Source organism: Vigna unguiculata, chromosome 5 (assembly GCF_004118075.2).
Source record: "Vigna unguiculata cultivar IT97K-499-35 chromosome 5, ASM411807v1, whole genome shotgun sequence".
Taxonomy (NCBI): domain Eukaryota; kingdom Viridiplantae; phylum Streptophyta; class Magnoliopsida; order Fabales; family Fabaceae; genus Vigna; species Vigna unguiculata.
In genome coordinates this window covers 15,934,331-16,006,419 of record NC_040283.1, presented here as the reverse complement: position 1 = coordinate 16,006,419, position 72,089 = coordinate 15,934,331, and the positions used below count along the sequence as shown (strand labels likewise).

General features: G+C 31.6%; 2 protein-coding genes across 3 annotated transcripts; one reads left to right on the top strand and one right to left on the bottom strand.

The window, feature by feature from the left end:
- Window positions 1-19,254: 19,254 nt before the first annotated feature.
- Window positions 19,255-26,683, top strand: LOC114186300 (ethylene-responsive transcription factor-like protein At4g13040). 2 transcript variants are annotated; one of them, XM_028074356.1, is made up of 7 exons: window positions 19,255-19,610; window positions 20,605-20,784; window positions 20,890-21,020; window positions 23,214-23,298; window positions 24,951-25,134; window positions 25,933-26,054; window positions 26,142-26,683. In XM_028074356.1, the coding sequence occupies exons 2-7, from the start codon at window positions 20,742-20,744 to the stop codon at window positions 26,246-26,248; spliced, it is 672 nt and encodes a 223-aa protein (XP_027930157.1). In that variant the 5' UTR covers window positions 19,255-19,610; window positions 20,605-20,741; the 3' UTR covers window positions 26,249-26,683. The 2 variants fall into 2 exon arrangements, with proteins under 2 accessions (XP_027930157.1, XP_027930158.1); XM_028074357.1 differs by having other exon boundaries at window positions 19,257-19,610; window positions 24,954-25,134; window positions 26,142-26,479.
- Window positions 26,684-47,240: 20,557 nt separating this feature from the next.
- On the bottom strand, window positions 47,241-70,887 carry LOC114185214 (FHA domain-containing protein FHA2). Its single transcript, XM_028072825.1, has 3 exons — window positions 70,187-70,887; window positions 56,840-56,997; window positions 47,241-47,764 (listed from the first exon to the last, which is right to left on the bottom strand). The coding sequence occupies exons 1-3, from the start codon at window positions 70,788-70,790 to the stop codon at window positions 47,555-47,557; spliced, it is 972 nt and encodes a 323-aa protein (XP_027928626.1). The 5' UTR covers window positions 70,791-70,887; the 3' UTR covers window positions 47,241-47,554.
- Between the last annotated feature and the right edge of the window lie 1,202 nt (window positions 70,888-72,089).

Genomic DNA, 72,089 nt, shown 5'->3' with positions numbered 1-72,089 from the left:
GTCTCTTATATGGACTTGTTCATGTCTCATTGGTGTTGTATCTCCCAAGTTGTTTCCCCTTAAAAAACCGAACATTACATGTCCTCTCTTGCCATAATGATAACATTTGAAATGCTTCTCACTTTGAGACTTTGATTTATCATGAGTTCGACTGTCACTAGATTTGTGTTCTATTGATTTACCTTTCATCAAAGTCTCTACTTACTTTGAACTTCACCCTCTCCACCTTACTTTCCTGCCTAGATTATTTTTTTAGAATATCTTCGATAACATCCTCAAAGTGTAGGTACCCTTCAATATTGTTATTTGTTATATTGATTATGAATTTATCATACAAATATGGTAAACTTGAAGTAGAAGCTTTGCACATTCATTTTCAACTATCTTAAAATTTGTCGTCAAAAGTTAGGCAAACATTAGTGTTGGAAAGGGATTTGACATTGGTTATTTTAGAGAATATGCTACAATTCAACAATCAAAGTATATCATGGCAAGGTAAAAAATAATGGCTTTTTGGCTTCGGTTCATAGCCGAAGCATAAACTTAACTATTAGGCTTTGGTTCCAAAAGAAACCGAAGCATGAAACCATAATTAAAAAACAAAAAAATGGCAACAATCTTGGACACCAATGGTAGCAAATGGAAAGTTAGTCAATCTTGGAGGAAGATGCAATCCTGGATGCTTTTTGGAAAGCTAATCAATCCTACCACAATACAACAGTACCTGAACACTAATGGAAGCAAAAAAGCCCAGACCTTTTCAACTCCTTCAACTATGAGTGGCAGCGCGACGAAAACCTCTCCAACTCCTTCAACAACGTGATGAGACCTCATGGACGGGACCTTTTGCAATAAAGAAGATGAAGAAGCCAAGAGTAATAACCAAAATTGCATTTTAGAAGAGGAACAAGAGGAAACTGTGTTTTGGCGAAGAGGAAATACTTTTGCAACTTTCACAATATTTAATCCTAAGCAGAGTTTTAGGCCTCGATTGTTAAAAATATTAAAGCGTGATAGGCCTTGTTTTTACTAATAATAGAGGTCTAAACCTATGCGCTAAAATAAAATATCTAAAAAAGTCGCAATTTTGAAGTTTTAGCAAACTTTAGGTTTCAGTTTTGAAACAATTGAAGCATATAACATGTATAGGCCTTAGTTTTGGAGCAATTGAAGTTTATACATTTACGCTAAAATAAAATAGTTGAAAAAATGGCACCAATTTTTAAACTTTCCTGAACTATAGGCTTCAGTTGCTTTGGAACCTAAGCATATGGTTGAATACGCTTTGGTTATGGTAAAAACTAAGGCCTATAAGTTCGTGAAAATTTTGAAAATTGCCACTACATTTTTTATATGCTTCGTTTTCTTTAAAACTGAAGCATAATACTCAAGTTAAAAAGCCAAAATTGCATTAGTGACAAGAATAATTTATTTTTGATACACACTTTCACATTATCACACTATGTATAGTAACAAGAATAATTTATTTTTGATGTGAAATATCAGACTAACTACAAACATGGACAGTGACAAATCTTCAAAAATATTTTGGAGGTGCCAAAATTTTATCTATAAATGTATAAAAATTTAAAGGGCCAAATATACTATAATTAAAAAAAATTATTTACATATAAATCTACTTAATTACTATTTTGGTCCTCTAATTTGTTGGTTTGGTTTATTTTGGTCCCTTTATTATTTTTTGGTTCAATTTAGTCCTCCAATTCTTTAAAAATGTTCAATTTGGTATTTGTCGTTAAGTTCACGTTAATATCGTGTTCGTACATGCCATGTGTCATTTTGTGGAATTTTCATTTTTTTTAAATTAAACTGTCACGTATCACATTATAGTTGTGACACGTGTCAATTTGATAATTCTTTTATTTAAAAAAAAATTGTCACGTGGTAGATCACGATTGTGTCACGTGTCAAGTTGACAATGGTTGTTTTCAATTTAGTCCTTGTATTTGGAATTTTGATTCAATTTAGTTTCCCAATTTTTTAAAATAATTCAATTTGGTCTTCTCCAATTTGAGACCAAATCAATAATTAAACTTAGTTACAACTTATATATTCATATTAAACTAATTTTCATCGTTTATACATCAAATCACTCCCTAAATACTCATGTTATTTTATTTCTTACATTTTTTCATTTGTAAGTTTTTACACTTGAAACTTTTTACTCATGTAAAAAAAAATTGAATAGTTTGGTGAAGTAATTTGATTTATAAATATATTAAAAATTATTTTAACATGTATATATAAATTGTAATTAAGCTTAATTACTAATTTGGTCTCAAAGTGGAAATGACAAAATTGAATCATTTAAAAAAATAAGAAGACTAAATTAAATCAAAATTGTAAACAAATGGACCAAATTGAAAACAACTATTATTAGTCTAACACGTGGCACAAACATGAACTGCTACGTGGCAGTTTTTTTTAATTAAAAAAATTAAAAAATTTAATAAAATAAACAAAATTTCTCAAGTTGACATGTGACTCAACTATAATGTGACACATGATTGTTTATTTTAAAAAATAAATAAATAAAATAACAATTGTAAATTCCACAAAATGACGCGTGTACGGAGACAATATTAACGTCAACTTAACGGCACATACCAAGTTAAACCTTTCTAAAAAATTAAAAGATCAAATTGAACCAAAAAATAATAAGACGATCAAAATGAACCAAAACAATAAATTAGAGAACCAAAAGAATAATTAAACTTATATAAATCTATAATGTATATAAAAAAATGAAAATTTTTGAAAAGGGTCAAAACCCCTCAGCCACCATAAAGGTCCACCCCTGATCACAGAAAATACTTAGATATATTTACAAGACTATTTTAATGACAATACCAACAAAATATAATTAAAAATTAGTTAACCTTGCTCAAATACCACTCGGTACTAAAGTAACAACACAAGATTAACTAAAATAAAATGAATAAATAAAACAAATAATAAGCAATAATGTAATTTTATTATAAGAAAAAAATTACAATACTAAAATAAAATGAAAAAATAAAACAAATAATAAGCAATAATGTAATTTTATTATAAGGAAAAAATTACAATACCCTTTTTCCAGCTCCAAAGAGAAAATAATGATAGCCTCTTTTGCAAATAGGAAAAACAACTACAAAGATAATCTTACACGAAAAACTAATTTCCTCTCTTAAGTTTTCTCACAAACACTAAAGCAATAAGAAAGAAAAGAAAAATATTTGAAGTTACTTTTCTAGGAAAAACTATGTCATTTTATAGGTAAACATTGAATGAATAAGTTCCTGGCAACGTGAGACTTCTCTTCCTACATATATAAAATAAAATAATTATTTTACAAATTACTTTAACAACATAATCTTGCTTATTGATATTTTAAGATACAAATTGTAAAAATATATAACTAAAATTTTAATTTATTAGTTTCCAAGTGAATAATTTTCATTTGGAAGAGTTAAAATATCACTTGCTTTTAACAAAAACTCAATCAATTCAATAAAAAAAATCAGAATGTAAGTTTTCCTAGGTTAAAAAAAAAAAAACCAATTAAGGATGTCTTTATAATTAATAATTAACATTCACCAACAATTTAATCATAACTCCCTTTCAGTAGTATTTTTCCTATCCCCTCGACAATATTATAATATTATACCATTTTACACGTTTGTTTATTTTTAAGAAATCAAATACATAGGCAGTGATTAAGAGAAATATGGACATTTCCAACAAACACGTAATAATCAACAACAACAATAGATTATTCTTTTGAATTCGTGCTGTGTGAAATTTGTCACGTTGTCTTGATTAATTAAAAAAAATGTTAATAACTCACTTAGAGTTGTAGTCCTAGTGGTCCCAGCCTATGGCGAGTTATCTACTTTGGTTTAATTAATAATAGATTAATTATAAAGTAGTTATGGTTATTTTCTTTATAAAATATCAACTTTGCTTTAAACTTCACATGTTAATTTTCTAAACATCTAGTGAATTAAACTCTTAGCAAATGTTTGATACTAGAGCATTTACTTATGTTTGAAAATCACCATGAATCTTGGAAATTATTACAATTGAAGTAGATTAGGTTGTAAAAAATATTATTAAGAACATTTTATATATGATTCTTGGAAATTAAAGTTTAACATAATTTTTTTTATCAAAAATCTTGGTTATTTGTCAAATTTAATGATGTAATGAGAATAAGATGGCATTTTTATTTTGGTTAAATATTCTATTAACTCAGAAAAGTTAAATTCTAACATGAAAACGATTTGTGAGAAATATAGCAAACAGAAATTCTGAAAAAAATAATTTTCTTGTAATGTTGTCTTCTTGTAAAAACAAGCTCCAAGTTATTAGGAAATAAATTTCGTTTGTACCAAACGTTAGTATTTCACTACAAGAAATTATTTAATTATTAATAAAAAATTTATCTACAATATTTGTCAATAAATTAGAATTCAAATTATCAATAATAATATTCGTAAATAAATATTAGTCAGTAGATTTCATCCATAAAATTTGTAGGTAATTTAGAATTGTTATTATCAACAAATTTTTATATTGGTAAATTCTATAAATAAAATGACACTACATTTCTCATTTTGAGTTTTAACCACTTAATGGTAAAGTCTTTTGTTAACCAAATTTCTTAAGATTTGTTTGCAAAATTTATCGATAAAATAGAATTCTGATTAGCGATAAAAAATTATTTAGAAATTGGAAATTGGATGCTAAATTTCGTGTCCAATATGACGAAATATGTTTATAAAGTAATTAAAGATGTGTGAGAAAAAAGAAAGAGAAGAAGTATAAGGAGGAGGAGGAGGAGAGGATAGAGGAGAATGAGAGGAAGTTAGAGGCAAACAACGACAACAGAAAGACAACAATGGTGGAGGTGGTGGTAGTAGTGGAAGAGAATAAGGAAGAGTGAGAGAAGAAGGACAAGAAGAAGAAGGAGGAAGAAGAAGAGGAGGAGGAGAAGCCAATGGTGGCGATGGTGACAGAGTGGGAGGAGCCAATGATTATGGTGACAACTTTGTTGGAGGAAAAGGAGTAGGAGATGAGAAAGAAGAAGAAAAAAAAAATAAAAGGAAAAAGAAGAACCAAATCGCGATATTTACCAACGAATTTTATTGATAAAAAAATTCATCTCTAATTATTGATGAATATTTATCAACAAAAAATTACTAACAGGTTTTTAGTTATGGGTAATTACTGACAAATATTTGTCATCGGTAATTATTGACGAGCATTTTATCAACAAATTTTTTGTCATCAGTAGATCGTCGATAATTTTAATATATTATTAAATTTTAGGCATTATCAATGAATTTTGACGTTCAATAATATTAATTTTTCATGTAGTATTTATATAAGAACTTTAAAAAACTAAAATGATTAAAATTGAATTATTTTAATTTGTTTTCTAAACAATTTTTTCAATAACCAACTCAAAATTATAAATTTTAAAATTCTTTAGTTTGCAAGAATAAATATAATTTAATCATATACGACAATTCAAATCTATAACAATACATAAAGATGATTCACTCTTTTGTGTCTACAATTACTTATTCTTAATTTACCTTTCACAATATAATTATTTATTTATTTTTTAAAGATTAACCGTTATTTTTTCATGTTTTCTATAATACTATTCTAACTCTTTTTTTTCATTCATTAACAATTTTTTCTCCCTTTATTCTATTTTATTCTTAATAAATATAAATTTATTTTGTATATAATTTAATTACATTACAAAATCATTATTTACTAATTAATATATATATATATATATATATATATATATATATATATATATATATATATAAGAAATGTATGCACACAACTATGATAATAGCACCTGTATTTACGCTAGTATCTAATAATGTAAACACGGATAAAGAGAGAATGAGACAAAGTGAAGAAACAAGTGACAAGAAGTAGAGAAAAACTAAATAGATATTTACTTTCGTTTTATATTTTTTTTATATTTTGTTTTAACTTTTAATTGTACAATTGTCATTTGTTTTTAAAAATATTTCTTATTCTCAAATATTAGGAAACAATAAACTTCTTTTTAATCTTTTTAAAACACACAAAAGATAAAATAGTAACAATTTTATATAAAAAAAGTTAAAATTAATGAATAAAGACTAGAAAATAAGAATACAAGTAATGTCTCTCAAGTGTCTATAAAAAAATCAAAATTTTTTATTTTTGTTAGAATTTTGAAATTCTATAACTCAAAATACTGATTTTTGTCCTTTTAATTTTATTATTTCAAAATACTTTCACCCCACAACATTTCAATAAAAAACATGTAAAATTTCTTAAAAATCATAATTATTTTTTTAAAATTTTTCTCCAAACATTTTTTCTAAAGAATTACCTGAGATAAAAGCTTTTGTTATCCAAAATTTGATTTCATCCTTTAAAAAACATTTGACTTGAAAATGTTTCTTCAAAGTGTATTTTGTATTAGAGCTAATAAATAGGCAAAGAGAACTTTCTTTTTTAAACAAGTAAATAAATATAATATTTCAAAATAAACTACCATAATTAGGAATTCAAAATAAGATAACTCGATTTGGCTTTATTAAAAAAAAATAAAAACTTGAATGAAGAAATGAGATTATATAAAGTAGTAAGAAAGGGGGGCATTACATCACACTTACCACATACATAATCCCTTTGTTTCTTTGATTTTTTTTTACTACACCAATAAAATGATTTGAACAAAAGACAAATTATGAAACATAACACAATTTTTTTAAAGAATTATGGTTCTTATAGGGACAAAAGACATTATGATGTCAAAGTTAGTATGAGATATAGAAGTAAGATGTTAGAGTAAAAACGTAAACATGTATTTCGTAAAATGTGTCTTTTATACTAGAGTTCATGGGCCTTACTCGATTAGGTTTTGCCTTAGTTGACTTAATTACCTGCTAATCATAATAGGCTACATAATCCTGAGTTAACTTTGTCTAGAGTAAGTAGGCTTATGTGACTTAGTCGGCCAGTCCGAGTATGTGTGTCCTACTAGGCCAATCCAAGTACGTGTGTCCTACTAGGTCATGTACGAGGTGGTTCCCTCAGGTTTGTCATCTTCAGTAGCCCCTTAAGGTCATACACCCTAAAGGGGCGAGAACAAGCAATCCATCAGCCCCTAGTCGTGACATGTTTATATGTTGAACACTACGAGGAAGCGATTGTAGGCTCTCAGATGCTAACTTCACGGCTTATGGTGGTTGGCATATGCTTTTTTACAAAGAAAATTTGTATTTCTTTAGTCGTACATCCTTGTAGGTATAATAACGCCCCAACCTCGAGGAGCGAAAGCAAGAAGAGATTTGATGTTGTTTGGAAGTTGTAGAGATTGATTGATGTAACGTGATTTTGTGGTTGTCAGAGTTTTTATGGAATCACGAGGTGACATTTGGGATTTCAAGAATCACAATTGTTTGGGTTTTTGCTGAAGGCTTGTGATTATTGGTGTGAGCTAGGGTGGAGAACTAAAGTGATATATGCTCCTTCTATAAATGATGTTGCCTTTGGCATAACTTGCATTTAGCTTATGAGTCTTCATGTTGCAATCTCTTTTTCCTCTCCAAAATTTTTGTGAAGAACTTGAAGGGGTCGAGTACTATATATGTCTATTAGTGGATCTAATGTGAGTGCTAGTGAGGGGCCGAATAATGGTTGTTCCTTAGAGCAGTCCAATGACTCTGTGTCGAGGATACTAAGGTGACTGTTAAGGTCATAAGTGAGGATAAGAAGGACCCATCAGAGGATCATGTCGAGAGCTGCCTCCCTTTAAGGGCCAGGTACAGTTGGGAGGAGGTCTGATTAGCTTCTCCAAGTTTTGCTGGTGGAGGTTGTTGACATCATGGTTAAATAGTATATATATATATATATATATATATATATATATATATATATATATATATATATATATATATATATATATATATATATATACTATTTAACCATGATGTCAACAACCTCCACCTGCAAAACTTGGAGAAGCTAATCAGACACACACACACACACACACATATATATATATATATATATATATATATATATATGTATGTATGTATATGTATGTATATATATATATATATATACATATATATGTATATGTATATGTATGTATATGTATATATATATATATATATATGTATATATATATATATATTATTTTATTTTTTACTAGGACTAAGTCGTGACATAGTTTCTCTTAAGAGAGTTAGTGTTGTGGACAGAGTCTATCATGGTCGTGAGGGGAATGAGGAGGAGTTCTTCTATGTGTATTTAGCCCTTTGTTCTACGTTTACCCGTCCATTTACCTTTTGACGAGTTCATAATGGGTGTGTTTCGTCTTCTAAATGTTGCTCCTACAAAACTTCATCCTAACAAATGGGGTGGTTTACAAGCATTCCGACTTATTTGTCAAGCCTTATACTTGTCTCCCACCCCAGAAAGTTTCCTTTACTTCTATATTACTTGTTCCAAGGGTTTAATTAAGTGGTTGTCCTTGATAGGGAGGTCCAACTCGTGCCCTTTTGACGAGTACTCCCAATCTTTCAAGAAATTCAAGAACTAGTTCTTTAAAGGTGTGATAACCCTGATTGGGAAGTCGTACTTCTACAATGATGATGGTCGGCCTAAATTCCCCTTTTACTGGATGATTGACCTATATAGGCGTAAAGATAAAATGTCCAAAAGCTCAATGTCCACGGAGAGTAGGCAAGTAGTGGAGGTGTTGGAACAACTATCAAGAAAGATCTCAATTAGAAGTATAGTGCATTGTTACCTTTCACCCAGGCTGTCGAAGGACATACGTGGTGAGTTTACCTTTTTATGTTCTTTGTGTGATTTGGATAATATGAAGCAAATTTGTATTTCTTTGGCCTTATGTCCCTATAGGTATAATTATAATAGTTTTTAAAAGGCTCTAATTTATTTATCATACTATATAAAAGTTTCAATGAATTTAAATCTTTTAGTCAATTTGATTCATCATGAATTTGAGATGGGTTAGATTGAAGAAAAATAATTTTAAATGGATCAAATAGAAACAAACTTACTTAATTTATTAGTTAAACAACTTCAAACCGAATTGGAGGTGAATTGAGCCCTAATACAACACTAATCCTTTATCACTTTTTGTTTTCATCACTTTTTTATTATAATGGTTCATCATCAATTTGAGCCGGATTGGCTTGAAAAAAATAAATTCTTTTAAATAGATCAAATAGAACTCAACTCACTTAATCTGTAAGTTAAATGAGTTCAAACTGAATTAGAGATATATTGACCCATAATACAGTACCAATCATTTATCACTTTTTTTTCATCACTTTCTTATTATAACAGTTTTCAAGTTTTAATTGTATAAATTGACAATTTGATCTTTCAAAATATTAAAGTATTGTTTAATAATATTTGAATGATTTTTAAATGTTTAATTTATTTGTTTGTCCAATTATATATATTTTTGATTTTAACTTATCATCTTTATAACAATGTTTGATAAAACAAATAAATACTTTGATGGATACTAATCCAGTCAAATTAATATACATTTATTATACTACAATAAATATATAAAATAAATTGAAAGAAATAAAATATATTTAAATTATTCAACGCACTTATCTTATTAACACTAGGCATATCAAATCAGATTACAAAAATTTTAAAATAAACTTAATTGAATTAACTAGTTTTATTTTTATTTAGCATGTCTAAAGTGACTTACTTTTAACACCTACACATAAATCGACCTACTGTAATATAATCAACTGAGAGAATTATTCTAGGTCCTTTTTTAAAGCTTGAATTATTTAATTTAAGCCAAACATTTTAATGATAATTAATAATATGTTATAAAATAAAATAAATGTTAATTAGTTCTAACGAAGATGTTATTATTTTTAAAGAAAGAAACTATGTTCTATTTTCGTTTCAGAATTAAGACAAACTAAATTCCTCATTCCATTTTCATTGTTTCAATTTTTATTCTTCTTCAAACATTATATTACGAGGTAAGAAAAATATCAAAAGCAAATTTCGATGACAGACTAACATATAATATTTTGTAGGGTTTGGTTGTAAAAAAAACATCAAAAGCATATTGAAAACCAATTTCATAAAAAAATGTAAAACTTAAAATTTTAAAATATAAAAATTAAATTAAAATATTAGTTATTTTATATGAGCATTTGTTATTATTAATAAATATTAATCTTTGAAATTTTAATTTAAATATGGTATGCATGTTTTATTTAAATTCTATATATTTTAAACCTAAATTTTTTATGAATTTATACTTTATTTTAATTTTTAGTTGCATAAAGATTATGATAATATATATATATATATATATATATATATATATATATATATATATAAAAGGTATTTTGTTTTGTAGATTTTTAATTATTAAAATAGTTAAAATAGTTTTATCGATACATATTATTATATAAACCTTAATTAGAGTCTCTTTGATATTATCACTAACGAAAATACGAAAATATATGCGTGCATTATCTTATGTGTTATTTTGTTTTCTAGAAAGCAATAAAATTAGTGTTATTATAATTATAAAAATAAATTTAATATTTTTATTGTAAGTAATTTTTTTTAGAATTTTTTTATATTATAGATAGTTATTTTAGTTTAAAAAGTTAGTTGAATTAAAAATACTGTCAAATTAAAAAAAATGAACAATTAAATTTTAAAAAAGTGTAAGTTATAGGTAAAATAATAAAAAAGTTAATTTAATTTAAAAAATTATTATATAAAGAATAAACAGGAAACAAAATGTAAACATAAGAAAATGTATCTTTTTATATAATAGTCTCGGTGAAAAAATATGCACGGATGTACGATTTTTTTATCATAATAAAAAATAATAAAATAATTATGATTTTATTATTATAATTATAAAATTAATTATAAATAATTTTTATAGTGTTTTTTTTAAATTAGTTTTTATTTATTTCGTCGGTTATTTTTTAATTAAAATAATTAAGTTTGAAATACAGCTAAATTTAAATAAACAATCATTTAAAAGGTAATATTGATAAAATAATTATTTTAATTTAAAAAAAATATTTAAAAGGTCAAATTTGAAGATAAATGTGGACAAGAAAAATAATGTCCTTTATATAATTAAAAAATAGTTAAATTTAAAGAAACGGTGAAATAAAAAATTGGTTAAATTTAAACCTACAATTAATTTTGTAATATTGATTTAAATAATTATGTTAATCTAAAAATCATTTAAAGGATAAAATTAAAAACCAAATGTGAAGACCAAGATGATGAATGCCCTAGACAAATAAATAAGATTTAAAAATTATTAATTAATATATAAATTGAAACTTAATCCGAATTAGGTGATAAAGTTAAATGTGCACCGCAAATTCATTAGCATTAACGCCATTCCTTTTTTTTTTTTTTAATTCTACAATTACACGTGAAAAAGGTAAATAATTATAAGAAAAAATATGTTTCTTTTCCTTCAAGTTTGATCTAAATTTGGAAATAGTTCTTGGTTGAAACTTGGTCATTGTTTAGTTCCTGTACATTCAAAATCATTATTTTTAGTCTTTATTTTTGGACGATGTTAAAAATAACAACACATGTTATTTATTTATTTTTTTATAGAAAAAAAACTAGGTCGACGCTTTTCACGAAAACTGGAAAAAATATGTTTTTAGTCCCAAGTTTCAACTAGGGACAATTTCCAAATTAAATTTAAACTTCAGGGACCAAAAGCATATTTTTACTAGTTTTCGTGAAAAGCGTCCGCTAGATCGACAATAGTTTTTTGTTATAAAAAAAATTAAATGTGGTACGCCATTTGTTATTTTTAATGCCGTCCAAAAATAGGAACTAAAAATAATAATTTTGAAAGTACGAGGACCAAACAGTGACCAAGTTTCGACCAGTGACCATTTCCAAATTTAAGTCCAACTTGAGAGACCAAAAACATATTTTTCCCATAATTATATTAGACTAAATGACCTCATCATACTTATGAGATCCTCTAAAAATTAAGGTTTAAAATGAATAGGCAAAAGTATATAGGCTTGTCTAAAACATCTCTCTTCCAAAGGATTTTATCTGTCCTCTCTCTTTCATTCTTTTTTTCACTCAAATCTCATATTCTCCTTTATCAGAGGCTACTTTTGGAATAATTGCGGAGAGTTCTCCAAATCTATCCGATCAAAATCATGACTAGAGTAAGCTTCCTCTCTACCCTTTTTCTAGAATCATTATGTGACCTTGGTCTGTTTAGGGTTTTATAAGTTTTATGTTTACATCTGATTCATTCGGTGCATGTGGATGATTTTCAATGCAGTGTTTCAATCAATGATTTATCTCCTTATGTTGGGTGTAGATAGCTTTCTATGGGTGGGAGAGTGTTGAGAAGCTTAAGAGTTTCTATTCAAGGTGAGAGAAGCTAAACTTTAAGAGTTTCTATTCAAGGTGAGAGAAGCTAAACTTTAGTTCTTGTATGATGATTTTCATTTGGATGTTTGACTGTGGGTTGATACTATATCTTGGTAGCTAATAAAAAAAATCTCTAACTTCATGTTTGGTTATGTATGTATTATAAAATTTTGGGGCTTTCTGTGACATGTAATGTAAATGGGATTAGTTGGCTAATATAGGTTGTTTCAATATGAAATGGGTGATATTGTGATTTATGTGAAGTATGAAATATTGATTTGGATTTTGGTATGGCTGGGATTGTCTGGAAAATTTAGATTTTGAGTCTCTGAATTATGCAGACTCACTAGGCGAGAGGTATTCTTACTAAGTGAGTTCGTGTAATTCAAATTTCTTGAGAGCTTTGGTCGATAGGTGAGTGGGTGCTCGTTGGGCAAGAATTTAAATGATTTTCTCCCAGTACTCATTTCACTGGGCGAGCCAAATGCTCGGCTAGACGAATATTAATTTGATTTCTAAAGAGTTTTGGTGACTAAGTAAGACTGTTTCTGTTGGAGGAATTATTTTTTAATTCGCTCCAATGCTAGACTCGCTGAGCGAGCCATGTAGTTGCTGAGTGAGTAGATCCCCAAGGGCTACTCGCTGAACAAGTGCGTGATCTCATTGAGCGAACCTATTAGATTTTAGATAACTTTTCTATGAAGTAATTCTAGAAATTGAGAAGTAAAAAGGGGATATTGGTTACAATAAGAATATTATTAGGTTAATAAATTATATATGATAATGGAGTGTCGTAATTTGTTGTATGGCCATATCTTTTCTAAGCAAGAAGGATATGGTAATGTTAGTTTAGTGTTATGCATTGACTAGGAACACCTGTAAGATCCGCAGAATTTAATTAATTAATAAATGTGGGTAGATAGTGCATTTATGATATTAAATTCTGTTTTGTATGACGTGTAAAAGTACTAGCTTAAGTGGTTAAGAGTACTTTATTGTGTGAGAGGACTTGGGTTCGAGTCTTAAGTATGCCAATTGTGTGTTGTTTTAGTTAGGATTGTTTTCATAACATGTTGGGTCATACTCCTGATGGTTTAGAATTAATTTGGCTTTGGCATGGTGTGGGTTCGAACCTGGGCGGACTCAAATTTAACTTCTTTTTGCTAAAAAGTTGTGTGGCTGAATATGAATAGGTGAGGAAGATCTTGGCAGAAGGGAGTAGTCAAGAGGGGCTGAAAAAGAAAACAACTAATAATGGGCTTGAATATCAATTAACTCCATCATAAAACCCAATTTCGTTTTTTTGCATTGACCTAGCATTAGGGCCTTTAAAAGGCAAAATTTGAGAGTGGAAAGGGTTTTGAGAGGCTATTTTCAGAGAGCTCTGTGAGGTGCACGAATTCAAGGTAAAATAGAAAATTTTGAGAGAATTAGATAGGGGTAATTGAAGTGGTGATAAGGCAAGCCTTGGTGATCAAAGGAATTTCCCCAATTTCAGAAGTTAAGCAAGGGATTTTTCAGGTTAGGGGAGTTGAACCTCGTAATATTGTAATCTGTTCTGATTGTATGAATTTGATGATTTTCTGCCTTGGATTTTCGGGTTAGTCATGTGATGAATTGGGGGTTGGGTGATTTGACACTATTTGATTGGGATTTCTACCTAATTGCATGAACATGATGGGTATTCTGTATTTGAGGGTGTTGCTGTTGTGCAATTTTGGAGTTATGGGTCTCTAATGTGTCTAAAGTATATTGTTCTGATGGTGCAATGTGATCAAATTGGATTGGTATATTTTGGGAGTGTGTTGGGTTTCTGGTGTAGAATGTATGTGCGTGAATCAGTGCCAGAACCTACAATTCTCGCTCAGGCGAGCTAGGCTCGCCTAGGCGAGACATGCAGGGACTCATAAACCTCCCTGTGCTCGAGCAGCTTGCTCAGGCGAGGAGATTTGCTTTTGGGCGATAGACCAACTCGCTTAGGCGAGTATGACTCGCCCAAGCGAGAATCCGTGGGTGTCTCGAGTGTGTTGGTTGCGCAACTCGCGTAGGCGAGGTTTGTTTCTTAGGCGAAACCGTGTCTCGCTCAGGCGAGAGTCTCTCGCCTAAACGAGAGTTCAAAGAGCATTCTGATGGGAGTTTAACTCGCAGCCCAAGCGAGAGAGGAGAGTCTTGGGCGAAACGTGATTTCGCCCACGCGAGTAGGACTCGCCTAAGCGAGAGTTCGTGGTTGGTTTTGTGAATGGTGCTCGCTCAGGCGAGGTAATCTAGCCTAAGCGAGGTGGACTGGTATACTTAGGCGAGAGATGAAATGTTAAGACCAGGGAGGGTTGGATGATAGGTTTAGGAGCAAAATATTTGCAGTATTGGATTGATTGGAGTTTGAATGATGATGTGGGATCTACAAGGCTCCTAAGATATCTCGATGGTGAGCTTGCTGGTGTTCCATGGGTTGTGACCCGAAACGTATCCTTGAGTTGTGACTTAGGATAGGGATTAAGCACGTGGCACTCCATGGGTTGTGGCCCGGAATGACTTCTCTTGAGTTGTGGCTCGAGATAGCGGATGAACACGAGGAACCTTGAGTTGTGGCTCGGGTTGGCGAGTGTGTCAGTGTGAGTGTGCTGGTTGTTGCCAGTACGGATGGGTCCAGATGGATTGCCCTTCTCAGTGAGTCACTGACGAGTTTGGTAGTCCTGGGACGTTGCAGACTATGTTCGTATTTGGGAACTCCACCTGACGTTACGGTGTGTGATCCGTAGCATGGTTTCCGCACGTGCTCTATCGGTTGTGGCTGATAAGTGTGGCAACAAGGCGCTTTGAGATACTTAATAGGAGATGTAGAAGACTGCTAACATGGTTATGGCCATGTGAAAGGACTGGAACGAGGTTCCCTTATATACTTTACTATACATGATGGTGGCCATGTGGTGGGAAGGTAACGAGTCTTCCACGAGATGTATCGATGTACATGGTAGTGGCCATGTGATGGGAATGGAGCAAGCGTCGTGGGAAATGAAAGGATACATATATGGTTGTGGCCATATGGTATAAAGGAAGAGTTGTGTTCTTGATATAATGTTTATCTATTATACATGTATATGTGTGTTTGGTACATTTTTATGTGTTCTTCTATTAGCTCACCCTATCTGCTTGTGTTTGGCGATGATCGTGTACGCAGTACACGTGAGCAGGTGATGATGCAGGTGGAGCTGGTGAGGCTTAGCTGCGGAGAGTGGATGATCATGGAATTTTATTACTATGTTTTCTTGGTTTTGGATTTTTAAATGATATGTAAACTTTTGAGAGATTCTGGAACATTATTTCACGTTATAAACTATGAGACAATGTTTATTATACGATGTTAAAAGTTTTAAATTTCCCTGTGTTTTGGGAAATGAGGTATTATTAATTATTGTGTAATTAATTCTTTATTTTATTTTATTAAATTCGTAATATCCTAACGGGATCTTACGACACCCTTTGAAGTCATCCCTACAATCTACCACACTCATATACTCATGTAAGGGATGAGATTTAGGTGGTAGAGAGCGAATGAGGTTCCTTTAGCTTGTTCTAAGGTTGGGGACCTCTTTTTTTTTTTTATTTTAACCTATAGAGAATTTACCTTGTCACGAGGAGGGAAAACTAAGTACTACTACTAGTTTGTAACACTTGAGATTTTAAGGATTCAAATATATTTTGGGTGGTAGGTGCAAGGCTTCTGAAGTTTGAGTCAATGCATAAATTCGGATAAACTTAGTCTAGAATTATCTATTTATGAAAGTAATTTAAATTGTAGCGTGTGTGCTTGATTGTATTGTGTTTGAATTCATTTGTTAGTGTGATTTTCCAAACTTTTCATTAGCTTACCCTCCTTGTGTGCTGGTTGTTGTGTCTCTTTTGTAATGATTACTTCAATGCATGAGCAAATTGGGTTGCAGGTGGTGATGAGACTCATCAATAACCTAAGGGTTGTTCTTGGAGTTCTTTTTGAAATGTATATATATATATATATATATATATATATATATATATATATATATATATATATATATATATATATATATATATATATATATATATAATGTAGTTATTAGTCTCTTGAAGAGTATTTTGGAAGACTTTGGAAGCCTGTGTATTTTGAAAAACTTTACTTATTAAAGGACTATAACTACATTATTATATTGTGTTTATGTATGCCTTTTATTAACCATATGACTAAGTACTGCTTAATACTAAATTGTAGAAAGTCAAGGTAGTAGTACAATCTATTTTCTTGGGTTGTTACATTTTGATATCAGAGTAGTTTTGTTCTTTGGTGATATGCGTGTTTTAGGTCTATTGTGCTTAAATTGCAAGTGTTTAGTGGTTTGAAGTGTGATAAATAAAATAGTATGATAAACTATGACTAATATGTCTTTCACAATGCAAACTAAGAGTGATTGCAAGTAGGCCTCCTACCCTTTCGCCTTTTCCTTCTTCAGACGTGGATAGTGTGAGGAGGGGATTGAGACCATGGTTATTGCTTTGCAGCAACAAAGTGCATCCATGGTGTAACAACATCACGCTTTCTTCAATAGATGGAAAGTACGAGGTTGGCAATAGAGGCCTCTCAATAGGAACATATTGTTGCTCTGCAACAGTTAAAGGCTAACATGGCCACGATTGGGCTTCTCAACCACATAATTCTCAAACTGTTGAGTGGAGTTTAGAGGATTTTCTGAAGCATAGTCTAAGGAGGTTTGATAGGAAAACAAGCCTTGATGAAGTAGGTCAATGTATGAATGATCTGGAGTGAGTCTTTGATGCTAAAGGTTCCTAAAGGAGAGTAAGCTTGCTTACACCGTGTATATGCTATCAGGAGAGTCAGAGCATTGGTGGACCATTATGAAGCTAATCATTGAGGGAAAATGGGAGGTTATCTCTTAAAAGAATATCAAGTTCTTTGAGGAGTATTTTTCTGAGAGTGTGAGGAACTCTAAGGAGGTGAAGTTCTTACAGCTGGAGAAGGGAGATATGTTCGTGGCTAAGTATACTGAAATGTTCAAATACCTCACTCGTTTCTATACCCTAACAACAAATGAAAGATGGAGGTGTCAGAAGTTTAAAAATGGGTTAAAGCATGAAATTGGGGAGCTTGTGGTACCTTTGTCTATTAGAGACTTCCCTACTCTAATAGAAAAGGTAAGGGTATTGGAGAAACTAAAGAATGAAGGTCATGTACAAAAGTTATAGATGGGTGAATTGTCTATGTGTAAGCCCAAGCATGAAGAGAAGAAAAAGCAATACTCCAGGTCGCAAAATCAGAAGAGTGGAAATTTTTATATTATTATTATTATTATTTTTTATTTTGTTTTGTTTATTGATTATATTAAATTTTTATATTTTTCAGTTTTTGTTATTTAATTTTTTTAACAAGTTATATGATTATTAATTTGTCACTATCATTTTGTTTGTATTTACGTATTAAAAAAAATATTAACTTTGTAGTTAGTATAAATATAAAATAAAAATTGATTTTTATTACTTTTATTGAATTTGTGTAGAATAATAAGAAAACGTGATTTACATGGGATAAAAAATAATACTTAGTCTCTACAAAAAATAATATAGAAATCATTATAGAACATGATGACTCTATAATTTAATATGTTTCTAATTAAAATAATAAAAATTTATTTTTCATTTATATGTATAAAAATAAAATTTATATTAACATTTTACTAATAATCAAAGTTGATATTTGCATTTTGATATTAAGAATATTAAGTGGTAAAAAAGTCATCAATATACTTATAAAATACTTTATCATGAAATAGTAATGAGTTATTCAATTATCAGAAATAATCTTATCTAAACTTATTTAATATTAAATGTTACATGAATTAATCATGATTAGTTAATAATCTTTACTAAAACAAAAAAATATATATAGAAAAGTATGTAATTACTTAATCATTTTTTTTTTGTAGAAAAAAGGTATTTTTGATGGCGAGATTTATTAGTGAATTAAAAATAAAAATAAAAAATCACACATATCAGTGAACAGTTAAAATATATAATATTTTGAGAATTATACTAATTAATGAACACATATTTTGTGAAATTTGTTATATAATATGTAATATTTCTCTGAAAAAAAATTAACGAACTAATCCGGACATATTGTGTGAAATTTGTTAAATTTATTTGTTCTTCCTTCTCATTAACAAATTTGTTAACAAACACATCAACACAAAATTTAAAATACGCCGTACTCAAATAATTCATTATTAGTTTTCGCTGTTGTAACTTCTTATATAAACTAAAATTTAGTAATCAAATCAAACAAAAAAGAAAATAAGATAAATAATTTTTCTTTTTATAAGTAATGCGAAGACTTGTATGATGAAGTGAAGATTGTGTGGAGGTAGATTGGTAGAAAGGTTGAAACGATATTTAGAAATAGAAAGTGTTGAATTTTCTAAGTCTACATTTGGGTTGAAGGTTTTGACGATGATTGAGTGAAGTATGAGTGTGTAAATGGGTGAGAATAGAAAGGTGGAGTGAAGTCCGCAAAAAACACCAGAAAAACAGCCGCTATAGTACAAACAAACACAGTGAATTATTGTACAATTATAGAAATAGATAGGTAATAGAGAGGAGGGCAATATGGGAAACAAGATGTCTCAAACGTAACTAACCTCAGTGGTATTTGTTGGCTCTTTAAAGGGTAACATTGACATTGAACGCTATTAAAGTAGAGAGAGAGCAGCTATTAGTTACGTTCTCATTCTATTTTTTCAACCCTCTCTTTCTCTTTCTCTTTCTACAAAGACTTTCTCTGTCCACAACCATCATACCATTACACCTTACCTTACCACCCCTTCCTTCCACCACCCTTTTCTCTCTTTTATACAAAGAGAGAAAGAGTGAGAAAAACAAAAACAAAAACAAAAGGTGGTAGATGCATGAGCCACAACACAACACAACTCACATTATCTCATACCACACTCACCACCTTCTCTTCCCCAAAATTCTCATAATTCTACCTCTTCTCTTACCTTTTGCCTTCAGATTTCTCACCACTTCTCTTCTCTCCTACCACCTTATCCCACCCTTTTCACTTTTTTTATTTTCAGGTATATTTCCCAACAACAATGGCTTCTTTTTCCTTCCTTTTTCTCTCTATTTTTTTTTTGTCTCTTATGTTTTTTGTCTTTCTGGAGGCTATTTTCCTTTTTCACTTCTTTCTTTCCTCCTTGGTGTGTGATGAGATTTCTGGTCATGGGCATTTTGAGTTGACTGCTCAAGAGCCTAAAGACTTGGTCTTTCTCTTGTTGGCTTTTCTGGGTGTCTTCAATTTTCTGTTGAATGTGTTATTTGGTTTCTGTTTGTGTGAGGTCAAATGGGTCTGTCTTTGCTGTTACCGTCCCCCTTCCAAGAAAGGTGGTAGGTTGATGGGGTTGACTTCAACCTAGACAGAAAGACTTGGCTCATGTGCGTGATTTTTGTTTCCAAAATTGGATTCCATATAATGTTGTTCGAGTTTTCCTTAGAAAAACCATGATATTATCAACTTTGTTTTCAAAAAAAAAAATTTTTTTTTTCTTTGAAAATAGTTTTCACCTTTCATTTTTGAAGGGGTTGGTGATACTTCCTGTGGTGATCAAATTGGATTGCTGATTTGAGCAATTGTTTACCGAGTTTGTTTTGGAGTGGTTGGAATTGTATTATGATCAATATTTCTCTGCATTTGTGTGTTTGTTTATGGAAGTTTTGCTACATGAAGCAGAGGATCACTTTGTCTGCACTGCTTAAAAGTCAAAGCAGGATGATTTGCTAAATCTTGTTTTGTTGGGATCTAGTTCTGAATGTGTAATCCCGTGTTTTCCCTTCTTTACTTTTCACTTCTGATCATTTTTTATCTATTTTTGGTCCCAGAACTTGGAAGAGACCATTTCTTTTTGTGGCATAAATAGTCATGTGCATCTTCTAAGACACCTTTTGTCTTTTACTCATTGGCTGCAAAATTATTTTCTTGTAGACTTGATAGTAAATTTTTGAATCTCTGACATGACATTATTTGGTTTTACAACATGAAACTGATCTTGGAACTTTCTTCTTTCCTTGTAGGTCTATCTTTCATTTTCATCTGCCTGAAACATTCTATTTGTGGTGCTCACTCCCCAGCTGAATTTGAGGAAAAAGTTGGTATTATACGAAATTAATCACTGTGATTTGATGACTTGGTAAGAAAACTTAAATTAGCTATGGTGAGCTTGAGAAGGCGCAGACTCTTGGGACTATGTTCAGGTAAAGAGTTGGTAAACATGTTTATCTCAATTGTTGCAGAATACTTTTATGAATTGTATCTTAAACTTAACTGACATTGTTTCAAATATATGTTTTCTATTGCAGGAAACAGTTCCTTTGTCACTCCACTCCCTCTGTATTGTGAGAATTTGTCTAGTCTTGAAAATTCAACCCAGCAAGCTAAACCCAAGAGTGAGCAGCCTGTGCTTTCTGATGATGCAAGCAACCTGGACAGTGTATGGACAACATTACTAATGATTGATGATTATATACACACTTTTTTTAAACTTCAATTTGTTCTTTCTGTAAGTGTACTTCAGGATTTTTGACTTGGTATCTGTTTAGGACATCTTTAATTTAGGACATCTTTAATTTTGAAGTCCATTTCAACTAGCTACATATCAGATCGTTCAAACCTTTATTTTAATTTTTGTTACAATGCTTTCAATTAAAAAATTCAGGTGAGGAAGAAAGTTTGGTATCTGTTATGCATTCTCTATCTTTATTTGAACTTGTTTACATAAAGGAGAATTCAACCAATGAGAATTACTCAAAATGATTTCAAGAGTACCAGCTTTCAAAAAATGATTCATTCTGAATCTCTGGTCATTAGCATTCATCTTTACAACATGGGTATGTCTAATGTTAAGTGGTTGGTTGGACAACTCCCTTATTTTATTTTTTTTCTTTCTTCTCAGTCATTTTGGGTAATTGGTTGGATAAATTTGGTGGTCCAACTATCCAAATTTATTTTTATAGACTTTACTAAATAAAGCAAAAAGGCCATTGGTAACATTTCATCTTGTTTAAATCTTCCTTTTATTTGGAATGTCTTAATTTTAATCTCTGCACATTTAAAGACTAATACTCCTGCACAATTTGCAAGTCTGCCTTTTATCTGAATATTTCTAGAAGTTTTATCTATTTGAATTTAGTTTTTGCCTTCTGTCAATCTTTCAAAATGTGCTTGTCTAAACCTAATATGAAAAATTCATACTTAGTAATTATTGGACTTAATTAATCATTCACTATGGGTGTGATAACTTCCACACCAGAGACACATCCTACCCGGTTATTAGGTAAAAGTTGTCTCTATGTTATAATGCCTACACCAGACCGAACTGTCTTGTGATGTTTAGAGTTTTAAGCAGCATTATGTGACATTCAACATTGGAGCTTTATGTGATCATCATCCATACTCTTTTTGTGTGTTCTCCAATTTGGTGAATAGGTTAGAAGTTTTTTATTATTGATTTTTTGATTCCTCTTGTTTATTATCTTCCAATCTTTTCAGTTTTTCACTTCATCTCTGAGCATTGATTCTGTCTTTTTGGGTAAAGCCAGTTTGGGAGTCAGTTGCTCCCTCCAAGGTCAAATCCTTTGCTTGCATTGCTGTTCTAAACCATATCAATATCAGTGATATATTTCAAATTCAAAAAAGCTCTCAAGTTGTCTCATAGTGATTGTGTCTGAAAATGATTTTCATTTGTTTTTGCACTGTTCAGCATTTTCCCTTCTCTGGAATAACTTGTTTGGTGTTGATGGGTTTTCTCCTGGATCATAAAAGTACTTCTGTTAATTTTAGAGGACTCAAAACCAATAGTGATTTTCTAAGGCTTCAGAATTGTTATCAAATTGTGGTTATGTGGTGTATATAGTTAGAAACAACATTTTTACTGGACTATTGTTTTCTCCTGAGTTCCTTTGTGACTAACTAGTTCACTTGGATTCTATGTGGTGTTTTTCTAATGGTCTTCTTAGGGATTGTCTTTGTTAGATGTACAGATAGATCGACATGCATTACATGTTTTATGTTCAAAGCTGTTTTGTTTCCTTTCTAGTCATCCTGCATTTGCATCTTTTTTTTTTATTTGTTGTTTATTAAAACAAAAGGACACAGATGCTAGTACCTACTTGGCCCATATGTTATCTATTGGATGAAATGGTATGTTGGCGTGCAAGTGTAAGTAATAAGTCCCATATCGAAAGAGATGAATATGTTGAGAAACAAATTAGCGAGACAAAGATCAACAAATTGGGCTGTGATTTTTTTGTCTGTTCAGAAATGTTCACTGGAGCATCCATACTTTCCAATACAAAAACATAATCATTCCCATTTCTCATTGTATAGTTGTTCATGTATTGATATGCTTTTGAATGGATCTACACCAGCCACCTCTACTGTGAAGTCTTATCCTATCCTATTTTGTGGGGGAGGGTTAATTGGTTGATGCCTCATAACTCTTTATCTTTTAATGCCAAAATTAAGGATTTTTACTTCGATTACCATTTACATTTTGATGAATTAGTACTTATGGAATAGATGTTTACTAAGTTGATATGATTAGAAAGTTAGGTCCATGGTATGTTATGTGTTATTTAAATCTTGACAGCCAAAAGCTTAAACTAACCTGTTTTATCTTAACCAGAACACTGCTGTGCTAGAAGAACCAGGATCATCAAATGTGTCTGGTTCAAGCTCATCCAAAGAACAACTTATTCAACCAATCACTGGTTTGTCAATTTAACAGGCCAATTCTTTTCTGTTTTCTTTTAATCTATGGTTTAGTTTATTATAATGACTTATCTTACCTAGTAAAAGGATATTTCTTTTAAGATATGTATGTAATTATTAAATTTAGAATGAGTTTATTGTTAATTAGAAGTCAATTCTCAAGTTTGGATCCCATTGAAAAAGTGGAATTTTTAAATTGTTTTATCATTCAAATTTCTTGTTTGAAACACAAGAGATGAACTAAAGAGGGGGAAATGTCAATGTCAACAAATGAAGCTAAAGTCAAATCACATTCAATTCCAAACAAATTTGAATTGATTTCTACTTTTAAACTACTTAGATAAATTTGTATTTTTAACATCACATTAAATACGCCTAAATATTTTACTCCTAATATGCTATTATAATATCGGTCTTTTAGATTTTTTTATTAATTTCTTGCGTTATTTATCATCATTTTCAGAATTTCATAACATAACAACCCTCACTGGAATTATGCATCAAAAAAGAGTTGACATAATGATAATTAAACTCACATCACATGACTTGAAGATAAGGTGTAATAAAGGAGTTTGGTTTGTAGTAAAATTATAAAGTGTCTTAATTGAACCACTTTGTGGGAGCTTGATTTCAGATCAAAGTTATCTACAAACAGTGTCTATATTTTATTGAAAACCTTAACATGGTACATGGAGAAGGGTCTATTTGGTAGTTAAAAACTGCATTCAGAGAATACACATGATCAGTGAGAAGAAATTTTGCTATTATTTTCGTAATGTGTCATGTGTGTTCTATTTCCTTATCCGGTACATTTGTTCCACTTGCTAGTATGATTATATATATCTTGAGGAAAAATACCTAATTTTGTCTTATGGTATAAATGTTTAAATGTTTCTATACACTTTGAGTGAATGTCTGAATATGCTTATTTGGTCATAGTTAAATGGCCATCAACATTGCTTCATTAATTACATTGGGTACATTATTATCTTCACTGGAATGCAATTGTTTGGTATATCATTTACTCAAATTTAGCAATGAGAACCAGTAATAAAAAATGAGTGATGAATCCTCTGACTACCAGTTATGTAGCCTGGGACTTTGTGCTCACTGTGTTTTTGTGACATCAACTGTATTAATTCAAGGAATGCAATTTTCATGGATAACCCATTATCCTTGCTATCATGCAGTACATGATGGTTAAATGAGAAGAAAAAAACTGAACGTAAAGATATTTATGGCGAAAATTTAGTTTAATTGTGAGAATACTAAGTTAACATAGACATATTTTCAGCCTAGTTAGTTTGAGAAAACATCTTGTGTTTGCATTTTTTGTTTTTAGTCATGATTACAAAAGTGCTGCATTGTTTTCACTACTTTATTTCAAAGTTTTGTATTGGAATTGGAAATGATGAAAATATCACGATGCTAAGATTTGTGTTGGAATCAGAAATCATGAAAATAACACATTGCTTTCCTGGAGAAATATTTGAAAGCAATAACTAAAGTGAAAAGATGGTGATATTTGTGTAATTATTAGTGAAAACAGGAAATGGAAATAGAAAACATTGCCTTGAAATTGAACAACTTTGTTTAGGGTAGCATTTTGTTTATGCCTGTATTGTCTGTAACCTTCTTTACCTGTATTTAGCAGGACCTCCTATTAAACGCAGAAAGCGACACAGAAGAAAGAATTTGCACAATCAAGAACCATGCTTAATGAGAGGTGTATACTTCAAAAATATGAAGTGGCAAGCCGCTATCAAGGTGGACAAGAAACAGATCCATCTAGGGACTGTTGGATCACAAGAAGAAGCTGCTCGCTTATATGATAGGTAGTATCTTGAATTATACAAATTATTACCATCACTAATTCCTTTGGATGCTTCAATGTTATAGTGAGAATATGCAAGCCTTTCAGTTGTAATTGATAACCTGGCAGTGGTTCTGTTCTCATTGTTAGAGCATGTGCTTTTCACTCTCTACTCCTTATTCCTTCCCTTTTCCATATCCTAACATGATTTCTTTCCCACTTATAATCATATTAGTTACAACAATTGAACTAAATTGAATTCTGTAGCTGAAAGAGAAAGCAGACCTACTTTGAATCTAAGTACATTATTTTGTACAGAATGTTAGGTTTGATATAAGAGAGTTCAGATTCTATGTTGAGTTTTTGGTATTGTCCCTCTACTGAGCTTTCAAAATGCACTAAAGTTGGCATATTAAAATGGTTTTTAATATATTTTAAAATTTCAAAATCAGTGTTCATCAATATATTTTGAAGACTCAACAGAGGGATAACATCGAAAACTCAACAGAGAATCCAAATTTGAGATAAGAACACTGTCTCTGGACAAACATTCCTCAGTTTTCCAGTGTTAGATAATTTGAAGAAATCTTTAATTTTAGTTATTGGATAGTAGGGAAGCTACTTATGAGATTGAGTGTTGATTGATATATGTAAAGGCTTGGTGGTAGCGTTTGTAGTTCGTGTTATGTATGCAGTCTAGCTACCATAAACCATTGTTAATGCTCAAACAAAGTAGTTAGTATTTGAATGACAGCATGAAAAGGAGGAAGATTCAACAGTTTAATGGTAAAGTTTTCATTTTCTCCTTATCTATCTGTAGGGCTGCTTTCATGTGTGGTAGAGAGCCGAATTTCGAGCTCCTCGAGGAGGAGAAGCGCGAACTTAGTAAATTTAAATGGGATGAATTCTTGGCAATGACTCGACAAGCCATCACACGCAAAAGTAATCTCTCTTCTGATCAACTTCATGTTCTAGATTTGTTCTTCCTCAGATTTTAACAGTTGCAGAACTTTTTCTTTTTTTTTGTAGAACACAAGAGAAGGCTTAGTCCTGGACCAGGTAATAGTCATGATATGCTTCCACTGCCCAAAGATGATTGGGACAGTAAGCAAGGAGTGAGTGAAGATGCAGAATAGGAAACTTGTATGTCTTGAAAGTTATGATTATGGAATAACCTAAGAGTGAAGATGAAAAACCTCTAGTCTTCACACTTCAACTCTACATCATGCTAGATCCATTTTTATTGTAGAAAATTGCTGCTTTATATCAGACCTTGATGGCATTGATCATCCTTCATTTATGCCAATTACTACACCTTAACCCAATAAACAGTTCATCCAATGTTATTAGAATGTGACAACTACCAACTGTTGAACTCTATCAGTCCATCAAACTAGTGCAAAGCCATTTTCTTCTTCTTCTTCTTCTTCTTCTTCCACTTGGTGGGAATAAATCTGCTGCTCTTTGTTTCTACTGGTAAGGATTTATGCCTAAATGAATCTTTCTCAAACACTTCATTGAACTGTTCTTTAACATTCACCATATTTTGTAATGTTTAAATGATTAGTATACAAACACTCCCATGGTGTAGCACATTTCTGATTCAATGTTTTTGCATGGTTCACATGGTATCGTTAAACTTTATTGAAATATCCTCTGAATCTGTCTTAGCTTTCTTTGCAAATGTCTAAACCACATGATTTTCTATTACTTTTTCTTTGATTGGTGTCGTAAGTAATATCTTTTCATATATAATCAAGTTATATTGTATCTATTCTTGTATGATCACACATTTATTTTTATATTTTCATTTTTTTTCTCTTGTTTTCTCTTCTAACATTTACTATGATTTTATAGAGTACTTGGTTATAATACAGCAAACCTTCTTATCTTTCCATTTTTTTAAACACAATTTACATGATTTTTGTTTTTATTAAATTCTGTCATTTTGTATTATTGAGTACGTATTCTTGTACCTAACAACCTTAGGTATGATATATTTTTCAACTTTTACCTTCAAACTCATTTTTCTCGTTTTTCTTGTTAGGATTAATAACATATTTTATTCCTATATTTGTAGTATTGATTTAATGTTTTTTTTAGTCTCAATATTTTTTTCTTAAGAAGATTCAATGTGATTCTCTTTATCTTGAAATTGGACAATAAACACGGAAAAAGACGAAAAAATTGTATTAACATATGTCAATTTATCGTCATCTAAACTCTGGTTTAATGGAAGGAGTCCTATTGAGTATTCTTAAAAAAAAAAAATTACATTGAGTGATAAATAAATTAAAAATATTAAATTATTGTTAGAAATATAGAGATTACCAATGCTATTAAGCATTTTTATTACATTTGTAGTATACAAGTTCCATCTTAGTTTTAACGTAAGTGAAAACCCTTTGTTCCAATCTCAGATGTTACATTTAAAGTTTATAGATAACATTTTCCTTAATTTCTCAAATAAAACCATTTTATCGACAAAAAAAAAATGTAAATATTTTAGGTTGAAATGTATTTTTATAGTTGGTATGATATAGATGTTGTTGTTGCTGGTGACAATATGTGACGTGAAAATAGAAAAAGAAATTCATAAAATATTAAAGAAAATACTTAAACCCCTCCACTCTTCACTGAAATAACAATTTACCTAAACTATTATGTATCATGGTAACATTATTTGAATAATTTATAATCAAAACCTGGAGTTGAAAATTATACATTGCTTCACTGTTGCTGTTTATTTTTTTTATTAAATTTGACATAAATAATCAAGGCAAAAACAGCTAAGATATTTTATTAAATTATTAAAAATTATTAAAAATATATTTACTGAAAAAATTTACATACAATAATTCTTGTATAAATTTAGAATTATGATAATTATTTAATATTTGAAGTCGCGCATAAGACAAATTTATATATAAAATTGGTTAAAAAAATAATTAAGTTTTTGGTTAAAATTAAAGTAGTTTTAGTTTTTACTGCATGGTTCTCTTATTATTTCTGAGGATCGCCCTCAAAAGAAAAATCACTAAGAAACATTAAACTCAACTGGAAGAAAAAAAGATGATATATTATGTATTCTTCTCGGTCTCATACATTAAATCCTTTTATTCAATAGAGGAAATTTTGTTAAGTTTTTTTTTTCTTCAAACAATCAAATAACTCTTAATATTTGAAAAGTATTTGAAACTTTCAGAAAATACTCATTTTGAGTTTTCCTTTTTTCCTTTAAATAACCAAATAGCTAGTATTTGGAACTTAAAAAAGTAATTAAGTTTTAAATAGGGTAAATCAGCTAGTTTTAATGGATTAAATAAATATTGCAATTCATTAAAACAAAAATAATGTACAAAAACATAACATTTGAATGTATTAAAATTATTAAAATAAATATTTTAAGTAATTTTAATTCATTAAAATATAATTTTAGCCAACTAAAACAGTAACAATTAAATCATATTTTTAATTGGTTGAAATATTCTTGCAAACAAAACAAAAGTAACAACATTTTAATAAATTAATACTCATTTTATTCTATTAAAACAAAACTTAATCACCCTAATGATTCCAAAACACTTCTAAATTACTTCCATAAGTAACCTAAGTAAAACGTAAGATAGAAACATTAACAATTGGTAAAAAACACAAATTACAACCAAACATCCAAGACCAAATACAGAAAAACATCATCATTCTTCTTGCACATCGTCACTAACTTGCATTTTATGGTTGAGAGCATAAAATATTCAAACTTGGAAGCATAGAATCTTTTAACCTTCAACCTTCTACATCAATAGGTAAGCTTGATCTTAAGTCTAAGATGAGAGTGTTTGTGGACTATAAGAGGGGAACAAAGGTTTCAAAGTGTGATCATTGTACGAGAAATGAGTGATTATGAGTGGAGATGTTGTGTTTGATGAATTCTCTAAGCTAGGGGTGAAAATCGAGGAAGCATTTAGAGAAGTGTTTGATAAACTTATACTAGTGCTTAAGCAAATGGAGTTCTCTTTGGATGGACCATCTGGTACACTTAGGCGTCTATAGATTTTGCACCCAATTGTCTAATGCAACAAAACCAATAGGATCTTACTTGCTTTAGCAAATATGTTAAACATGAGCTAGAGCAACTTGATGTAAAGAAAATATTCTTCTATGACTTGTTGGAGAAATATATTCTTGATAAAATCTAAATTATTTTTCTGAAATTAAGACAATTAGCTGTAATTAACTTCATATTATAAAGTGGATTTTAAGCATAACTCAACTCCATAAAATTCGTTTGTAAGATGAGATTTGTACATACATATGTACTATAAAATCGTTTTATCTCTAGTTGGTGTTGCATATCCAACACACCCCTCACACGAATGTATATACATCTTAAGCATGAGATTAAACATTAATGGGTGGTCTAATAGTAGGTAGAATGATAAGCTCAACCAAACAACATATCTCACTAGGATATGCTTAAACTCATGACTCTAAGACCATGTAAAAGAGAAAGTTAATTTGTATATGTGCCTTATTATGTATTGGAGATAGGTATATATACATAACAATATGATCTAAATCAAGTATGTAATTATGCACAATATAATTACATAATATTTAATAACCTAATTACAAGGATGTGATTAGCTTAATACAAAAGATTAATTGCTAATTAGCTTAATTTCAGAAGAATAATTTGGATTCTATCAATTATTATATATTCTTATTAGACAACTTGAAGGTTTTAAGATGCTTATTAAGGAGAAGTGCATGTACAATAAGAAAAGGCATTGTGTAGTTTGAAGTAATCTCTTAGAAGTGGTATTAGAGATTGAATTAGTTAATTATGTATGAGGGTACTTTAGTAATTTTTATCCATGTGTCATATCATAAGAAGGTAAAGGACGATTCATTTCTTTATTTGTTATATAAATATGATATCTTGATAATGTCATAAGACATGGCTCAAAGTTGAAAATTGAAGTTACTAATTGGTAGAAGATTTTTTGCAAGTACATCTTTAGGGATCATGCTCGGGATAAACTCTTTATATGTTAAAGGGAGAACATCCACAACGTGCTTAGGCAGTTTGGATGGAATGTAATAAGCATACTAGCACACCTTTGATTGTATATGCAAGTACAATTAGAAGCTTGGTGCATCTCATGGTATTCACAAGACCAAACTTGACACGAATAATTAATCTAGTAAGTATATATAAGGAACATTGACAAGATGTGAAACATGTATTTTGACACCTTAAGGTAATCAAGACATTGGTAGCATATTCAAGGTTGATTTGTAAAGCACTTTGGCTATGCTATTTGATTATAATTACACTATAGACTTAGATGCAAGATAGTATGTTACTCATTTTTCTTTTCTGATTTATAGGCCTCTTGTTAGTTGGAAAGTTACTATCCAACCAACAATAGTTCTATTGATAACAAAAGTTGAGCATTTGGCATTAGTTGAAGAAACAAAGGAGGGCATATAATTGAGGTATTTGATGAATGAATCAAAGGTATGTCGGGGATAACAGGTTGATGACTCCTAAGAGCTCTTATCAACGGAGTCGTTTGGCACATCAATGTCGACTCATCACATCTTAGGGTTGAAGAAGGTCCCAAGGGTTTAATTGTTCGTCGATTCAAGTGGTACGTGAGTTAGGTTTAGAACGTTGTGAGACAATTTGGTTCCTATCTACCGTTGGTGTTAAAGGGATAACTACGAGGAACCAACCCTAGTACAAGAGGACTGGGTTGGGCCAATATATGTTGTACTGGTTATTATGCCAATAGCAACGCTGGGCTGCTAATTTGGTATGGAAGAACTACTACGCTGCGAGAAATCCTTCTCTATACAAGTTCTCAAACGAGGTTTTTGAATAGAACTTCAATAGGCGAGAGGTGTAAGAATCGCGAGGTGTGAAGCGATCTCGTACTAAACAAAACAACTTTCATGTTCCATAACCAAAAAAAAAATAATAATAAAAAAAAGAAAGTCAACTTATTCCTCTTTACTCTAACAAGTAAGCAAGTCTTTGCAATTGCGGTCAGTCTCACTAACTCTTTAATTGTCACCCCCTACTTGCTTGCTCATTCGCAATTACTACAAAGTCCCCCCTCTCTCTAAGGGGGCTTATTAACTCAAACTTTTTCATATGTTATAGGGCCGCGAAGGATTTTGTTGCCAACCTTAGTTAGCAAGCTGAAATGAAAAATTCCTTTCCAATAAATAAGGTAAGCTTTATAGCTCTAACCTAGGGTAGGGGGCCATTAGATCGCCGCTTACTTAAAGTGTTGGTTCTATCTCGGCCAAACAACCAAGGGGACCTAGGTGGGGATCGTGAAAGAGAAAGGGAAGAAACATGGTAGATTAATTGGTTAACTCGTTAGGCTCATGACCTAAAAATTGGAGGTTTGAATCCTACCATGTCTTGATTTCTCCAAGTTTGAATTTGAACCCTAGTTTCCATCAAACATAAGCAAGACGAACCATCTTGAGGGAAGAAGGCAGTTTCCCTGATGGCTATGAATGGCGCAATGACTATCCGAAAGATTTGGAAAAGAAATCAAGCAGTAAAAGAAAGCGAGCATCATAAATATGAGGACATGAACACAAAGTTGGAACAACATGCCATGCATTGTTTTAAAAGAATGACTACTTTGAATGGAATGGTAAGGAGCAATAGCCATTATGCTTACACTAGTTGAGATCAAAGCATGAAAGAAAGTCTTTAGTCTATATTTGAACCATAGCTATACGCTAAAACTATAAAATGAGATGATTGAGACAAGAGAACCGTAACCAATAGGAAAGAAAGTTGGTGCCAAATACATACCAAACGTGGTCAAAAGAAAGATTGCCTTCCTACTGCATTTCCGAGGAATTCACTTCAACCACGTACTTCCATACATAAGATGTCAAGCCCTTACAAAGCAAAGTCAGCGAGTCAGTTCGACTTTCTTGATGTCTGAAGGTGTAGACAAGTAGAGAATGTACCTTGACTGGAGCACCGAGAAAGAGAACATAAACTGCCTTTCCTTTTTCAATTATGCATGCTGACTACTTAAGGAGGTTGAACACCGAAAGAGAGATAGGGCTAAAATTCTCACCTTACTTATGAAGCCTTTAGCAGATATCACATGGGTAAGACATTCATCCTTTACACTATTATTCTGACAACGTCGATCTGGCCATATGGCCCATAGTGATGATAAATATAGAAAAACATCCAACTTCCCTCCTCCAAATTAGACCATTATGCCAAGAGCACCACCACGAATGAAATGAACAAGGATTGATTTGGAACGAAGATTTGAGTACGAACTTGACCTACAAGGGACAAGAGATTTGAGGGAAATAAAACAAAGGAAGAGAGATGTGGGACCTGAAATGACGACCACGTAGCGCAGGATCTGACCTAGAGGTTTTGGAGTTGACATCAACTTTTCTTCCTCAAAGTAGGGATGGCAAATAAACCCGCTCCCGTGGGTATTGCCCGAACCCGTCCCCGTTTTGACAGGAAATTCCGTATTGATTGTGTATGGGTATGGATATAGAGAACCCTTGATTTTTTCAATTGGGTATGGGGATGTACATATCTGCTCCGTCCGCGTCTCCATACCCGCCATAACACTCGTCCCCTCCATATCCCCGTCCCTGTTTAAATTTTTAATTTACAATTAATTAAGTAACCTTATATATATATATATATATATATATATATATATATATATATATATATATATATATATATATATATATATATATATATATATATATATATACCATCATTTTTAACATAACACGTTTGCTTGAAACTTCTAACTAGAAAGACTTTCATACAAAAAATCCCTACATATAAGAAACTATTTTAGTCACTAATAATTTTTAGTTGGTTTAATTACTCGGATGATACCCACTTTGGTAGAGGTGTGTCAATTTGGTACCTGTTTTTAAAAAAAATGTCAATTGCATCCCAAATTTTGAAAAAGTGCTTCAATTAGGTCCATTTCAGACGAAGATGACTAACTTTCTTAACGATGTGTCATGTGTCTGTCTGTGGTTTTTTATTTATTTTATTTATTTTTTTTAAATTTTTTAAATTTTTGTTTTATTTTTTTTACAAAACAAAAAAAATGCCACGTGTTAGATCCCTAGTGTGACACGTGGTATTGTTAGTGCCATGTGTCAATGCAATGCCACATGTTAGTGTCACTATCAAATGTCGTATCTAAATTTGTCACTATAATGACTCTTTCTAATTTTTATTTCTTCTAATTGTTTGGTTTGTCATGAAATTCATTCGCATCTCCAATATATTTTTCATCGTATCAATTAAATATTTTGTATGTCTCACATGTGAATATTTCTATTCTTTTTGAATATGTTTATTTATTTTATATTTTCCTTTCACATGAGAATGTTTAACACTCTCAATTTAATTGTTTAATAGCACAAGTCTTTTATTTACTAATTAATATAAAAAAATTATCTTTTTTACTCTATTATAATATTTGTTTCATTTGAAGAACTTTTTTTCGTTAAAATTTTTTTTCGTTATTTCTCAACATTGACTATGTTGATATTTGAAAAGTTTTCTTAGATCTTTAAGGCATTTTTCATCTTATATTACCCTTAATTATATATATTTTTTTCCTTTGTGATATTTCATTCAATAATCTCTCCAATTATTTCTAAGACACACATTTGATAATTTTTTAATATTTTTATTTGTTGTTTATTTTTATCATGTAGAATACTACTTTGATATATTTTATATAATTATTTTTTATTTTCTAACTCATTATCAATCATATTGTAATTTTTTCACTATAATTGTATAAATAAATTTTATTTGCTATAACATAAAATTAAATGTAATTGTCATTATTTATTTTTGTCATCATCCAACATATATTGAAGTTCAAAAGATGCAATATCTATGTTAAAGTTTTATAATTATTAGTTTAATATTTGTTCTTTACATGATTTTGATAAAGTGATGTATTATAACTTTTATTAGTGTATAAAAAAGAGATTCATTAGAATTTAAAAAATTAAAGTAAATAGACATTTAAAATATATTTTAATTTGAATATTTGTTTTCCTATTATATTTTTTAATATTATTTTAGTAAATAGACATTAGTTTAATATTATTGATGTTTGCAAATTTGATAAATGTTTTGGTTCTCATGAAATTTTATTTGGTATTTTAATTTGAAATGTGTACAATTATAATTTATTTCTAAATATTTGATATCGAAGAAACAACAATCTTTTAATATTGAATATTTGACAATATTACGTTTTCTTTACCATAATTTTTATTATTTTATAAAAATTAATTAATTAATATTGGAATAATAGTAAAACGGGTATGGGTATGGGTACGAGAATATACCCGTAACCCGGTAGGGATGAGGATGAGACAAAGTTTGATACCCATTGGGTTTGGGTATGGGGATGAGGATGCATTTTTTCTATGGGAATTAGTATGGGATAGCCAAACTCGTCCCCGCCCCGTCCCGTCCCGTTGCCATCCTTACCTCAAAGCCATCCTCAAGGCACAAAGTCAAGGGTGAAAAGCCTTTTTGAATAAAGAGAGAGGGACTTCGATTGTCATCTAGTGATTTTTCTTATACATATTCTTGGCCTCAAGTTGAATTTCCTAGGAACTAGGGATGGCAACGGGGCAGGGCGAGGACGGATTTCGCTATCCCATACCCATCTCCGTAGAAAAAATTCATCCTCATCCCCATCCCCATCCCCAAACCCAACGGGTATTAAAATTTTGTCCTATCCTCATTCCCACCAGGTAATGGGTATAATCTCGTACCCATACTCGTACCCATTTTTTTACTACTTCAATATTAATTTTAATTACTTTTTTATAGAATAATAAAAAATTACGGTAAAAGAAACATAATATCACCAAATATTCAATATTAGGAGGATGATTGTTTCTTCGATATCAAATACTTTGAAATAAATTATAATTGTTTACATTTTAGATTAGAATACCGAATAAAATTTTTTGAGAACCAAAACATTTATCAAATTTGCAAACTACAAACATTAATGAAACCTTGTTGATAAAATTAAAAAATATTTTTAAAAAAATATAAAGGGAAAACAAATATTCAAATTAAAATATATTTTAAATGTTTATTTACTTTAATTTTTTAAATTCTAATGAATCTCTTTTTTATGCACTAATAAAAATGATAATACATCACTTCATCAAAATGATGCAAAGAACAAATAATAAACATAATAATAAAATTTTGACAGATCTTGTATATTTTGAACTCTAATATACGTTAGTTGGTGATAAAAAATTTCATGGTAATTATATTAAATTTTTATATTATAGTAAATAAAAGTTGTTTATACAATTATACTGAAAAAATTACAGTATGATTGATAATGAGTTAAAAAATAAATTAGATAAAATATATGAAATAGTATTCTACATGATGAACATAAACAAGTAAAAATATTAAAAATTAACAAATGTGTGTTTGAGAAAAAATTTGAAAGACTATTGAAAGAAATCGCACAAAGGAAAACAAATGTATAATTAAGAGTATGATAAGATGAAAAATACCTCAAAGATCTAAGAAAACTTTTTAAATATGAATATATATATATATATATATATATATATATATATATATATATATACTCAATGGTTGAGAAATAACGAAAATTGTTTTAGCGAAACAAAAGAGTTCTTTAAATGAAACATAAATTAATAATAATAAGTAAAGAATTTTTTTATATTACCTAGTAAATGAAATGTTTATGCTATTAAACACTTAAATTGAGAGTATTAAACATACTCATGTGAAAGGAAAATATACAATAAATAAAACTATTAAAAAAATAACAGAAATATTCAAATATGAGACATAAAAAGTTTTTAATTGACATACATCATTTTAACATAATTATATAAAGGTTATGATAAGATGAAAAATATATTGGAGATGTGACTGCGTTTCAATGCAAACCAAATAATTGGAAGAAATAAAAAGTATATATATATATATATATATATATATATATGGTTACTTAATTAATTGTGAATATTTTAATAATTTAAACGAGGACGAAGATATGGCGGGGACGAGTATTATGGTGGGGATATGTACATCCTCATACTCATCCCTATACCTATACCCATACCCATACCCAGTCAATGCGGGGATTTCCCGTCAAAACGGGGACGAGTTTGTTAGAATTGATGCACCAATATTTCACAACCAAGAGGGGGGTGAATTGGTATTAATAAATTTTTCCCAGTTTTAGCACTTTTGAAATTGTTTTGACAAAAACCTTTTCTTTTGAATAAATTGAAATAATATGGTTTGATGCTTAATGTATGGAGCATTTATACTATGACAAGATATAGAGAGAAAGAGATAAAGCACACAGAATTTTTATACTGGTTCGATTCTTAAGAATCTACATCCAGTTCATCTAGCAAACCACAGCTAGAGATATTCACTATATCACAAGAATTTCAAGATTTACAAATACACTTGATAAATCTAAATTCTAAGATAAAGGAACACACACGCAAGGGATCCACACACTTGCACAATCACACAAACTTGCTTTAGACAGAAAAAAACAGTTTCAAACTGTATCAAAATACAAGAACAAAGCCTACAAAATGGATTGAGTACACCTTTTCCAAGACTGAAATTTCTTCTTCTTGCCAAGTCAAAATTGAATGTGTCTTGATAGAATTCTTCAAGAGGACCTTCCAAGATAGCTCCAAGAACCTGTTTCACACTTCTCTTCCTTTCTTTTGGTTGAACAGATTCAGCTTCAGAAAGTGCAGAAACTACTTTTATACAACAGCTGCTATCAGGCACGAACCTAGTCGACTACATTAGTTGGCTAGTCGACTATCGGGAAGTGCAGAAACTGTTTTTATATAACAGCTGCTATCAGGCACGAACCTAGTCGACTACATTAGTTGGCTAGTCGACTATCGGGACAGCAGATTAACATTTTCATATTATCACACACATGTCATGTTATTATGGACATCATCAAAAACATTTCAGATACACTTAATCAACAACAATCTCCCCCTTTTTTGAAGATGGACAAACTTGCATAGAACAACAAACCTTTCTCCCCCTTTGGACATGATCAAAAATAGGGAAAAAAAACAATGCAGAAAATAGCCAATCTCAATGAAGTATATAGCTAAAGGCATTCAAAACCATGGGCTTCCTTTGCTCCCCCTAACTTGAAACCCCCTATATGATGAATAGGCCAATGAAATCATAGAATGTCATAACTATGGAATGCATGTCATTATATAATATGGTATCAAAGTAAAATGTAGCAGATGGGGATAAGAGAAATTGGAATATCAAAGTACAAGCAACATTGTCAAATCAAGTAACAAGAAAAGAACAACATGGACTTAATGGGCTAACCAAATACAACAAATTTTATCATATTAGCTCAAAGTACAATCAATCACAAAAGAACAATCTTGATCCCAAAATCTAGATGCATGGTTACTCCCCCTAGGAACAAACACCCAAACAACACACACACATTTCTCCCCTTTTTTGAACATTTAGAAAAATAAGGAACTGACAGTAAAAAAAATATGCAAACGATGAGACATATTCAGTATCACTACCACAAATAATTGTTCAGACAAAGATGCAGCATAGCAAGGACAAACATGATACAAAATATGTATGCAACATTCAGCTCATACAACATATAGGTAAAAGAGATATCCTATTTACGCTTCTGAAACTAGATCAGGCAGTGTACATGTTAACACCAATTTAAGCTAAAATGAAAACAAAAGGAGAAAGATAGAAAGATTACAATCCCATTAATCGGACATTTCAGCTTGTGGAGATCCTTCCTCATCATCAACAATGGCAGCGGCAAATTTCTTTTCTTCTTCCTCAAACACATATGAAGGTTGCGGGAAGGATGAACAACAACAACACAATTCAAATGGCAAAACGAAAAGGGAATATAGGTAACTTACTACAACTTCTCAAGATTAAGGTTTTAAAGATATTGAGAATTTTGAAAACAAGTAGAGAATGGAGATTTAGGGTTCTGATCTTATTTAGGGATTTGGTAGTGTTGTTTATGACTTTTGGAATTAATTTGAAAGTTATCTCAAAAACTTTACCAAACCAAGTTTGTTGCAGACATAGTTAACTAGGTTATTAATCTAGTCAAATAGATGCGAATTTTGACACAGGAACACAGAAAAATACGTGGCTAGTTAACTAGCAAGTTGACTATTTTATGCAGAATGAGAAAACCTGATGCAGTATGAAAAAATAGTTAACTAACGAGTCGACTATGTAATGCAGAAACAGAAAAACTGGTGCAGTGGTGACAAATCTGGTGCAGTATGAAAACGATAGTTAACTAGATAGTCAACTTTATTTGTTGCAGAATGGTAAAATCTGATGCATATTTTTATGCTGTAAATGTGAAATCAAGTATGCCTAATTCATTAAAATGTTGAAGAATAACAGCATAGATGCAACAACACAATTTGTATTTGTAGGAAACACTTTTGGTGCGAAAAGATTAATTTTGATGTCCTAAGAAACATCATCAAAAAGTGTTTAAATTTGTTTTAGTCACGCAGGGAATGATTGAAACTTTTCTTTACTTGTGCAGCCCAAAAAATAATACCACATTGATTATTAGGCTTTTCCAAACCCTGCAAAACAGGTAAAATACATCTAGGTACCCACTTTGTATTGGGATTCTTTCATGTTAGCAACATAGATGGTGTTTTTAGGCAACCAAATATATTTTCCACTTGGAACACCAACATTTTTGAAATAACAAGAATTTGATGTATGACCATTCTTTAAACAATAGAAGCAAGATACAAAAGTAGTATTGAATGCCTTTTTAGGATGAAAGAAAAGATTTTTGAAAGACTTTTGTTTCTTTGAAAAGGAATATCCATATTCATCCATTACACACTTTTGAGAATTAAGAAGAGTATCCAAGTTGGATTTTTCCACTGTAAATTTTGCAAGAGTTTCCTCAAGAAATTCAACTCTGTTTTTAAAGTTCTTGCAATCTTTACAATCAAAATTTTTAACTTGTAAGGTTGAATTACAATTACAAGAGGAGGTTTTGTGAATGATGTCCAAATTTTCCAAATCAAAATCCAAATTCTTATTTTCCTCTTCTAATTGATTCAATCTTTTTTCCAACTCTTGATAGTCAATCTTAAGCTTTTTGTTTAAACAATTAAGTTCATTTGCTTCTTTATGCAATTCTTCAAACGTATCAAGAAGTTCATCATACTTTGCTTGAATATTAGAATTAGAAGTACTTATCTTGCTTTCTTGGGACTCAACATCAATCATGAGACATGTGTTGATATATTTATTGTTGTTGTTGCTTTCTGAATTTTTATGGCCATGTTCTTCAATGCTCTCTTGAGCTTTCTCCAAGGTTTTCCACATTTCTTTTGCATTCTTACATGTAGAAACTTTGTAGAATTCTTCCATTGTGAGTGCTGAGGAGATGATGTATTTAGCTCTAGCATCATACTGCACTTTCTTGTTCTCATCTGCAGTCCATAAATTGAAGTCTTTCTCAACATGCACATTATTAATGGTATACATAGGAATAAATGGTTCATTTACAATAGCATCCCAAACACCTATGTCAATGGATTCTAAAAAGATTTTCATTCTTATTTTCCAGAAAAGATAGTTTTCTCCAGCAAACAGTGGTGGTCTATCGATTGAAGGCCCTTCACAAAACATTTGTGAAACATTGGCCATCTGTCAGGATCTAGTCGACTATGTATTCGACTAACCAGCTCTGGTGCTACTTGTTAGAATTGATGCACCAATATTTCACAACCAAGGGGGGGGGGGGGTGAATTGGTATTAATAAATTTTTCCCAGTTTTAGCACTTTTGAAATTGTTTTGATTAAAACCTTTTCTTTTGAATCAATTGAAATAGTATGGTTTGATGCTTAATGTATGGAGCATTTATACTATGACAAGATATAGAGAGAAAGAGATAAAGCACACAAAATTTTTATACTGGTTCGATTCTTAAGAATCTACATCCAGTTCATCTAGCAAACCACAGCTAGAGATATTCACTATATCACAAGAATTTCAAGATTTACAAATACACTTGATAAATCTAAATTCTAAGATAAAGGAACACACACGCAAGGCATCCACACACTTGCACAACCACACAACAGCAAGGCTATCACACACACTTGCTTTAGACAGAAAACAACAGAAATAAACAGTTTCAAACTGTATCAAAATACAAGAACAAAGCCTACAAAATGGATTAAGTACACATTTTCCAAGACTGAAATTTCTTCTTCTTTCCAAGTCAAAATTGAATGTGTCTTGATAGAATTCTTCAAGAGGACCTTCCAAGATAGCTTCAAGAACCTGTTTCACACTTCTCTTTCTTTCTTTTGGTTGAACAAATTCAACTTCAGAAAGTGCAGAAACTGTTTTTATACAACAGCTGCTATCAGGCACGAACCTAGTCGACTACATTAGTTGGCTAGTCGACTATCGGGAAGTGCAGAAACTGTTTTTATATAACAGCTGCTATCAGGCACGAACCTAGTCGACTACATTAGTTGGCTAGTCGACTATCGGAGCAGCAGATTAACATTTTCTTATTATCACACACATGTCATGTTAACCATTGTCATGTTATTATGGACATCATCAAAAACATTTCAGATACACTTAATCAGCAACAGAGTTTGGGCAATACCCACGAGGGCGGGTGTATTTGCCATCTCTACTAGGAATGAAAGGAAAGGCATATACTAAGATGCCGACGAGCATGGATTCTTGAGCCCCTTATTTACCTGACACCAACCTTATAAAAGATCGAAGTACCAAATGCTTAGGTCACCCAAGAGAGGCCTACGGGGCATTACAAGATAAAAAGCTCCTAGGCTGGGTCAAAGACCAAAGAGATACATACACTTAGGGCAATAGAGCACTCAGGCGAGGTTGGGGCAAGAGCAGCACGTCACGGAAGTTCTCAGCTTAATCTTACCATCGTTATATCTTGGGTGCGTGATATGGTGGGATTGTCTAACACACACACACCCCCAAGCATCCCTAAGTTAGAACAACTGGCGAAGGCAATACAAATCGAGGAATCGACAAGTTCTTCTGTAGAAGTAAGGCAACTAGTTGACCACCTCAGTGAGCAAGCCAAGGAGGTGGCCAATGAAGTTGAATGGAAAGAACTCCCACTTAGAGCTCTTGCAATGTGGATGGCTGGGCTAACGCTAGCATTCACTATCTCCATAGTGCTAGCTCAAAAGGTTCGGGGTTATGTTGGTTATTAATACGAGCCTCGAATTTATGGTAAAATGTATATTACGCAAGAAGAGCTTCTCCCCTCAACTTTGGAAAAAAAGTTGAGTAGTCGTAATTTGAAAAAAAATGAAGGGGGGGCTGGACAGTAGCACTAAGATCTCATGCATGAAGGAGGTATGATGGACGGTAAAAAGTCGCAGCAGGACTATCATAGGAAAGCCTGCCCATGCTAGCTAATATATAAAGAGATTCTTAGATTAGATAACAAAAGTTTATGTGAATCTCTCGACCATACACACACACACACACACAAACCTAGCCTACCTACAAAGCACATGCTACATTATCAGCATAACTCGTCAACAAAGAAGTGGTAAATGGACCTCCAGAAAATCCACCTTCTTCATTTCCTTACTGAACAACATCCTTGTGCTGCTAAATAACATCCTTCTGATGGTCATCAACAAGAGGATGAGGTAATGGTGTAACTTGTCTAGCTCACCATGGTCACACCTTCTACGAGTAGAAGCCATAGGTCTCCGTCTAACTACACCCCGTGTAGAACTCTCGGCCCGTGTAACCTCTTCTTATACAGACCTATTGAAACTAGTATGTAGAGGCTTTTCATGTTCTAGCAACTAAAATTTTACAAATTAAAAAATTTGAACAATAAATTATACATAAAAAACTAAATTATATTATATTGAAACATTTAAAAGAAATTAAAAAAATAAAAATAATACACATAAAAAATGTAAAATATAAACACAATAAACCAAAAAATTAATAAAATATATAACAAAAGAGAAAAAAAAACTCAAAATAAATAAATAAAAACTCATATAGTAAATAATTAAAAGTTAAAAACTAACAAAACAACAAATAAATAGAATAAGTACGAAACAATTACCAAAAATTTAATACAAAAATTATAAATACTTTTAAAAAAAATTATTTAAAAATATTTAAAAAATCAATAAAAAATAAAAATAAAAAAAATTATATATTAAAAAAATTAAACACAATATAAATAATGTCGTAACAAAAAATAAATCATAAAAACAATGAAGTAATAAAATTAAAAAAATATATATAACAAATATTAAAAATAAGTAAATAAAAACTCAAGTTCAAAATTAACAAAACAATAAATTAAAAATAAATACAAAATAATTATTTAAAAATTTAATAAAAAATTATAAATAAAAAGTTCGAAAAAAAAATAATGAATAATATTTAAAAATTAATAAACAGAATTATACATACAAAATTAAATTATATATAATAAAAAAACTTAAAAAAAAATTCCAACAATGCGCGTAAAAAAATATAAATTATAAATACAATAAAAAATAAGGTAATAAAAATTGAAAAAAAATACTATAAATAAATAAATAAAAACTCAAGTTCAAAACCAACAAAAAATAAATTAAAAAAAATAACTAAAAAAATTATAAAAGCCTTAATAAATAAATTATAAATAATAATATTTAAAAACATTTATTACTGAATAATATTAAAAATTAATATAAAATTCAAAAGATAATAAAAATAAATTATACATAAAAAATTAAGTTATATATATTAAAAGAACTTAATAACAAAATTCAAACAGTATAAACAATACACGTAAAAAAGTATAAATTATAAAAACAATCAAACAATAAATTAACTAAATTAATAGAATATATAACAAATTAAAAAAATAGTAAAATAAATAAATAATAACTCAAGGTTATTACTAACAAAACAATAAAGTTAAAAATAACTACAAATGAATTAATACAGAAATTATAAGTAAAAAATTTAAAAATAATTATTACTGAATATTTTTTTAAAAAAATAATAAAAAATAACAAAATAAAAAATGTAAATTATACATAAAAAATTAAATTACATAAATTAAAAAACATAAAAAAATTTAAATAATTTAAATAATACACATAACAACATTATAAATTATAAAAACAACAAAAATATGAATTCATAAAATATATAAAAAAATTTAAGAAAATAAATAAAGAGGTTAAAAGCTAACAAAACAATAAATAAACAAAATTAACTTCAAAATAATTATAAATAAATTAATCAAAAAGTTATAAAAATATTTTAAAAAATTATTAACGAATAATAAATATAAATAAATAAATAATAAATACAAATAATTAAAAAACATATTATTCAAACCGGTTCACATTACTAACTTTCGAATTCTGATAGAATTTATAATTATGCAGTCATTCGATATATAATATGAAATCTGTTTTATATTGTATATCAGATTTCAAAATCTGTCGGTTTTTGAGAATAACATTCAATATTGGTTCCGGTAACGTCCCGGTAACGTCCGTAATCTCACATCTCTTCAAATATTAAACTACAGAGAAACATTTTTTCCATTTTATCAAAGAGTGAAATAGTTGTTAAATTAATTTATGACCAATGAACATTCAAACACAAACGTTCAAACAAAAATGATTAACACGCCTAAAGGGGATACGTTGGGGTTGTTGGTCGAGAAGAAATAAAGATGAGCACTTGCCGCTGCTGCTAAGAAGAAAGAAGAGAGACTTGAGAAATTGGAGTTTGGCTCTCGCTGCTGAGAACAAAGAATAGAGCCTTGCAGAATTGGGGTTTGAAGTAAGGATATATTTTTATAATATTCACGTAGGTATTTACAGGTATTTACCAAAAATATTTATATTTAATAAAATATTTTAATTATAAATTTAAATAAAAATACAATACATAAATTTTATAAATTTCAAACAAAATAAAAATAACTTATCATTTAAATAATATTGAATGACAATTTATAAATAAATAAAGATTTTCTAAAATTAATTAATAAAAAATAATCCATTCGAAATAATGCTTTAATAATTTATTTTAATTTAAATTAAAATATAATAAATATGAACAGTAGAAATTTTGGACAAAAAATTTAAGTGTCAAATTATATTTTTCAAATTCATTATATTTAATTATAAAAACTTTACAAAATAATTTTTCATTATCTTTAATTATTGGATTCACAAAAAAAATTTACTTTTTGTTTGACATAGATACATTTCTTTTTTCATGTACAGCAAAGTCTTCTCCTTGAAGAGGAAAGAATCAATTATTTTACTCATTATTATAATTTTTCTAATATAAATTTATTAGTACTCACCTATTAGAAAAAGATAAATTTATTACATTCAAGTGAAACAGTAAATTTATCACATTCAAACAAAAAAAAATGCTTTATAAAAATGTCAAAAATAAATTTATTCAAAAGAGAAAAATTGATTGATCCAAATATTTCTTGACTTTTCAAGTTTACCTTGATACAATTTTATTTTAAAAATAAAGAGAAATTGAAAAAAAGAAAGTGAAGATACATAAGAAAGAAAAAAAAAAGGAAAAACAAGTTTAAAAAAGAAGTTTGTTGGGACAGGGAGAAGCCCCCTCACGTGATAATGAACTATGAGCATGTATCTAAAGGAACTCTAGCATGGGAGTAACCCAGATTGCACTTCAATTAGTCTTTGAAAAAGGGAGCCATTTAGGGTGTTGCTTCCACCACCCATACAAATTTCTCCATCCACCCATCAAAACAACTACCGATTTTTTTTTTCTTCCGAACCTAGCTATTTTTGTATTCCCGAACATTAATTCTTGAAGTATTAGGGTGCAGGAAGAAAAATGACATGGTGCATGAAGTCATTCCCGGCAATGACGGCCACACCAAAGGTTAGTTGGACTGAGTAGTTAGTTTGTTATATTTATATACCTACATTTTGTGTATTAATTTTAAGGAACTTATCAGTGAACTAAAATCTTGTTAATTACATTTGTATAATTAATGTGACAGCTCCTTTCAAAAACCCAAATGAAGTTTTTTCTTTCATTCACTTGCTAACAAAAAAGTCATGGAAAAAGTCAACCTTGACAACATGACACCAACAATTTCAAGTAAAGTCAACATATATCTATTGGTTATGTGTACGTTCTCCATCAATAATACAACAATACTATCAATTTCACTAAATTAGGTAGTGTCCGAAATCCACTTATCAAACCTACTCCAATGTTTTAGCAATATCATTAACTACTACATTTCAGTTCTTGATTCCCTTTGTGATCTCATACTCAATACCTGACATTGTGGTCATATTGTCTTCACTATTCTCCTTCGAAGTAAAATATTTGTTAATCATGTCAACAATCATGTAATGAATGCTCATAAGGCTTTAATGTTGTAGCATATGGATGACCTACTAATGTTCTACCTTCACAACTCATTATCCTCCATTGCAATCTGGATTTCTCATAATTTAAATAAACACTCACATTTTCTTGTTCCAATTATAGTGATCAGTAAATTGTTAATAAGTATTTATTATATTTACCATCTCTTTTTACATCCTAACAACACATGTATTTCTTCCTATTGTGTACTACCTTCAAAACTCATTATCCTCCTTGCAAACTGGATTCCCCTACAATTAGAACACATCCATTTTGTGTTCTAATTGGAGTGACTTGTAAATCATTTATGTATTTCTTATATTTATCATCTCTTTCACATCCTAACAACACATTTATTTCTTGTTGTTCATTTGCTACATCAGACCTTAACATGACAATTACAAAACCAAGTTTTAAATGCTTCCCTATGCAATCATTCAAGTTATCCCACATATCAAATACCTAAACAAATACATTATAACATAAGCATATGTCTTGTGTCACATTTTGTATACAAATAATAACAAATTTGACTTAACTCATCTGTTGGAAATGTTGAATGAAATCTTCTCTAACCAATTCATCTTTTGTTGCTATGAATTTCACAATATCAAGCAATTCATTAATCATAGACAACTTATCAACTTCATACGATATTTTGCTGCAAAATTCAAATTGCATTTCTGTAGTCTACAATCCTACAATCCCTACTAAAGTAATAATGGTAAGAGTGACCACTAAAGAAGGTAATAACTGATATTGTGATACAATTAAACGACTAAAGTATGGACATAAAAGAGCACAAGATTGACTTCCGGATCCACAATCTAAAAGTCCAAATGTATTACAGTTAGCACAATCCAAAATACAATTTGGACTTTCAACAGTATTCTTCATGTCACACTTTGGAAGTCAAATTTGTATTCCAAATTATGCAATCCAAAACTTAATACAATCTAGAAGTACAAATTGTATTCCGGATAGTGTATCTAAAAGTTAATTTTGGCTTTCAAATTGTGCAATCCATAATACATTTGGACTTCGAGATTTATTTCGAATTGCAGAATTTGAAAATCAGAATTCTTCTGTATATTGTTTTGGATTGCACAATCCAAGAGGCTTTTAAATTGCACAATCCAAAAATCAAATTCAAAATCGCAAACTCGAGAAAATCATCAAAACAAAACGAGCAACTTACCTATCCAAGCTTTCCTTCTTCACTCCACCATAAGCTTGTGTGAACATCCATCTACACTTCAGCATCACCACCAAGATGAAGTGTGTAAAAACACTCAAAAATACCACAATAACACGCCAACGAAACCTCCCATCCACTGCCATTTAATACCACAAGGGTAAACTTGTAATTTTAAAATTTACGGGGTGTAGAAAGAAAATGCCCACACAAAAGGACCTATAGCTCAACACACAAAAACACCAATGTGAAGGCCTAGTCCAACATGCAATACAGCAATGCCAAAAAATCCCACACGTGGCTTTGCACAGAAAACATAATGGAGCGTGCATCTTCGACGAGCAGTTTAACATTAATTCTAGGAGTGGTCCTACAATTTTATAGAATGAATAAACTCGACACGCCTACTTGTTTAAGTCTTAGTCCCATTTACTAAATCCATGAAAAACAAAGAACTAATTGTTAATTTTGCTCTCAGAGCACTAGGGGAGAGGGGGACATATTTACCCAGTAACAAGTAATTACCCAAAAAGAAAGCAAGAAAAGTACATTTATACAGATTTAGAGCTAAAACATATATCACTGTTAGAAGCAACCAGGGTTGATGGTTATTTTCCTTTCCAATTTGAGCTTTAGTGACGATGTGGTCAGGATAGAAGAGAGACAAGAGAAACAAACTCCAGGGTGACACGGCCCTTGGACCTTGTGTTGATGACAAAATGCTCCGGGTACTTCCTTAACAGCATAAGCAAACCATACCAAGGCTTCCCTTTGGATTCTGGACCTGGCCAATCTTCTGATGTCAGATACCTCCTCACTCTACTATGATGCCAAACACTGCTATATTGCTCCAACAGCTAAACAAAAAGAAAAGAAAAAATAAAATATAAGTTGAGCACTCAACGAGTTCCTGTATCATAGCCAAAATGTTTTAGATATATAATGATGCATTTTAACCTTATATTAGGATAATCTTGACGCATAGCAGATCATCACTCGCGCCAATATTTTCACATTCTTATTTTGTTCGTATATATAATAGATGGAAAAGCATCACACTACTAGACCGGCAATTGCTACAAAAACATCAATGTTACATTGTAAGCTCTCTTAGAAAACCGCTTACTGTTAGACAACAGTGTAACAGGTTATCTAACCCCAGAAATCCTGAAGTAATTAGCCAGATGGATAATTGTGTCAATACAAAAAAAATTGTATAAGCCATGAGCCTGAGAATTTCAAGAGGAGGCTGGAATCAACCAGTACAAGAGTGTTTATGAATAAAATCTTTTGATCTGAAATTTATATAAACATTAGGGAACATTTTATTTTCTGTTTTCATTTTTAAATTGCAAAGTGAACTTTAAGCCATTCAAATTGGCTTATAAAGTGAGATTTGTATCTACTTATACTTTAACCTCATTTTTAGTTGATGTAAAATTTTCAACACACCCCTCATGTTGAGAACTGCGACATATCAAGCATGGAACTAGATATTTGTGGATGGTCCGATAGAGACCAATAGTAACCTTGCTAGAATTGACTTTGATACCATCTTAAAAGGTGGATTTTAAACCTCACAAAACCTGTTTATGAGGAGAAATTTACACCTACTTATATATTATAGTTAGTCTAATCTCTAGTTGATGTGGGATCCAACACAATACATTTCTTCTTCTAAGAGATTTGTACAGAGAAGAAAGACAGGATTTTGTTTTGTTTCCTATGCAAATCTTTGAAATTAACAAACATATGGAAAACAAAGCAACAGTTCTACAGTTAGAAAATGAAATGAAAGCCGGAAATAAAAACACAACTAAATGCTCTTTTATATTTGAAATTGGAAATCCATTTTCACTTTAGTTGCCTACATATACAATTCCACTCAAATTTGTTTGGATTTGCTTTTAGCTTCAATTGTTGTGATTGGCATTTACCCTTATTTGTGATTTAATTCTTCTGAGTAAGAATCATAAGTAAACTTTGTTCAAATAATCTATCAATCTTGTGAATAGCATAATTGTACCACTATAGCAGCATTGCGTCACATAATACATTGTGTTTTAGTGTCAAAAGCAATTGATACCATCACAGGAGTTTCACTCATTCCTAGGGCGCTTTCATGAAAGCATTCTAAAGCCTAAATAACTCAAATTTTAGGGTTTGAATGTTAAAAAGTAGAGGGTTTTCAAAACATTTTGGGATAAAACTCTTTGTGCTTCTTTTCATCCATATGTTCTCTCTTTAATCCAACTCTAACTTATTGTGACCCATCAATCAACCAATTGCTCTGTCTGTTTTCTTGCAATGACCTAGTTTTGTCCAGTGACTGTGTGCATCTGTCCACTGACTCTGCACCTTTTTAAACCAGGTTGCCTGTTTTCCCCTTTTTGCTCTCACTGTCCCACAGGTTATTGCTTTTCCACGGGTATTATTATCCTCCTCTGTTTTTTGGTTTCTAACTTGAGTTCTTTTTTTGTTTTCTCTAAGCTGAGTTTTGTTGTCATCTGTCTCCCATAGACACAAACAGCAACCCTTTTGGGTATCCTCAGAGTTAGAGACTTAGAGGCCTAAACTTGTTTTTTCATTAACTTTAATTGTTATTTACTTGTACGTTCTGTTTAAGACGTGATTTTTTGTTAATTATGAATGTCATGAATTAAGTCTTTTTATTAGCATTTTGAGGTATAACTATGTAATGAGTAAAGAAAAAGAATTCTGAATGGCAAACGTGCTGCAGTGTTTCATATCCTGCAATACTTGTGTGACGGTTTGACATGGACAGCTATTTAACATCAACATGGTTGTTAACTCGTATGAGTTTACTGTTTTACTCATAGCTTTTGACTTAACTCGGAAGCAAACTTGATTTTAGTGAAAACTCCATATGCTTGGGAGGGAACTCGGTTACTCATAGCTTTCGAGTTAACTCAGAAGCAAACTCGTTTTTAGTGAAAACTCAATAGGCTTGGGAGGGAACTCGCTCAAACTCACCAGTTTGGTATCGAGTTGGCAATAGAGATGGCAAATAAACCCGTGTCCGTGGATATCACCCGAACCCGTCCCCGTTTTGACGGGAAATCCCCGCTTTGACTGGGTATGGGTATGGGTAATACCCGAAATTTTCAACTGGGGATGGGGATGGGGATGGGGATATATATATACCCGCCCAAATACCCGTCCCCGCTTAAATTACTAAACTATTTATAATTTATTAAATAATCTAAAAAATATATATAAATAAATAATATATTTACACATAAAATATAATATAATATAATATAATATAGTATATATACATATAAATAAAATATACTTTTATATATATATATATATATATATATATATTTACACATATACATGTAATATAATATAATATAATATAATATAATATAATATAATATACATATAATATATATACATAATAATATAATATATATTATTATATTTATATTATTATATAATATAATATAATATATACTTAAAATAAATATATATCTATAAAAATATATATATATATATATATATATATATATATAAACATAAGATATCCACACATATAATATATATACATAGTAATAATAATATAATATATAATATAATATAATATATATAAATAATTATATATATATATATAAACATAAGATATCCACATATATAATATATATATACATAGTAATATAATATATAATATAATATAATATAATATAATATATATATATATATATATATATATATATAACATATTTCTCATTCTCTTTGTTTTTTGTTATACACTTTGTTTACTCTCTCAATTGTCTGGTTTGTTTTTCAAGATTTAATTTTGAAGGTAATTTTTCTTCTTCTTATTACATAATTTTTACTCTCTGTACATGGTTATGTTCAAATAGGTGTTCCTCAATTTCATTCTATGAAATAATTTTTAGGTTACACATTTGATTATCTTTATTTATTTATTTATTTTCATGAAAATGTTTGACTCTTATTTTGTAGCTCTTCTTTTTGTTACTTTGGTTATACACTTTTTTACTCTCTTTTAATTGTTTGGCTTGTTCTTTAAGGTTTAAGCAGATCTTCAAGGTACTTTTCCTTTTATCATAATCTTAATTATACATTTTTTTTTCCGTTATGTTATGTTCAAATGGATGTTCTCAAATTTGGGTCACACATTTAATTATCTTTACTCCTTTATGATAATTTTATTTATTATTTATTTTTTGTTTCATGATAATGTTTATTTCTCAATTTTAAGTGCTCAATTGCATAAATCCTTAATTTAATTCAAGATCAAAAGATGAAGAATCTATGTTTAAATTTGAATTATTATTAATTTAATTTTGTTATTTGTGCTATTTCGTTTAAGTGGTATAATATAAATTTTTAATAGTATAAAAAATATTTGAAATATTTTTAAACTTGATTATTGGTTTTCTTTTATATTTTGTTAAAAAAGAAATTAACCTTTTTACTTTGTTTGATTTTTTTTTGTTACGTATGTTAGTTTCTAGAGAAAATGAGCACAGGAGATCAAGATTTGCAGGTACCAAGTCCACCACAGTGTTCACAACAACCAACTCCCTTTCAAAGTTCCAATAATGACAGTCAATCTCCATTGAATCCATCTACGCAAACACCTTCAGAAGTTCATGATGAAATACATTCAACAACACAAGTAGAGCCTGAGAAAGGGAAATTGAAAAGTGTTGTGTGGGAACACTTTGAAAAGATAAAAGTTGAAGGAAAAGGGGGACAAAAAACACTTTTTTCTAAGATTTCAAGTGGCAAAAAGGAATTGGCTTGTGGAGCTTATAATGAAGAAAATGCCAAGAGGGAACTTGCAACAATGATTATATTGCATGAATATCCATTGTCAATAGTGGACCATATTGGTTTTATTAGATTCGTGACAACAATTCAACCATTATTTCAACTTCCTTCACGAAATACGATAAAGAAAGAGATACTCGGCATCTATGAACATGAAAAACAAGTTGTTATGAAGTTGATAGATACAAATAAAGGAAGAATAGCAATTACATCGGATATGTGGACTGCAAGCAATCAAAAGAAAGGGTATATGTCTATCACAGCTCACTATATTGATGACAATTGGACATTGCAAAATATTGAGGTACACCTTTTTTAATTTATAAATTTTCCAGTAATTTTTTTTATGCACCTCTAGAAAGATTATATGTCTTACAAAATATTGCTTAATTTATAGGTTCATTTATGTTCCCGCACCTCACACAGCTGATCGACTTTGCAATGTATTAGTTGATTGTTTGTTCGATTGGAATATTGATACAAAATTGTCTACTATCACTTTAGACAACTGCAGCACAAATGATAGCATGATTGAAAAAATTAAGGATAAGTTGAAGTTGGACACACTCATTAAGAAAGGGTCTTTGCTTCATATGCGTTGTTCAGCACATATCCTTAATTTGATTGTGAAAGAAGGGTTAGCCGTCCTAAAAGAAGGGGTGGAAAAAATTCGAGAAAGTGTAGCATATTGGACAGCAACTCCTAAAAGAATGGAAAAATTTGAGGAAACAGCTAGACAATTGCGAATTTCTTTCACTAAAAAGTTAAGTTTGGATTGCCCAACTAGATGGAATTCTACTTACAAGATGCTTGATATTGCCATATGTTATAAGGATGTGTTTTTTAGGTTAAAGCAACGTGAAGCTCAATACACTTCTTTGCTAACTGATATGTAGTGGGAATTTGCAAAGGATGTTTGTCGAAGGCTAAAATTATTTAATGACATCACAAAAATCATTTCTGGCTCCAAATACCCAACTGCCAACATCTTTTTCCCAAAGATTTGTGAGATCAAGATTGCAATAAATGATTGGGTTAAATCTCCTGAAATAACCATTCAAAATATGGCAATACAAATGTTAAAGAAATTTGAAAGTTACTGGAGTGTTATTCATGATATATTGGCAATTGCTTCAGTTTTAGATCCAAGGTACAAGATGGACATGTTAGAATATTATTTTTATAAATTGTATGGTAATGATTTTGATCTGAAACTTAGTAGGATTCGTCAAATGTGCTATGATTTGGTTTTGGAATATCAATCAAAAAAGAATGAAACTTCTTCTTATAGAGCTACATCATTGGAGTTGGGAAAGGATGTTGATAATGATGCGAATGAATTTTTAGAGTTTATGGCAAAAAAGAAAAAATCTAGAACTACGGTTATGAAAACAGAGTTGGATTATTACTTGGAAGAAGATAATTTGCCGGTTACACAAGAATTTGATATCCTATCATGGTGGAAAACAAATGGGTTAAAGTTTCCAACCCTTCAAGCAATTGCAAGGGATGTTTTAGCTATTCCAATAACAACTGTAGCTTCTGAATCTGCTTTTAGTACTGGTGGTCAGATATTAACTTCTCACCGTAGTTGACTTCATTATATTACTATAGAGGCTTTGATGTGTACAAGAAGTTGGATATGGAACTTAAACCATCTAGGTAAGTTACTCAAATTTATTAATATTTTTTGTTAGTATTTTTTGTGAATTCTCATCTAATATTCTACATTTGGTGTTATTTGGTGTTTGTAGGTGTTAAAAAATTAAAAGGAAAAGATGTTCTCATGAGTGAAAATGAATCTGATGAAGAAGGTAGATTATATTCTAGTAATTAAAATTTTCAATTTCAATTATTATATCATATCTAATTTTTCATTTTTTTTCTATGTGTAGGTGGATCGAATGCAAATGAAACCACTGATCATTTGTAAAATTAATAAATATTTTGGTTATTATAAAATTTTAGTAATGTGTAATTTTTTAGCTTTTATATAATTATTTGAATTTTATTTAGTTGTTATTTGATACTTTAATTTGAGATTTATACTATTATAATATTTTTCTTAATATTTGACATCATGAAAATCAAAAAGAGTATGTTATTTTAATATTGAATATTTTGATAGTATCATGATTCCGTTGGTGTGATTTTTAAATTTTTTTTATAAAAAATATTTAATTGATATATGGAACAATAAAAAAATGGGTATGGGTATAAGAAAATACCCGTTACCCGGTTGGGATGGGGATGGGTCAAAAGTTGTATACCCGTTGGGTTTGGGGATGGGGATGAATTTTTATTATGGGGATGGGGATGGGATCATGATACCCGTACCCGCCCCGTTGCCATCCCTAGTTGGCAAGTACCAAGGAGAAGTATTTTAAACTCCAAAATGGCAGCAAGTTCGAAGGAGAAGTTTTTTAAACCCCAAAACGGAAGACACCATAGTCGTTTGGTGTGAGAAACCAAAGAAAACTCGCATAATGTAGGGTTTTGCTTCTGCATCCACTTTTGCGTTCATTCTCGGCTTAATCACTGTGCGTTTCATTGCTGCGTTGTTGTTAACTTGTCGCTCGATGCACCGCCATTTGGTGGTCACGTCGCTGTTCTCTTGCCGCTCAATTGCATCCCCATTGTTGCGCTACAGCGTTTAGGAGAGGAAGGAAAGAGTTGCGTCACAGTGTGTAGGAGGAAGAGAATTTTATTGTGCTGCTGTGTTGCAGCTTTTAAGAAAGGAAGTAATATAATATATATTATATTATTTATAAATGATTGTTTTAATTGAATTCTCCAGTTAGGTATTAGGAGTTTTAATTTCAGATTTTAATTAGGAATTAATTTTAATTATTTAATAATTATATAATATGCTTTTTTTAATTTTGTAGTTGAAAATTAAAATTAGGGATCAATTTTAAGTATGTCTGGGAATTGATAAATTCAATTAAGAGCAATTCAAGTGTATTTTCATCTATTCTACTTAATTATTCTATTGTAATATTTGAATTTATAATTTCTTTTCATGAGAATTAAACTCTTATGGGTTTACAATCCGAGTTTACGAGTTGAGTTTACGGAATTTTTACGAATTTACGTAAAGTTTCGAGCTTGACAACCTTGATCATCAACACTGTAAAACAAATTCAATTCATTTGTAATGTGTTCCAAACTGGTGAGATATATGTGATATATGTTGCAAAGTATACTGCAACCATTTTAAATTTGCTGACACAATTTAATGTTGTAGCCATCACAGCTGCTATAGTGCACAAAAACCTACAACTTGGTGGCATGACTAATATGGGTTCAAAACTGCTTTTACCCTCAGTACTGTCAACTTCGGGGTTTCACAGTGGGCAATTTCGAGATTGCATCACATTTTAATGCCGTGGACAGCAAGCCACGATAGTGCCTGAAATCATACAATTTCATGACAGTTATGGGCATGACTCCACCCTAAACCCTAACTGTTGGAAACTCCTTTTACCAACATGACACGGTGTACTTTTAGGCTTTATTAGGGGACAGTTTCAAGATCCCACTCTTGTCATTCTGAAACACTATAAAACCCCTAATACGAATAGGTCCCGGTCCACTGTTCTCTGACATCATCTATGGCCATCCTTGTATTTTTTACCTATCCCTTTTCTTCAGCATCACTTTTAGCCCTATTCTTCACTCAAGTTGTTATCTATTTTCTACCAGACTGATCCGCCCTTTCATCTTGCAATAAATGTTCTCTCTCACACAGGTGTGTCATGATTTCATTTCTGGTTTATGTTATATGTTTCCCTCGCTGACCTCACATGAATATGACTTTAACCACGGATATACAGACATATATTTTAGGAATTTATATTTGTATATGATAGACACTAATTACTTAGTTAGTTAGTCAGTTAGCTACATCTGGTTGTTAGGATAGGATAGTTGGTTGAAGACATAAAAAATGTCAACTACAAATTAAGAGGAAGAGAGAGATCTCATAAAAATTTGAGAATTGGGTGAAGTTCTACAAGTTCAAGAATTTTTAGTGAATTCTAGAGTTGTATAAGGAATGGATCTATACTTTTTGTTGAAAGGATTAGTCAGAAAAAGATTCATGGAAGACTGTACACTCTAGTACACCATGTTGAGGAGAAAGAAATCCAGAAGGATTACAATAAATTCCATATGTTAGGTACACAACAATAATAAGGAACAAAATCAATATGTACTAATAGAAAATATTTAGTAAGATATTTTCCCATAAAATCATATCCTATCTTCCTTTTCAATGTAATCAAATCATATCTCTGACATAACCAACTAATATCTCTAACACTTTTCAAAACATCTATAGCAGTGAATTGCTTTCTTGGGAGCGTTTTACCTATTGTTTAGTCAATAAAGTCGATCCTTTGTTACTGCTTTTTCTACCAGTTCCAGCATGGCTATTAGAGCAGTTGATCTGGGTATTGTTGGTTCAATTTCAGCAGGTTCTTGGAACTTGGTTGGAATCCATGGAGGGTTCATCAAAGCATTCTAATGAGTTTGAAACCAGAACTGGAGAGTTTCAGTGCCAGCATAATCAGGCACAGAACTGAACAAGATTCAGTTTGAAGCACTCGGGCAGGGAAAGGAATCACTGAAGGAGATGATGAAAGGATTGCTGATAAAGAGAAATACAGGTGAACATGAACCTTTTAAAATGATCATCAAAGGGAGATAAAAAAAGCAGTTTCAGGCACTAGATGGACAGCAAGGAAACAGACATAGAGGGTGGCAGGGTGGCACTGTGTTCTGGAGGCAATGGGTTTTGAGCAAACCCAATACTGCAGTGGAACTGCCAGACTCAACTCTGTACAATGGCCACAGGAAGGATGACAGAGGAGTCAACAGAAATAGTGGCAGCAACTAGAAGCAGAGTCACATAGAAAGGAGAAGAAAGAAGGGGCTGAGTTTGAATAACATAAATGGAACTCAGTTTCTGCCCCAATGGTTAAAGCCTATTGTGAAGAATTTGAACGCTAGAAAAGGAAATGACCCAGCCTAATAAAATAAAATGGTAAAAGAAAACAAAACAGGAAGTTGAACCAACATAAAACAAAATGATAAAAACTAACCTCCGCGTGAAGTTTCTCCATAGGCATCCACTCTCCAGGACCACAAAGATCAGAGAGAACAGTAGCTACAGATGATACTACGTCCTTTTCTTCCAGCTGCTGAAGCTGAAGATTGTCAGCATCTCGATCAACCCGGGATCTGCCTTCAGACTTCTTATCTGCAGGAACCAAACCATTGCACAGACATTACAAATTCTGAGGCTATTCATGCAACATAGAAGTTGGATCTCGGGCAAAAGAACACACAACTGAGATAACACCAATAAAGAAAAATTTACAAGCTAGATAAAATGCATGGATTGCTTATTTACTAATTTGGTAGGACAGCTTCATTGTATTTCTGAACAAAATCAGCTTGCTGCTCTTATGTTTTCCTTTCTTTTACAGAGAGAATACTTGGCTTCCTTTAGGTGAACTTTTTCACTTCTACCTTTTAATGCATTCATATATTTAAAAGAACAAACATGTTCCACGATTAAATAAATTCAATTTCCAATAACAAGTTTTTGATTCTCTGTTATATTTCCATCAAAGCAATTAATGGGGAATAAATCATTTGAACAATTTCATATCAAAAAAATAATATTCATAACATAATCACTAATTCCTATTTACAAGTTTCAATTTACCACCTAGATTTACCATGTGATGACTAAACGTTGATATCCCACATCAAATATAGATATTAGTGAATAACGCAGGCATTGTTTTGCTTGTGTTTGCATTTTTTTAAATTTAAAAAAAAAATGAGTCGTTATTAGGTATTGCCATTAAAAAATAAAAAACAAATTCTTTAAAATATATTTTAAATTGTCTTCCCTAGTTTTTCAGTGTAAAAAATGTAGAAAAATAAAAGTTGAATGGAGGATTGTAGGAAAGTTGCGGTTTATGTGCCTTATATCTAAGGGTAATTTTGGGGAAAAAAATTGCATACACCAAATGAGAAAATCCCCATTATATATTGTTATAAATAAATGATGGATATGACCAAATTAAAGCTTACATAAGTTTTGGCAATCCTCAACTCAAGAGCTATAATTAGCATTTGAGTTAGGCTCAACCCAAATTCAACATGGTTTCTCGTATTCAAGATGAGTTTACCTACTCAATTTTATTGAGTATATGGACATGAAGTTTGATAGAGAATATCATTGGATGACATGAATTGCTAGAATTGGTGAGATAGGCACTCACAAGTATTGCCTCTCCCAAAAACATGAATGGATGGATATATCAAATGGTGCTTTTTATTTCACTATAAAATGTGTGAAAGATAGAAAATAATTATAATCAATTTTTCATCAACCACAACCATGTACATATAAATTAATCATCAATAAAGATAACAAAATATTTAAAACCAAAAGGAGTAGCAATACGAGAAAGACCTCAAATATCGAAGTGAACTAAAGAAAAAAGAGATAAAGCTCATTTATAAAGCTCATTTATAAATACTACAACAAGAATATTGATGAATGTGTTCATCTAACTAGTAACTACCAAGACTCATAATTCAAGCTAGACAAGGTTATTTAAACTTAGCACCATCTTCAGCAATTTTGTCAACCAGGGGTGTGTGCTAGTTGTGCACGAATCATCATTGTAAAAATCACAAACACAAAGATAGGTGTTGATGAAGAGAGATAGTCAAGTTTATGCAACTTATATATGATGTCAATAGTTCGTGCAAATTTACAATCCCTTAAGGTAACATTATTTTAAGTGAAGGTGCAGATAATGTCATGAGATTTAGTCAATTGGGTGACAAAAAGTAAATTAAATCAGCAATTGGACACATAACGAACAAAGTCCATGGTAAGAGATGAAAGGGATCAATGTTATCAATTACTGGCCATGGCCAAAATCTGTCAGTGTTGATGACCACCACAACAAGGCAATGGTGAATCAATTTTCGCGTGGTGATCCATGATGACTGCTTTGGCCATCACGAAATGATTGTAGCAGAAATCACGTCCCTCGGGTAGAAGAAGTTTATGGTTTGCTTGACCCAAGCCAACCCAAAATCTTTTTTTAGATGGGTTACATGAAACCCAATCCAAACCCGACCAAAAAGTCTAACAAGAGAGTAATGATACTCTACCCTACCAACCACACAGTTCTCATCTCTCACCTCACTGCATTCTCGTTCTTTCTCTCACTCCCCACTCACTACTGCTCGGTGTTGTTGTATTTGCTTCCTTCTTTCATCACCTTTCAGTCTTCTTTTCTTTTATTTTCTGTTTCTGATTTCCCCTTTTCTTCTTTTCTTTAATGTTTCTTCTTTTCTCTTTTCTTTCTTTTATTTCCTATCTTTCGTCTTTTCTATTTTATTTTTCTTCTCTCTTTCCTTATTTTCTTTTTTGTTTTCTTTTACGTTCTCTTTTTTTTTTTTTTGCTGAACATTTATGTACTTTTTTCATTTTTTTTTTTACTTTCTCTCTTGTGTTTCTGAATATGTTTTCTATTTTCTTTTTTATTTGTTTTTTTCTTTACACTTTCCTGTTTTCTTTTTTTTGCTTTTTTTTTTCTTTTTCTTTTTTTTTTTTCTTTTTTTGTAGTAATCAGCCGCTGTTTTTTCTTTTTCCTTTTAGTGCAACCGCACCCAATGGCAACAAGCAATTCAAGATCATCCTATACAAATGATCCAAATTGGAAATATTGTTGTCCTTTGGATGAATCAAACCTAAATACTATAGCTTGTAATTAATGTGGAAAAATTTAAGAAAGGAGGAACCACATGAGCCAAAAAAAACATCTAATGGGAGGGCAATGGTGAACCTTGTCCAAGGCTCCAAGAAATGTTATAGAAGAGCTTTGGAAATTATTTAGGGAGAAGACAATCAATTTTGTTGATAATGTAGAGAGCTCTAATGATACTAATGGGAATGAAGATGAAATTGAATTTTCAACGGCTAGTAATCCTAAAGGAAGAAAGAATAAATGGAAAAAAGGACCAATGGATATGTTTCAAAGGAACCTTGTTCTTGTTTTAGAGAAGAGAAAAAAGGAAGAACAAAGACAAGTTATAAATATCAAAAAGGCATGTGAAAAATTTGAAGGCATCACTTCATCAATATATGGCTCATTTTTGGTACCAACAAAACTTGTCATTCAATCTCGTTAGATTGAAAAGCTTTCAGGACATCACTAATGCTATTGGAGCTTATGGTCCACATTAATCAGCTCCTACTTATCATGAAATTAGAATTCCACTTCTTAGCAAGGAGATGGACTGCATCAAAGGGATGTTGAAAGATCATAAAGTACAATGGACCAAATATGGTTGTTCTATCATGTTAGATGCATGAATTGATTAGAAGCAAATATTTTTGATTAATTTTTCTGGTGAACTCTTCGGTGAGAACAATGTTTGTGAAGTCCATTGATGGCTCAAAATTTGTTAAGACAAGTTGTCTAAGGAAGCTAAGGGGAGGGGAAGCTTTAAAAGTTGTTCTTATGCCTTCACTTTGGAACCATGTGGTTTTAACTTTGAAAGGCATGCCTCCTCTTATTCGTGTATTCACCTTGTAGATGGGGAAAGAAAGGCAACAATGGGATATATCTATGAAGCAATGGAGAAGATCAAAGAAACCATACTAATGTCTTTCAAAATCATCGAAAGTAAATTCAATGATGTATTAACAATCATTGATAATATATGGACTTGCAAACTTCATTGTCCATCACATGCAACTGGTCATTTTTTAGATCCAGAATTTTGTTATTGTAACCCCGAAATGGAATATGATTTGGAGGTAATTGTTAGATATTGTTTAGATATTGGTTGATATTGTTAAGATGTTAGATATTGTCAATCACAATATCAAACAATATCTTCTATTTACTCTATTTATTTTTAGTTACTCTTTTTAGTTGTACATCTCAATTATAAATAGATTACCCTATGTGTGGTTTATACACAAAGGAGATTAGTCTCAAACCCTATTTTCTCTATATTCAATATGGTATAAAAAGCCTTAAACGATCCATGATTGAGAAAGGATCATTACAGTAGTTCCTCTTTCATAAGCCCTTAGCCCTTAGCTCTTAATCTTAAGCCCTAAGTCTCTTTTGCAAATTTTATGATTAAGACATTCTCGCAGTAGTTCCTCTTTCCTAAGCCCTAAGTCCCAAGCCCTAAGCCTCTTTCGCAATTTTTCAAATTTCACGTGATTGCAATTTTACATTTGTTTTCTGCTTTGAGGCGTTTCTAGATGTTCTACCCCATATTCTTTATGCCATTATAAGGAATTTGCAATTATCTAATATTAGGATCTGTTTAGTTTGTTGCTTCCGCTGTGTGATTTGTATTTTTGTTTTGTATTCAATTTATTATGGCATCTCACTGTGATGACCTGACTTGTCCTTACAAACACGGAAAAGGGCATCCTAAGTGTGAACATTGTGACAAGCTAAGTCACAAGATTGACAAGTGTTATGCATTACATGGTCGTCCTCCTCGATCTACTACAGTTGTTCAAATCGATTTTTTTCGACCTTCGTCGGCTAGGGATCCTCCTTCTTTTGTTTCATCCGATACACCTACTATGTTCAACAAATTTCTCAAATGGTATAAGGATCAACTGTCTTCTAGTTCCACTGCGTTTGTCGCACACACAGGTACATCTTTTGCTAGTCTGAGCCAATCTTCTTCTCCTGGTCCTTGGGTTTTTGATTTCAGGAGCCATTGATCATATTAATGGTAACAAATCTTTGTTATCTTCTTTATCATTTCCTAATCCTTTACCTTCTGTTACACTGGCTGATGGCTCTAGAGTATCATCTCATGGTGTTGGCACTGTTAAACTTTTCCATTCTTTAACCATTAATAATGTTCTTTATGTCCCTGGGTCTCCTTTTAACCTGTTCTCCCTTTTATTTTAAGAGTCAATCTTCACCTTTATCTCCATCCAATCCTGTCAACACTCCTAGTACATATAATGTTCCTGTTGTTTATGATCCTCTTACTGTGTCTTCTTCACCATCAGTACCTGCTCCACAGTTAGCTTCTTCTCCACTGCCCCTTTAGGTTTAGGTTTATAGTCACCGAAACCGATCACAACCACCACCATGTGACTCCAATCAAGTGCCAACTACTCTGACACCTGAGTCTGACCTTCTTATTGCCCTCCGAAAAGGTATGCGTTCTACATGTAATCCCTCCCCCCATTATATTGCTTTGAGTTATCGTCGACTGTCATTATCTTTTTATACATGTCTTTCCCATATTTCTTCTGTGACCATTCCAAAAACTGTCCATGAAGCATTAGCTCATCCTGGTTGGCGTCAAGCCATGACAAATGAACTGTGTGCTCTTCATAAATATGGAACTTGGGAACTGGTCCCGTTATCATTAGGGAAATCTGTTGTTGGTTGCAGGTGGGTGTTTGTTATCAAAGTTGGACTTGATGGTATTATTGATCGCCCGAAACCTCGTCTTGTGGCCAAAGGTTAGACTCAAATTTTTGGATTGGATTATAGAGATACCTTTTCCCATGTGGCAAAGATGACTTTTGTTCATTTATTTACCACCATGGTTGTTCTTCAACAACGGCCTCTCTATCAACTGGATGTTAAAATGCTTTCTTCAATGGTGATTTGCAAGAAGAAATCTAAATGGAGCAACTTCATGGGTTTGTTGTTCAGGGGAGTCTTCTAGGATGGTATGTCATCTTCGTAAATCCCTATACAGCCTAAAACAGTCTCCAAGGGCCTGGTTTGGAAAGTTTAGCAATTTTGTTCAACAATTTGGTATGAGTCGGTGTGAAGCAGATCATTTTGTCTTTTATCAACACTCGAGTACTGGATGTGTTTACTTGATAGTATACGTCGATGACATCGTTCTTATAGGTAGTGCCAACCATCACATTTCTCAGTTGAAACAACATCTCTATCACCATTTTCAGTCCAAAGATCTTAGCAAACTCAGATATTCCTTGGGTATTGAGGTGGCACAGTCCAATAATGGTATTGTTATATCTCAGAGAAAGTATGTCATGGATATTTTGGAGGAAATGGGTTGGTGAGTTCAAAGTTTGTTGATACACCCACGGATCCCAATACTAAACTTCTACCAAATCAGTGAAAGCATATATCAGATCCTGAGCAGTATAGAAGATTTGTTGGAAAATTGAATTATCTTACAATTACTCGTCCTGACATTTCCTTTGCAGTCATTGGAATGCAGTCATTCGTATCTTGAAGTATATTAAAGGATCTCCTGGCAAAGGATTGTTATATGGTTCTAATAACCATACAAAAGTTATTTGTTATTCAAATGATGATTGGGCAGGATCTCCTTCTGATAGAAGATCTACATCTGGGTATTATGTCTCCATTGGTGATAACTTGATCTCGTAGAAAAGTAAGAAACAGAGTGTTGTGACAAGATCCAGTGCAGAAGCAGAATAGAGTTATGGCCTCAGCTGCCTGTGAACTTGTTTGGCTCAAGCAATTGCTTAGCAGTGTTATCAATATCGGATAACGAAAAATATCGGCAACCCAAAAATCCGTTATAAAGTTATAACGGAAAACATATCGGGTTATAGAGGAAAGTATAATTTTTGAAAAAATAATTATAGAGAAAGAAGAGAAGTAGAAAAAAAATTGAAAAAAAAAAAAGAGTTGACAGTGGTGGTAGGCGGCGATGGCTGACTGTGGCGGCAGGAGGCAGGAGGCAGGCGGCGGTGGCTGATTGTGGCGGCAGGCGGCAGTGGCTGACAATGGCGGGCAACAGCAACTGGTGGTGGCAGTTGTGGCTGTTGGTTGCAATAACTAAGGCCAAAGTTGAAAGAATAAGAGAAGAGATGTTTTAATCTATATTTAACTACATCAGTAATATTTTACTGCATCAGTAACTGGTAAAAGAATAATAGAAGGGCCACAGTAAAATATAAAAGAATAAGAGAGGAGGGTTTCTGGGCTTAGGTTAGGTCAAATAATGTTAGTGGGCCTGACCCAAATTAAACCTCCGTAAAACTGATGTAGAGTAAAACACATAGAAGGATGAAATTAGGGTTTATGTGTGCCAGTCGCTGCCTATCTCATCTCCCACGCTACTCATCTATTCTCAGACACAGTAACTGCACTATCTCTTCCACTTTGCTATTGCTTATCTCTTTCTTCAATTCTCTTTTTTCGTCATTACCGTTTCACCACCGCCAGCCGCCATGCGTAAAGTGGCCGCCACGGAAAACCCGCTTCGCCTCCGTCATGTTGTGGCGGTAGATTAGGAAACCGCAACCGATTTCCGCCATAGCACCGCCATGGCCGAAATTTGTTAACATTGTTTCTTAGAGAGTTACAATTTGGAAATGTCACTCAAATGACACTTGTGTGTGACAATCAGGCTGCTCTTCATATTAGCTCTAAATCTGTCTTTCATGAAAGGACCAAACACATTGAGATTGACTGTGATTTCATTCGAGAAAAGATAATGTCGGGAGACATCAAGACTGAATTTGTTAACTCAAATGATCAGTTAGCAGATATTTTTACTAAGTCTTTACGAGGACCTAAAATTGATTATATTTGTAACAAGCTTGACACATATGATTTGTATGCTCCAGCTTGAGAGAGAGTGCTAGATATTGTTTAGATATTGGTTAATATTGTTAGATATTCTTAATCACAATATCAAACAATACTCTATTTATTTTTAGTTACTCTTTTTAGTTGTACCTCTCTCTATTATAAATAGATTACCCTATTTGTGGTTTATACACAAGGGAGATTAATCTCAAACCCTAATTTTTCTATATTCAACAGTAATAAATGGGTCATATGCTTGTATCAAGAGGTTGGTGCCAAGTAAAGATATACAACAAAAAAGTTTAACTTCAGTTGTCTCTTTATAAATTGGAATTGCAGTATTTGGTGTTGACTTCACCAAAGAACCAAGGAAGACCAGAACTATTGGTGAGTACTTAAACAATTCCAAGTGTTCTAAATTACTTGAAGTTATAATTCATAAATTTTAAGTTACTTTGTTTTCTTTTATAGCTCAATGTGGAAGAATTATCATCACGCAACTCCAAACCTACAAAGACTAGCAATCAAAATTTTGAGCTTGACATGTAGCTTATCAAGATGTGAATGCAATTGAAGTGTATTTGAAGAAGTAATAATTGTTGTTTAAGCCTCATTTCATTGTTATAATTTTACGAAGTAGGAAAAAAGTAATCATTATTTTATTTATTTATAATGCAGATTCATTGAAGAAAGAGAAATAGGCATGACCACAAAAAACTGCATGATTTGGTTTGCATTAAGTATAACCAACAACTTGCTCAAAGATACAATACTAGAGATGAAATTGATCTTATTGTACTTAATGACATTGATGAGTGCAATGAGTGGTTGGTGGGGCAAGTGGATGACAATCATAAAAAGATGAGGGAATGAGTTAGTTTTTTATGATGATTCAACTTAGTTGGACAATTGTTTACGAAGCTTCAAGTGTTGGTGAGCCAACAATTTATCGAAGGAGAAAAGCAAACAATAAAAGAAAGCAACCATCAAGTAGTAGTATTATTATTGAATCTTCACAAGCATCAAAAAAGGAGGAAGTGCAACTTTGGCCTCAACCTAAAGGAAGGGCAAAGAGACAATTCAAGTTGGGGTTGATAATGAATTGGAATTTGATAGCTCTAACCTCGAGAGTTTACATAAACTCGTGAGAGCCCAATAAACTAGAATCGTAAATTAGAATCATAAACTTGAATAGTAAACTCGTAAGAGTTTACTTTGACATGAGAAAAAAAATTATATAAATAACATCCTAGTTCAAATAAGTCCTTAAAATTATATAACTTAAAAGTAGTTTAAACAAAATAAGACGAGGATGCATTGGATTAGTATTCATTGAATTCGATCCATTTCCGGACATAATGCTCTAATTTTAGTTTTTCACTACAAAATTAAAAAATAAACACATAATAATCATGACTTGCAGTGTGGAGAGTGTCCATTGAGAGGGGCTGCCACTTCCTCCTCCCATTTATTTCTTCTGCACCTCCTTAATTTTTTTTGATACCCATTCTACCCCAAAATAAAAAGATAACCCTAATGTTTTTAATACCCATTCCCCAAAGTAAAAAAATACCCTAATTTTTATCCTCATTTCCTGTGTCACCCCACACCTCTTCTGTTGGGAGGAAAATGCAGCTTCACGGTGTGCGACGACCTTTCTGGAAAGGAGAAGAAGCTCACACGATCTATCAGCGCCTACACTGGGGATGGCTCTGTTTGGGAGCTTCGCACAGAGTGAAGCGAGGACAATGCGACCAAGGACGACTACGAGATGATGGTCGACAACGAGCACAATGACGAGAGAGTGACGTGATGGCGAGTGGGTGATGCAACTCATGAGAACAAAGAAGAAGGGGCTTAATAACAAAAGATTGGAGCCCTAATCAGGTGATTTTTCCCTTCCAAACGACTTTGTTTGGCTTCAAATTTTTCCTCTTTCGAACTCGCCAAATCACTATAAACTCGCAAGTTCGAATGATTCCACCGATTTCACATCTGATTCTAGTTGAAAAACGAGCTTGCTTTCGAGTTGACTCAGAAGCCATGACTAGGAATGTAAACTTGTCTGAGTTAACGAGTTAACTCGCAAGTTTGATAACCATAGCTCTAACTCTGAGTCAGAAAATATTGAAGAATTATTAACCAAGCTTTCTTTGAAGGGGAAAAGGAGGGATATGTCCCTTGGATAACATTGAACATAATTATGTTGGGATAGAGGAAGAGCAAGATGATTAGAAATTTAGGATATTAGTCATATGTTTTATTCTTATTTTAATTCTTGGAACTTGAAATTCCAAAATCTAGACTTGTTAATATCATTAATTATATGGATGTCTTTCATTATCTTTTGCATTTCAATTATATTTATGAAATTTACTTATTTATTTGTATAAATATATTCTTTTTTTTGGTCTTTGATGCTTCTACCATAACCCCTTATGGCATCCAATATATTTTCATAAAGGATTATTGAGTTACCACTATTTTCCAATATCCATTATTGATAACACCGAAAGGAATTTTGTAGTACTAATGCCATGGGTTTATTTTTTGTGAACCAAAAGTAGCGGTAATGAGAGGCAAATTGTCAATAGTAGTGGCAAGGGAAGAGAAAAGAGAACAATTACCCAATATATGAAAGTTAGCGACTCAAGGACCCAAGGAAAGAGATTGAGAGAGACAACAAAAAGAATTGCCACCATGTCGAAGTTATACAAGGCTAGTTAGTTGTTGGGAGACTCTTTTTAAATCTAGAGGAAAATTAATAATAAATAATCACAGGAGAGAAAAACTCAAATAGAACCACCAAACGAAGTCTAATGGGGTCGTAACCATTGAGATTGCACTTGAAAGAAAGAGAGCACATCATCGGGTGGTTGGAAAGCAGGCATTGTTGCATGTGCCACCACACAATGGCAAGGGTGACAGATTTGTGAATGGGAAAGATATGTGAGGATGCATCATACATGATCTTCAATCGGCATTTGGACAATTATGTAGATTGGTGCAAGGCAAGTCTGACCCTCTTGTCATTGGAGAAAAAGAAGGTCATCCAAAAAAGTGCCAAAGACGTCATTGGAACAATTGGGAACCTAGAAAAAGTGTTAAAAAAAAAAAAAAAAAAAAAAACTCCACCGAACACAATAGATCCACCAGGCCAACAAAATTTCCAAGAGGCTCTAGATACCATGTCAAACAATTGGACATAGAGACACTAACCTAATAGTAGCAAGAAAAACACATTTGAAAATTAAATTTCACCTACACGGTAAAAAATCTGTTATTGACAAAATAATAAGTGAAGATTGGTTTAGGCTATGCAACAAATAATTTGAGTCCAAAATAAAGAGACAATTATAATTCAATTATTAAGCACAATTAGTTAGTGTTTAGATCCCATATCAATTAGGATTATAGACCAATTACTTTGTATGATATACTCTTTAAAGTTACAAAGTACATTACTATGGTATGTAAAGAGGGTAACTACATTTCGTACACCACTTGAGTTCAACTTCATGGTAAATTATTAATATAAACTTCAAAGAAGCTAAAAAACCACATAATAAGCTCTTATTTATTATCATTTTTCCTTCCCAATAACCAAGTGGACTTCAAATATCCATTTTCCAAAATATTTTAATTTAACCAACATGCAGTTTTAAATAAACTACTTGCACTTTTGTCAACTATGATCTTCATGTTGAGCATTATATATCTATTAAATTTCTTAAAAGCTGCAGAATATTTGTAAGAGTGAACACACATTTTATAGCAAATAATGGGAAGTGTAGCACATCTATTTGAAGTATGGAACTAATTATATATATAATATATACATGAACTATTTTAACATTATTTTAAATAAATAAACATCCTAGTACCACTAGAAAATTAGCATGAATTGACCCTTACATGAACAAGCAAGAAGGAAAATCAAATGCAAAAAGTCATAGTATAAATATGTCATGCTTAAATGTCAGATATCCAAGCACAAGACAGCTTGGGATTAGACAGTTTAAGCTCTGTGGTTGGGTACAGCATATCCCTCAATTAGTAATATCCCAAGGCTTAACATATCCTCAATCCCTTAAAATGGCTAGCTCAAGTCTTCTTGCAATAATGTTTTAAAACTGGGATAGCTGCAGGAGGCAGCCAGCCCCAAAACCACTATAGCAGAATAACAGATAGGGAATGGCCTCTATTATGAATTATTTACATATTTTATATAATATGTACTACATAAATATAGATTCTCAAAAATGACATAAATTACTCAACATTTGTTAAATTTGTATCCAACAATAAAAATTCATAGGTGCCTTAAACAAGACATACACAAGTGAAAAACAAACAAAAGTCATAAACAAATTTCCTAGATAGAAATCATTATCTTCTGAGTCAAAGTAATCTGTACTATTTTCACTACTATTACAGCTGCAGATTCCACTTTCAGAAAAAGAAAAATCTAACCTCTCAGTTTACTGAGCTTTTTCAGAATCAACACGCGCTGCCACTATCAAAACAACTTTAGCTACAATCCCACCTGCTATTTGGACTACTATGGTCGCTACATTAAACTTCTCTTCTATAGCAATATTTAAGACTCTTCCAGCAATTAGGCTATCAAAAGTTATATTATTGTATTATTGTCTAATCACTAGCATCCACAATGTAGAGCATAGAATATTGAAAAACCCTAGGCATCAACCCTTGTTAAAAGTCATCATAACAGTGAAGCTCAATCATGGCTTCAAATAGAAGGGGTGAAGATATGTTATCATCATAGCACAAAGCTAGAACACTGAATATGATGTAAAATTCTGAGTCTACACCATAAGTATGTGCTAATTTTTATGTTTGAGACTGTATGAATTGGTGGGTAGTCCACGCATCTTAGAAGAATTACTATCAAGTGAAAGATTGTGTGGTTTCAACATTGTTCATGAATAATCTTTTAGCAGTGTCATTCATGATTTGAACCAATAACATATTACCTTTGTTAATCCAGTTGGTGATACAATTAAGAAAACCAAAAAGTGTTTGATCAGTGAACATTGCAGGAAATTCAGGATTTGGGATTGGTATTAATTTATAAAATGTGAAGACCGAGGTCCTATTACAATACAAACATGGAAACTAGAAAGTTCCTTGAAGACAAATCCTTGCACACTTAAATGTTAGAAAGGATAATGATTACAGTTTGCAATATCCTAGAAATTGAAGTTCTGAAGACTCCCATGACCAGCATGCTCTCTTTAGCACCCACCAACTTAATTGTAAGACCACAGTTATTCCTCATTGCCACTCATCTCCCTGGGGGATTGATGTTCTGGAAAATAGCAAATTATCTAAATAAATCTAGGCCACATTCTTTTTAGTCACTGCAAATAACACCAACCACAGGCACAACCAAATATAATGGCAAGTGACCATTACAAGAGATAACAATCTAACCTTGCAAAACCAACGACCCTAATTAAACACAATTTCAAACACCATAACAACGATACATCTCACACTATCCTCCCTCCAGCATACCACCCAAGATTCCAAATATTAAGAATTTAACAGACTACACCTTATAACTGCAAGTTGAAAATGTAAGACTACAACTTCACCCCTAACTAAATTTCATGGACTGAAGCCAAAGAATTAGCTCAAAAGCAGACATGATGCCCTTCCCCGAAGATTAAAACATTAAATGCCCCGTGAACAAGAAAAACAAAAACTAGGTGAGCAATTGGAATTCCAATTAGCCCTACATGCAACAACTCAATAATCAATAATCGCAATCATAATTCAAGAAGCACTAACCCATTGGTGCCGAAAGAGAAGACTTGCCGCCAGCGTAGCCATATCCATCATACCCCTCTCTCCGCATCTTCCTCGCACCCACATCATCCTCGTCGTCGAACTCCTCCTCGTAATACTCCCTCCGAGGCGCTTTCTTCACCGGGCCCGGGCCCGGGCCCGAACTCAAATGGTAGTTATAGTGCGGCACGACGGGCCCGGGAGGTGCAGGGTGGTTAGGGTAATGGCGCGGGCCCACGGGCCCCCCCAAAATGCTACGAACAGGCAAGAGAAAGTAAAACTCTTTATCACCGATTTGGAGCAGATCTTGGGAATCGAGCTTGACCGGGGGGTTGCCCGGGAGGTGGAGGACGCCCTCGACGAGACAGCCGTTCTTGCCGAGGACCTCGAGAGCGAAGCGGCGACGCGCGAAGTCGTAGAAGATGCGGGCGTGGTGGCGGGAGATGTTCATGCCGCCGCCGAGGCTGGACAGGTCGACGTCGACGGTGGATTTCTTGGAATTGCGGCCGAGGACGATGGAGTAAGTCTGCATGTAGTACTCGAAGTCCTCGCCCTGGAGCTTTGCGAACCCCGCCTCCACGTCGCCTCCTGCCGCCGCGCTTGACATCGCCGGGGAATTGGAATCAGAATTGGGGAGAATCAGAGGGTTTGGTTGATGTGAGAGAAAGGGAGCGCGTGAGAGTGAAGAAGAAGCAGGTGAGAAAATTTAATTTCTTAAAAGACATATTCTAATATTTTTCCAGGGGAATTTCTACCAAATAACTTCAAAAAGTCATTTATTTTTTACATTACTAGAATAGGCCTAACTTAAAATTGAATTTAATATAATAAAATATATACGTGTAAGTTGTATTTGGTATAAACATATGAATATATAAACATGAAATATATATATATATATATATATATATATATATATAACCTTAGGTAAATGTTCAAAAACTAATTAAATTTTATTAAAAAATATTGTTGTAAAAAGATTTGATATGTGGTTATTATTTTTGTAATATTTATATTTTTGTTATCTTTTGTACTTAAAATATTCTTTAATATCACGGAGAATAAATTATTTGTAACTTCTTTTTTTAATAAAATGTGAACTCTTATGGTCAAGGCAATGTAGTATTTTGGTTTAGGGTTATTTACTTTGAGTCAGAAGAGTTTGTTATATCTTTTGTTTTGTTATTAAGGCTTTCAACTTTTTACCATAGCAAATTGGCGTTCATTATGGAACTCGGGGTCTTCAGTTACAACTCAGCCATTAATCCTCATGATTGAAACTGGACTCCATTATAGACTATGTCCCTCCACCTTGGAAGATCTATGCTCCTTTCCAATACAAGTGTAAAATCCAAGATTCAGGTACATGTTTATTTTTTGACATTGGGGAAGAAGAAACCATAATAATGTGCAAAAACTACAAAAGCATAAGGTCCATAGAAGGTCTATAGGGGTAACTAATTCATCAATTATATCATCACTCTCTTACACATTTCTTATCATAGCATTCCAATTACATTCCTAATCAACATAATGTATCACTACTAAACTACAAGATTTAATACATTCTCATTGGAAACAAGGCTATCAACTACTATTGCACCAAATAAATTCTAACCCCAACGATAATGAATAAGGCTATCAACCATTATTGCACCAAATATTAGGAAATTTCAAACAATAGATTAGTAAAATTTGTCTCAAAATAATATTCCGCAGCCACCACCAAGAAAAAAATTAACATTAAATCTAGTGGAAATATTTATGAGAATAAATATTTTATAAAAGCTCATAACATATCTAACTTTTAGAGAAAAATATTAAAATGGTCAAATTACTCATATACAATTACAAATACAACTTTGAAGGAACTTACATACTACTAATAACTAGTCTATATTAAAAA

Coding starts and splice junctions, on each gene's coding strand:
- LOC114185214 (XM_028072825.1), bottom strand. CDS start 70,790: ATGTCAAGCGCGGCGGCAGGAGGCGACGTGGAGGCGGGGTTCGCAAAG. Junction 56,998..70,186: donor TTCTCTTTCGGCACCAATGG/GTTAGTGCTTCT, acceptor TGGTTCCTGCAG/ATAAGAAGTCTGAAGGCAGA. Junction 47,765..56,839: donor TGGAGAAACTTCACGCGGAG/GTTAGTTTTTAT, acceptor CTTTTTGTTTAG/CTGTTGGAGCAATATAGCAG.
- LOC114186300 (XM_028074356.1), top strand. CDS start 20,742: ATGGTGAGCTTGAGAAGGCGCAGACTCTTGGGACTATGTTCAG. Junction 23,299..24,950: donor ACTTATTCAACCAATCACTG/GTTTGTCAATTT, acceptor ACCTGTATTTAG/CAGGACCTCCTATTAAACGC. Junction 25,135..25,932: donor GCTGCTCGCTTATATGATAG/GTAGTATCTTGA, acceptor ATCTATCTGTAG/GGCTGCTTTCATGTGTGGTA.